Source organism: Staurois parvus, unplaced genomic scaffold, assembly GCF_062004578.1.
Source record: "Staurois parvus isolate SC_StPar_1 unplaced genomic scaffold, SC_StPar_1.0 ptg000087l, whole genome shotgun sequence".
NCBI lineage: Eukaryota > Metazoa > Chordata > Amphibia > Anura > Ranidae > Staurois > Staurois parvus.
Genome location: NW_028317883.1, coordinates 4,361,575 through 4,433,663, shown reverse-complemented (window position 1 = coordinate 4,433,663; position 72,089 = coordinate 4,361,575).

Here is a 72,089-nt window from a genome sequence, read left to right as displayed (position 1 = left end):
TATACCAATTAATTTACACGTTTTGGGATTTTATTTAGCAAAGACATGTTGCAAAATACATTTTGGCTGAAATTTATGCCAAAATTAGATTTTTACATTTTTTTACTGGACAAAAAGTCCAAAATATTGTTTTTTTTTTCTCAAAATTGTCATTTTTTTATAGCTCAAAAAATAAGAAATGCACAGGCAATCAAATGCCACCATAAGAAAGCCCAATTCATGGGTAAAAAAAGATGTAAATTTCATGTTTGTGCAGCAATGCATGACCGCGCAATTGTCAGTTAAAATGATGCAGCACCATAACACAAATCGCTTATGTAACCTCTTCCTGGCCGCCCTATAGCAGGAATACTGCTACAGGGTGGCACAGGTGTGCAAAATCACATATATATATATATATATATATATATATATATATATATATATACATGATTTGCGCTCCTGTGGTTTTCACGCCCCTCCCAGATGGCGTCAGATTGCCCATCAGTACACCAGTAATCACATTTAACTCCTCGATTGCCAGGAAGACGCTCATACACAATAAACCTCCATTGCTAGTATAGTGTCTGAATGGATCAATATGTTTGATCAGATCAGCACTATACCAGCATTTACATTAGTATAGTGTCCCCAAAAATGCAGCGTTAGCGGGATCAGCCCTGGCACCTGCCAGCACCTGTGTTTAGCCCCTATGCTTACCCCACTCCTTCTCCCCCAGCAAGTGCAGTGTCAGTAGGTCACTGTCACTTGATACATTGCACACAAAACCGCAGTGTTGGCAGAATCAGGCCTGATCTCTGTTAGCACTTGCCGGTAAATTTTGATGACTCTCATATGCAGCAGAGTTCCAGTACTAGTGCCACGCTACCTTTTAGTGAACTGTGGAGTACTAGTGGCCTAGTACTTTATGGTCTTTCACATACCTCTTGGATTGTAAGCTCCCAGGACCAGGCCCTCCTAACCCTCTTGTATTGAACTGCATTGTTGCTGTATTGTCTCCCATTATATTGTACAGCGCTGAGCAAACTGTTGATGCTATATAAATCCTTTATAATAATAATAATACCAGCACTGCAGTATGACTTGGTGACGTGGCGAGTCCTATAAGTGCAGTATAAGCTGGTGCAGTGGCGAGCACAAGTATTGTCCTGCAACCACCAAGAATTCGCACACAGGCCCGTAGAGCCCCTAGTATCCCAATTGGCAGCCCACAAATTCTGCAGCACCCGTACTTCCCCCATTCACTGCCCAACCCAGAATTCAGGTGGAAATAGCAAATTTAACTACTCCCCTTGCTTTTTTGGAGCTGTTTTTCACAGAAGATCTGTATGCAATGATTGTGGATCAAAGCAATTTATATGCACAACAGTTTATCGCCGCCATCCCAGATTCAAACCTTGCCAGACCATTTGCATGGAAACCCATTACGGTTTCTGAATTTACATTTTTTTTGGACCTAACCCCCAACATGGGCATTACTAAAAAAAATGAATTGCGGTTGTATTGATCCACAGACCCGATTCATCATATGCCGTGTTCTCTGCTGCCATGGCTATAATGTATTTCATGCATTTCAATGACAATACACTCTGTCATCCTCGGGGTGACCCTGAATTTGACTAGCTCCACAAAATTCAGCCCCTCGCAAATCACCTTTACCAAAAATTTGCAGATGTATATACTCCCCAGCAAAAAATCTGCATTGATGAGTCCTTTATTAATTTTTCTGGCCACCTTGCATTCAAACAATTTCTCCCCTGCAAGCGTGCCAGATATGGGGTCAAGTTGTAGAAGATCTGTGAGAGGACAACAGGCTATACTTATAACTTTTGGATTTACGAAGGAAAAGTCACGTGGAGCCCCCCCAGATGCCCAGACTACATGGGGAGTAGTGGCAAGATAGCTTGGGACTTAGTGTCATCCTTTTTCCATATGGGGTACCATTTATACATGGACAATTTTTATTCATTGTACATTTGTACAATCTTGGAACTGGCACATGTGGCACCGTGTGCCCACCATTAGAAGTGGGTGGATGCAGGGCGGTATATTCTAATGGTGGGCATACCACACACTTTTTCTGGCAGAGATTTCTTCTCTTTCTTTCATTCAGTCCACTGGCTGCATACAAAAAAAAAAAGAACATAGCATATACAGGTATACAGTAATACCTAGGTTTACGAATGCCTCTGTTAATGTAATTTTCGGTTTATGAATGAAAATCCATTTCAAATAATGCCAAAATGTTTTACAAATTTTTTTCACAATACGAAGTGTATGTCTGTACTGATTTTTAAATGCAATTGCCGTCTTTTTTTTTTTCTTCACTATAGCTCACAACATTAGCTGTCAGTTTCCCCGAAGCTAAAGGATACTTTATATCTTTTAAGAAACTGAAAGGAAACATTGTTTCTTTGGGGGGAAAACTAAAAGAAACTTTATCTCTTTTAGCTGGAGGGAGAAAGTGACAGATGAATTTCTGAACTACTGTATAGTGAAGAAAAAAAAAACTGTAATCACATTTAAAAACTGGCACCTGATAGCTGAGTGTAAAATATTTTTTTAAATTGCCAGCAATTCTTTTACATTCAGCTGTCAGTGGGGAACCCCACTGACAGCTGAAACATTAACACATGGTTGTCACTACTAAAATACCGCATGAGTCAGTGGTGTATTTAGGTTTTGTGCTGCCCTAGGCATGAGTTAATAAAATAACTCATGCAGTATTTTAGTAGCTTTTACTGTTTTTCTGACCTTCGGAACGAATTAATTGGTTTTCAGTGCATTCCTATGGGAAACAGTGTTTCGTTTTATGAATTCTTCGCTATACGAAATGTCCTGCAGAACTAATTAATTCGTAATCCGAAGTATTACTGTATACTCAACAAGGACCAGTGACGTACTGGTACATCACTGGACTTTGAATGGTTATACCAGGATGATGCCTACAGCTGCAGGCATCATCCTGGTATCGTTTTCTTCAGCCGGCGATCGGCTTTCATGTAAGAGCAATCCTAGTGGCTAATTATCTGCAGGATTGCTTTTACAAGTAGCGGGAGACAATGACCCCCTCCCCCACTGCCTTCCACGGCCTTCTCGGGCAGTCCCGTGCCATCGGGGCAACCTGAGAATGCAGCCAGTGTTTCTGCCAGCTGAACATAGAGCAGATTGGAGACCAGAATGGTGCCAATCATCTCTATAGCCTAAGAAGCTACGAGCATTTCATCACTTCAGTTTCACAGGATATAAACAGCACCATTTGTAAATTGGGAAAGCATCTGATACACCGATCTTGGTTTGATTAGATAACGTAAGGGCAGGGGAGATATCTTGAGTCTGATAGAACCCAGATTTATCAAAAAAGAATATATGACAATGCCCATTGAAGTTATAGGGGATATTTGCATTCCCTGTGATAGCATTAAAAGTGATCAGTAAAAAAAAAAATGAAGGGGACAGTGTTAAAATAATTAAAAAAATCTAAATAACTAAAAAAAAAAAAGTACCCTCTCCCCCCTGAACACGCTCGCATCTGCATTCGTGAGCATTCACCCTGTGCCAGTATGGAAACAGTGGTTGCACCATGCATGTGAGGTATCGCCACGAACATCAGATCAAGGACAGTAATTCTAACATTAGACATCCTCTGTAAATTTAAAATGATAGCTTGTAAAGGCTTTTAAAATGATGCCTATGGATATTAAAAACGTATGCAGTTTGTTGCCATTGCACAGAGCATTCGCAATTTTAAAGCATGTCATGCTTGGTATCTATTTACTCAGGCATACCATCATCTTTTATATGTTACCAAATAATTGGCCAATATTTTGTGGTTTTGTGCATTAAAAGTAAAAAAAAAGTCCACTTTTTTTTTAAATTGCATTTGCAAAATCTCTGCGCGAGTACTATGTGACATAAAAATTTTCAGCACCCACCATTTTATTCACTAGGGTGTCTGCTTTAACAAAATATATAATGTTTGGGGTTTCAATTAATTTCCTAGCAAAAAATACTGATTTTTGTCACGTGAACAAAAAGTGTCAGAAAAGGCTTGATCTTCAGGTGGTTAGAAGAGTGAGTGATGTGTGGCATAAACTTCTAATGCTGGGCATAAAATACCCCCACCCCCCAAAACAACCCCTTTTTGGAAAGTAGACACCCCAAACTATTTGCTGAGAGACATGTTGAATCAATAGAAGAATTTATTTTTTTACCACAAGGTTTTGGAAAATGACAAACAAAAATTGTTTTTTTTTTTGTACACAAAATTATGTATTGCTCACACATGCCATGGGTATATGTGAAATTAATAATTCATATTGTGTTGCGCTCCCAGTGAGAAAATTTGTGATATAAATAACTCTATTTACCCTTGGTGAACAAATATATAATCAGGGGATTTTACAAAAAATATATACAGAATAAAAAATATATATATTATTAAAAAATTTATATATATATAATCCACTGATGAAATTATAAATGTGGAAATAATATCCCCAGAAACAATAAGTGATAAAATATTGTGTACTAAAACATAAATATAAATAAATCAATATGCATCATGATTGGTGAATAATCAAAAAATACAAATAACTTAAAATATATATATGTACTGCAAATTAATTTGTGATATTAATGTCCTTTAAATACAGTGACTTTGTGCTTGATTAAATCTTGATTTGGTGACTTATTGTGAATCCGTGACTCTCTTTGAATCCTTAATTAGTGAAGATGTATGCTCACCTCCTTATTAGCCTGCAATTAGGCTATACACACTTGTGGTTCACCTCCTATGGAACCTGCTTAGATGGAATTCCTCCTTTACAGATTGTAAAAACGTGGATATCCGTTATCCTCAATTAGCCCATATGCGTTTTTCCATATGTGGGGACAAATTGCCAAACATAGTGTTTTATCCTTATAAAAAGGTTTTGCTTTATTGCTCTCCAACAGGTACACTCACATAAATAGTATGCGGTATAGGATGAATTGCTCAGCTCAAGTAATCCGCCAGCCGTCTAGCCATGCACTCGCCGTCTGTAAAACACTCTGGCTCTCTCCGAGTGACACCGCAGCCCCACCCCTACGCGTTACGCCACTGGTCACGTGGCTTCATCAGGGGGTTGTGATAGCTATCACAACCCCCTGATGAAGCCACGTGACCAGTGGCGTAACGCGTAGGGGTGGGGCTGCGGTGTCACTCGGAGAGAGCCAGAGTGTTTTACAGACGGCGAGTGCATGGCTAGACGGCTGGCGGATTACTTGAGCTGAGCAATTCATCCTATACCGCATACTATTTATGTGAGTGTACCTGTTGGAGAGCAATAAAGCAAAACCTTTTTATAAGGATAAAACACTATGTTTGGCAATTTGTCCCCACATATGGAAAAACGCATATGGGCTAATTGAGGATAACGGATATCCACGTTTTTACAATCTGTAAAGGAGGAATTCCATCTAAGCAGGTTCCATAGGAGGTGAACCACAAGTGTGTATAGCCTAATTGCAGGCTAATAAGGAGGTGAGCATACATCTTCACTAATTAAGGATTCAAAGAGAGTCACGGATTCACAATAAGTCTCCAAATCAAGATTTAATCAAGCACAAAGTCACTGTATTTAAAGGACATTAATATCACAAATTAATTTGCAGTACATATATATATTTTAAGTTATTTGTATTTTTTGATTATTCACCAATCATGATGCATATTGATTTATTTATATTTATGTTTTAGTACACAATATTTTATCACTTATTGTTTCTGGGGATATTATTTCCACATTTATAATCTCATCAGTGGATTATATATATATAAATTTTTTAATAATATATATATTTTTTATTCTGTATATATTTTTTGTAAAATCCCCTGATTATATATGTGTTCACCAAGGGTAAATAGAGTTATTTATATCACAGATTTTCTCACTGGGAGCGCAACACAATATGAATTATTAACTTTATGGACACAGAGGTAGTAGTGTGTTGAGTGTTAGCGATCCTATTTATATTTGGGACAGTGTGTGTCCATTTTTTTGATTTTTTTGATGATTTTGGGAGGTTAATATTGGGTGGATATAAATTGGCTCGTAAGTCACACAGATATCTGCTATATGTGAAATTACTCCCCAAAATACATTCTGCTACTTCTCCCGAGTATGGGGGTACCACATGTGAGAGACGTTTTGGCAGTCTAGCCAAGTACAGGACCCCAAAATCCAATAAGTACCATCAGGCTTTTAAAGGGTTTTATTTCCACATCACACTTACTGACTACCTATCACAGTTTCGGAGGCCCTGAAATGCCAGGATAGCACCACTCCCCCCGAAATGACCACTTTTTGGAAAGTAGACACGACAAGGAATTTCATAAGAAGCATGGTAAGTATTTTGCAGATCTCATTTGTTGCCATAGGTTTTTGAAAATTGAAGAAAAAAAACCAAAACATTTTTTTTATATTTCAAAACCTTGTGAACATGGCTAATGGGTAAGTTTAACCATTTCAATACCATGCAATTTTACACCTTCCTGCCCAGGCCAGTTTTCAGGTTTCAGCGCTCTCACACTTTGAATGACAATTGCGCGGTCATACAACACTGTACCCAAACTAAAATTTTATCATTTTCTTCACACAACTAGAGCTTTCTTTTGGTGGTATTTAATCACCACTGGGGTTTTTATTTTTTGCTAAATTAACAAAAAAAGACCAAAAATTTTGAAAAAAAAACACATTTTTCTTTGTTTCTGTTATAAAAGTTTACAAATAAATAATTGTTCTTCATAAATTTAGGCCAAGATATATTCTGCTACATGTCTTTGGTGAAAATAACTAGAGATGAGCGAATCGAACCAGGCGAAGTGGAATTCGTTTCGAATTTCAGGAAAATTCGATTCGCGTCGAATCCGAATATTTGCATAATTCGGGTGCGCGAATCGGATTTTTCCCGATCAGCCGGAAAAAGTGTCCCTGCAGAGAGCTCCGCTATTTCTGACAGTTCTCTGACAGTTCCTTCACATGTACAGCGGTTGAAACATTGTATCTATTTGTTTCCATTTAGGATACAGATGTTTTTATTCGGAAATAAATAGATACAATGTTTCAACCGCTGTCAACCGCTGGAACTGTCAGAGAACTGTCAGAAATAGCGGAGCTCTCTGCAGATACACTTTTTGCTGTACTGGAATACTTCTTCTTTTCATTCTTCTTCCTCTTTTCATTCTTCTTTTCATTCTTCTCATTCTTCTTTTCTTCTTCATGAAAAGAAGAATGAGAAGAAGAATGAAAAGAAGAATGAAAAGAAGAATGAGAAGAATGAAAAGAAGAAGAAGAATGAAAAGAAGAATGAGAAGAAGAATGAAAAGAAGAATGAGAAGAAGAATGAGAAGAATGAAAAGAAGAATGAGAAGAATGAAAAGAAGAATGAAAAGAAGAAGAAGAAGAATGAAAAGAAGAAGAAGAATGAAAAGAAGAATGTAAAGAAGAAGAAGAAGAATCTTTTCATTCTTCTCATTCTTCTTTTCATTCTTCTTCTTCTTCTTTTCATTCTTCTTCTTCTTTTCATTATTCTTTTCATTCTTATTCTTCTTCTTTTCATTCTTCTCATTCTTCTTTTCATTCTTCTTCTTCTTTTCATTCTACTTCTTCTTCTTTTCATTCTTCTTCTTCTTCTTTTCATTCTTCTTTTCATTCTTCTTCTTCTTTTCATTCTTCTTTTCATTCTTCTCATTCTTCTTTTTATTCTTCTTTTCATTCTTCTTCTCATTCTTCTTTTCATTCTTCTTTTCATTCTTCTCATTCTTCTTTTCTTCTTCATGAAAAGAAGAATGAGAAGAAGAATGAAAAGAAGAATGAACAGAAGAAGAAGAATGAAAAGAAGAATGAGAAGAAGAATGAAAAGAAGAATGAAAAGAAGAATGAGAAGAATGAAAAGAAGAATGAAAAGAAGAAGAAGAATGAAAAGAAGAATGAGAAGAAGAATGAAAAGAAGAATGAGAAGAATGAAAAGAAGAATGAGAAGAATGAAAAGAAGAATGAAAAGAAGAAGAAGAAGAATGAAAAGAAGAAGAAGAATGAAAAGAAGAATGAAAAGAAGAAGAAGAAGAATCTTTTCATTCTTCTTTTCATTCTTCTTTTCATTCTTCTTCTTCTTCTTTTCATTCTTCTTCTTCTTTTCATTCTTCTTTTCATTCTTCTTCTCCTTCTTTTCATTCTTCTTCTTCTTTTCATTCTTCTTTTCATTCTTCTTCTTCTTCTTTTCATTCTTCTTTTCATTCTTCTTCTTCTTTTCATTCTTCTTTTCATTCTTCTCATTCTTCTTTTCATTCTTCTCATTCTTCTTTTCATTCTTCTTCTCATTCTTCTTTTCATTCTTCTTCTTCTTCTTTTCATTCTTCTCATTCTTCTTTTCTTCTTCATGAAAAGAAGAATGAGAAGAAGAATGAAAAGAAGAAGAAGAATGAGAAGAAGAATGAAAAGAAGAATGAGAAGAATGAAAAGAAGAATGAAAAGAAGAAGAAGAATGAAAAGAAGAATGAGAAGAAGAATGAAAAGCAGAATGAGAAGAAGAATGAGAAGAATGAAAAGAAGAAGAAGAATGAAAAGAAGAAGAAGAATGAATGAAAAGAAGAAGAATGAAAAGAAGAATGAGAAGAAGAATGAAAAGAAGAATGAAAAGAAGAATGAGAAGAATGAAAAGAAGAATGAGAAGAAGAATGAAAAGAAGAATGAGAAGAAGAATGAGAAGAATGAAAAGAAGAATGAGAAGAATGAAAAGAAGAATGAAAAGAAGAATGAAAAGAAGAAGAAGAAGAATGAAAAGAAGAAGAATGAAAAGAAGAATGAAAAGAAGAAGAATCTTTTCATTCTTCTCATTCTTCTTTTCATTCTTCTTCTTCTTCTTTTCATTCTTCTTCTTCTTTTCATTCTTCTTTTCATCCTACTTCTTCTTCTTCTTCTTCATCCTCATCCTCTTCTTCTTCTTCTGAGGATGAGGATGAGGATGAAGAAGAAGAAGAAGAAGAAGTAGGATGAAAATAAGAAGAATTCCAAGCCGGCAAAAAGTGTATCTGCAGAGCTCCTCTATTCTGCAGATACACTTAGAGGAGCTCTGCAGATACACTTTTTGCCGGTTTGGAATTCTTCTTATTTTCATCCTACTTCTTCTTCTTCTTCATCCTCATCCTCGGAAGAAGAAGAAGAGGATGAGGATGAAGAAGAAGAAGAAGTAGGATGAAAATAAGAAGAATTCCAAGCCAGCAAAAAGTGTATCTGCAGAGCTCCTCTAAGTGTATCTGCAGAATAGAGGAGCTCTGCAGATACACTTTTTGCCGGCTTGGAATTCTTCTTATTTTCATCCTACTTCTTCTTTTCATTCTTCTTTTCATTCTTCTCATTCTTCTTTTCTTCTTCATGAAAAGAAGAATGAGAAGAAGAATGAAAAGAAGAATGAGAAGAATGAAAAGAAGAAGAAGAATGAAAAGAAGAATGAGAAGAAGAATGAAAAGAAGAATGAGAAGAAGAATGAGAAGAATGAAAAGAAGAATGAGAAGAATGAAAAGAAGAATGAAAAGAAGAAGAAGAAGAATGAAAAGAAGGAGAAGAATGAAAAGAAGAATGAAAAGAAGAAGAAGAAGAATCTTTTCATTCTTCTCATTCTTCTTTTCATTCTTCTTTTCATTCTTCTTCTTCTTCTTTTCATTCTTCTTCTTCTTTTCATTATTCTTTTCATTCTTATTCTTCTTCTTTTCATTCTTCTCATTCTTCTTTTCATTCTTCTTCTTCTTTTCATTCTTCTTCTTCTTCTTTTCATTCTTCTTCTTCTTCTTTTCATTCTTCTTTTCATTCTTCTTCTTCTTTTCATTCTTCTTCTTCTTCTTTTCATTCTTCTTTTCATTCTTCTCATTCTTCTTTTTATTCTTCTTTTCATTCTTCTTCTCATTCTTCTTTTCATTCTTCTTTTCATTCTTCTCATTCTTCTTTTCTTCTTCATGAAAAGAAGAATGAGAAGAAGAATGAAAAGAAGAATGAACAGAAGAAGAAGAATGAAAAGAAGAATGAGAAGAAGAATGAAAAGAAGAATGAAAAGAAGAATGAGAAGAATGAAAAGAAGAATGAAAAGAAGAAGAAGAATGAAAAGAAGAATGAGAAGAATAATGAAAAGAAGAGCGAGAAGAATGAAAAGAAGAATGAGAAGAATGAAAAGAAGAATGAAAAGAAGAAGAAGAAGAATGAAAAGAAGAAGAATGAAAAGAAGAATGAAAAGAAGAAGAAGAAGAATCTTTTCATTCTTCTCATTCTTCTTCTTCTTCTTTTCATTCTTCTTCTTCTTTTCATTCTTCTTTTCATTCTTCTTCTCCTTCTTTTCATTCTTCTTCTTCTTTTCATTCTTCTTTTCATTCTTCTTCTTCTTCTTTTCATTCTTCTTCTTCTTCTTTTCATTCTTCTTTTCATTCTTCTTCTTCTTTTCATTCTTCTTTTCATTCTTCTCATTCTTCTTTTCATTCTTCTCATTCTTCTTTTCATTCTTCTTCTCATTCTTCTTTTCATTCTTCTTCTTCTTCTTTTCATTCTTCTCATTCTTCTTTTCTTCTTCATGAAAAGAAGAATGAGAAGAAGAATGAAAAGAAGAAGAAGAATGAGAAGAAGAATGAAAAGAAGAATGAGAAGAATGAAAAGAAGAATGAAAAGAAGAATGAAAAGAAGAAGAAGAATGAAAAGAAGAATGAGAAGAAGAATGAAAAGAAGAATGAGAAGAAGAATGAGAAGAATGAAAAGAAGAATGAGAAGAATGAAAAGAAGAATGAAAAGAAGAAGAAGAATGAAAAGAAGAAGAAGAATGAATGAAAAGAAGAAGAATGAAAAGAAGAATGAGAAGAAGAATGAAAAGAAGAATGAAAAGAAGAATGAGAAGAATGAAAAGAAGAATGAAAAGAAGAATGAGAAGAAGAATGAAAAGAAGAATGAGAAGAAGAATGAGAAGAATGAAAAGAAGAATGAGAAGAATGAAAAGAAGAATGAAAAGAAGAATGAAAAGAAGAAGAAGAAGAATGAAAAGAAGAAGAATGAAAAGAAGAATGAAAAGAAGAAGAATCTTTTCATTCTTCTCATTCTTCTTTTCATTCTTCTTCTTCTTCTTTTCATTCTTCTTCTTCTTTTCATTCTTCTTTTCATCCTACTTCTTCTTCTTCTTCTTCATCCTCATCCTCTTCTTCTTCTTCTGAGGATGAGGATGAAGAAGAAGAAGAAGAAGAAGTAGGATGAAAATAAGAAGAATTCCAAGCCGGCAAAAAGTGTATCTGCAGAGCTCCTCTATTCTGCAGATACACTTAGAGGAGCTCTGCAGATACACTTTTTGCCGGTTTGGAATTCTTCTTATTTTCATCCTACTTCTTCTTCTTCTTCATCCTCATCCTCGGAAGAAGAAGAAGAGGATGAGGATGAAGAAGAAGAAGAAGTAGGATGAAAATAAGAAGAATTCCAAGCCGGCAAAAAGTGTATCTGCAGAGCTCCTCTAAGTGTATCTGCAGAATAGAGGAGCTCTGCAGATACACTTTTTGCCGGCTTGGAATTCTTCTTATTTTCATCCTACTTCTTCTTCTTCTTCTTCTTCTTCATCCTCATCCTCATCCTCAGAAGAAGAAGAAGAGGATGAGGATGAGGATGAAGAAGAAGAAGAAGAAGAAGAAGAAGAAGAAGAAGTAGGATGAAAATAAGAATTCCAAGCCGGCAAAAAGTGTATCTGCAGAGCTCCGCTAAGTGTATCTGCAGAGCTCCGCTATTTCTGACAGTTCTCTGACATTCACTCCATACAGCGGTTGAAACATTGTATCTATTTGTTTCCATTTATGGAAACAAATAGATACAATGTTTCAACCGCTGTATGGAGTGAATGTCAGAGAACTGTCAGAAATAGGCTATTTCTGACAGTTCTCTGACATTCAATACTCCATACAGCGGTTGAGGAGTGAATGTCAGAGAACTGTCAGAAATAGCCTATTTCTGACAGTTCTCTGACATTCACTCCATACAGCGGTTGAAACATTGTATCTATTTGTTTCCATAAATGGAAACAAATAGATACAATGTTTCAACCGCTGTATGGAGTGAATGTCAGAGAACTGTCAGAAATAGCGGAGCTCTGCAGATACACTTAGCGGAGCTCTGCAGATACATTTTTTGCCGGCTTGGAATTCTTCTTATTTTCATCCTACTTCTTCTTCTTCTTCTTCTTCATCCTCATCCTCATCCTCTTCTTCTTCTTCTGAGGATGAGGATGAGGATGAAGAAGAAGAAGAAGAAGAAGAAGAAGTAGGATGAAAATAAGAAGAATTCCAAGCCGGCAAAAAGTGTATCTGCAGAGCTCCTCTAAGTGTATCTGCAGAATAGAGGAGCTCTGCAGATACACTTTTTGCCGGCTTGGAATTCTTCTTATTTTCATCCTACTTCTTCTTCTTCTTCATCCTCATCCTCATCCTCTTCTTCTTCTTCTGAGGATGAGGATGAGGATGAAGAAGAAGAAGAAGAAGTAGGATGAAAATAAGAGAATTCCAAGCCGGCAAAAAGTGTATCTGCAGAGCTCCGCTAAGTGTATCTGCAGAGCTCCGCTAAGTGTATCTGCAGAGCTCAGCAGTTGAAACATTGTATCTATTTATTTCCATTTATGGAAACAAATAGATACAATGTTTCAACCGCTGTAAATGTGAATGTCAGAGAACTGTCAGAAATAGAGGAGCTCTGCAGATACACTTAGCGGAGCTCTGCAGATACACTTTTTGCCGGTTTGGAATTCTTCTTATTTTCATCCTACTTCTTCTTCTTCTTCTTCATCCTCATCCTCATCCTCAGAAGAAGAAGAAGAGGATGAGGATGAGGATGAAGAAGAAGAAGTAGGATGAAAATAAGAAGAATTCCAAGCCGTCAAAAAGTGTATCTGCAGAGCTCCGCTAAGTGTATCTGCAGAGCTCCGCTAAGAAATAGCGGAGCTCTGCAGATACACTTTTTGCCGGCTTGGAATTCTCCTTCTTCTCATCCTTCTTCTTCTTCTCATCCTTCTTCTTCTTCTCATCCTTCTCCTTCTTCTCATCCTTCTTCTTCTTCTCATCCTTCTTCTTCTTCTCATCCTTCTCCTTCTTCTCATCCTTCTTCTTCTTCTCATCCTTCTCCTTCTTCTCATCCTTCTTCTTCTTCTCATCCTTCTTCTTCTTCTCATCCTTCTCCTTCTTCTCATCCTTCTTCTTCTTCTCATCCTTCTTCTTCTTCTCATCCTTCTTCTTCTTCTCATCCTTCTCCTTCTTCTCATCCTTCTTCTTCTTCTCATCCTTCTTCTTCTCATCCTTCTCCTTCTTCTCATCCTTCTCCTTCTTCTCATCCTTCTTCTCATCCTTCTTCTCATCCTTCTCCTTCTTCTCATCCTTCTCCTTCTTCTCATCCTTCTCCTTCTCCTTCTTCTCATCCTTCTCCTTCTTCTCATCCTTCTCCTTCTCCTTCTTCTCATCCTTCTCCTTCTTCTCATCCTTCTCCTTCTTCTCATCCTTCTCCTTCTTCTCATCCTTCTCCTTCTTCTCATCCTTCTCCTTCTCCTTCTCATCCTTCTCCTTCTCCTTCTTCTCATCCTTCTCCTTCTCCTTCCTCATCTCCAAGGGCATTTAAATTAAAGGTACAGTGTTCTGCACTAATTTAAAGGCTCTCTGAAGCCTAGAAACCCTTTTTATAAGTTAAATTCGTAGCGAATAAATTCGCATCGAATCGAATTTCTTCCTCAAATTCGGCGAATCAGCCGAATCGAATTTTTGAATAATTCGCTCATCTCTAAAAATAACCCAAATTAGGATGTATTTTTTAGTTTGTAGGAAAGTTATAGAGTTCACAAACTATGGTATAGATCTGAATATTGATCAATCCTGAAGTACTGACAGCCAATCTAATTTCTTGAGGTCCAAGAATGTCAGAATAGTACAGATATCCCCAAATGACCCCTTTTTGCAGAGTAGACAGTCCGACGTACTTCATAAGAGACATGGCGAGTTTTTTGAAGTTGTATTTTTTGTCATAATTTTTCGGAAAATGAAAAAATTAAAAAAATTATTTTCACTATTTTTTTTTTTACATACTGTCACCAGTGCAGTACAGCGTCATCATATAACTGGCATGGCGGTGAACAGGGACACTGACTGGTGACAGTATGAAAAAAATATATATATATATATATATATATATATTTTTTTATTATATTTAATTTTTTATTACATTTTTTTTATTTTTTTTAAGATTTTTTTTCATATTTTACTATGACCAAAGTAGTACAATGTTACCATAGTAACATTGTACTACTTTGGGGAAGTGATCAGTATTTTTTTTTTTTTACACAATTTGCTTATAGCAAAGAATTACTTTGCTATAAGCAAGCATTTACCTGAATGAAATCGATTCATTCACCTTTTTTTTTTTTTTTTTTTTGTGCTTAGCTGTGATTTGGTCACAGCTAATCACATGACATGTGCATGTGATTAGCTGTGACCATTCACAGCTAGGCACTAGTATACAATGGATGGCATCATGAATGAAGCCATCCATTGTATACAACTGTCATGTGACCTGCTGTGATTGGTCACAGCAGGTCACATGGTACCAGCAACGGGAGCCGGTACTCGGATCTGTCATCGGCCGTGTCCGAGGTGCACGGCCGGTGACAGATCGCACTGCTGCGCCACTCTGCATTAGCGCAAACGGCGCATGTGCGGGAGCACGCCAAATGGCGTGCACCCGGAGTGGAGAGGCACTTCTGAAGCCGCCAAACGGCCATTGGCCGGGCGGCTAATGGTTAAAGTCTATGGGCTTGAGAAATTAAATTTGTAAATGGGTAGAAAACTGTTTAAAAGGCCATATCCAGAAAGTAGTGATTAATGATTCATACTCTGACGTGTCTAAGGTTATTATTGGTGTACCCCAAGGTTCGGTTAATGTTACTTTGCAACGATATAGTGTTTGAGATTAAAGGTACAATTTCTGTGTTTTCAGAGGACACTGAGCTATGTAGAGGAATAATGTCCTTACAATGTCTCCAACTTACAAGCAGACCTGAAGACACTGATTGATCAACTATGTGACAAATGATGTTCATTGTTGATAAATGTAAAATAATGAGGACTACTTACAATCTTTTATCTGCAACATTAGTTGTCCTACGAAAACTCAATAACAAACTATTAACTGCTAAAACCAATGCCCACTACTCTATAATCATACTATTACACATTTCTATTACTGTATGTTTGATACAGTTGACCATCTAATCCTTCTCAAAAAATTCCACTCTCCTGGCCTCTGCTTTTTCCTGGTTCTCCTCTTACTTATCCAAGCACTCCTTTAGCGTCACCTACAACTCTGGCTCAGTTTCATTGTTCCATTGGGGTCACCCAATGCTCTGTCCTCAGACTTCTTATGTTCTCTGTCAACTGACCAAGAGAGGAGGTGTAGACAATCTTTCATATGATTCCAATACCAACTCTATGCTGAAGATAACCATATCTATCTTTCTACTCCTCACCTCTCTTTCTGTTTCCTTGTGCAGCACTTGACATTTCAGTATGGATGTCACATCGCATCCTAAAGATAAATTATTATAAAACTGAGTTTGTTATATCCCTCCTATGCCCCCACCTTCAATAAATAAAATAACTATCATTCTTTGCCTTCTTACCACTGTGCTAAGTGCCCTGAACTCTGATTTCTCCTTTCAACAACACATCTAATTACTGTCTAAATTGTGTCACCTTTACCTCTGTAACATTTATAAAATACGTTGCTTCTTTTCTAACTACACCACCAAGCTACTAATACATTCTTTTGTTTTCTCTCATCACAAATATTGCACCTCCCTCTGTGTTGACACAAATTTTCTGCTCTGCAGTCTCTGCAGCTACATCACCAACCTTGTTTCAAAATGATACACAAACCATCCACTCCACTCCTCCCAGAACCTTTTGTTCTCTAGCTCTCCCATCACCTCCTCCTATGCTCGGCTCCAAGACTTCTCCAGAACCTCTCCCTTCCTTTTAAAAACTCTACCCCAATCAGTTTGGCTATTTACTACTCTGTCCGCCTGTAGATGAACTCTGAAAATTCATCTATTCAGGCAAGCCTATCCAACCTCTACATGACAACTGAAATGTAATTTCTTCCATCAACTTATCCCCACACAGTTATTACATGTTGTATCACTTGACCCTCCCTGTTAGATTGTAAACTTTCACAAGCAGGGCCTTCCTATTCTCTTGTCTTGAATTGTATTGTGACTGCACTATGTTATGTTGGTGCTTTATAAATCCTTAATTTTTAATAATAATGCCAGGTTGTTGAATAAATAGCTTTTTATTCAATGTGGATCTTTTCATAACTGTATAAGTCTGCATGAGTAAATTCCTGACATGTCATGATATACAGAAAGAGTAGAGTTGTTCAAAAAAGCTGGACATTTTTCATTAAAAAATATTGTTATCTACCACTGCCAAAGAATCTTCCATATCTGACATTTCCAGATGTGTTGGGTGTCTGGTCTTCTGAGTGCTTTTTCTTTCTGCCAGTTGAGGAAAGTTGAAAAATAGTATTGGACCTGGTAGGGTTATCTCACTGGTATTGTGATCTAAAAGTACTGATGCTCATGTAAATGATTTGGTTACTGGGCAGGCAGTTTCAACACCCTGGAAGATCTCCATGGTCTTTTTGGCTTGTAATGTAACACAAATTGGAAATAAATTAGATTTGAAACACCACACCACTGCTATGAGGTCCAGATACAGGTTTATTCCAATAAAAGTCAAGGAAACAATGAAAAAAAAATGAAGGGATGCATTTGGACCCCTGAAATTCATTGGAGACCTATTGGATTGCCCCCACCCTGACTTTTATTGGAATAAAGTTGTATCTTGACCTCTTAGAAATGGGGTGGCACTTCAATTAATTGTTTTTTTCTGCCAGTCTGTATGTCACTACTGTGTGCTGTACTAATGTAGAAGGTGAGGGGGGAAACAATGGGGCACAGAATGGGACTAGGTATCTGACACCCCTGGAAGATGCAGGCAGCAGTAGCTTTACAACCGAGCAAAGATTGGTGGCTCAAGTAGCAGGACAAGTAAGAATTACCTGTGTTCATTTACAGGCACTGCATAGTATATTTTGGGAGGTAACAGGGCAACTTTAATGAAAATTAAACAGTAGAATTATGAAGACCAAAAGATTTTTCAAATTACATTAACATAATAAAGATTATATGAGGCTAGCAAAAGTCTGCATTGATTTACATCTATTTTTAACATATTGCTATTATATAAGAATAAATGAATAAGTAGCTTACTTTAAATATCACAATCAGGATTGTTAAACTAAACTATAAGCATGCACAATATACTTGCGAGTTTATACTGCATAGTTAGCACTTTTATTGGATTTACTGGTATGTATCTTTTCCAATTCCTTAGCTCAGCAGTGTCTTGGCCACTTGGACAGCAAAGTACAATGAGAATTGTACCAACACTACTACACTCACCATTCTATCAGCTATTAGTCCTATGCAATCTTTTCCCATGAGCTGCAAACTGAGAAAATCTGAGTTCAGAATGGGAGGAGAAGACTATTAGAATAACCTCAGATAATCACAGCATTAATTTCAAGCAAAATGATCCTCTAAGCTTATTTGTGGGAGATGAGACCTGAGGTCATTAGCAGGCATGTTAATTAGATCCCGTGGATATGCAGAAATGATTTGTTGAACTCTCTTTGCCAAAGACAGGGTTCTTCAGATTTGTAAGTAGTAATTATGCTTAATTAGTACTGAATAAATATTTTACTTTCTTTGGAATAAGACGCTGACCACACGGGCCAGCAGGAAACACCATCTATTAAAATCTCCTACTGGCAATACAGCCATTTTGTATTTGGTTGTGATCTACTAAAAACAGTGACTATATGTTGTGTCAAAAGTACATTTTCTTTTATTCTGTATACTTTACTGTATTTGAATCAAATTGTTTTTTATAAGTAAAACAGCACTGCAGGGACAGCATTATTTATATGAAAGGAGAGCTGGAAGCCATGTCTTAATATAATAAAATAATCTCCTTGTAAAATATATAGACACAGCGCCAATACATTATATATAAAGCTGCAAACCTAACCAAAGAAAAGGTAGGTGACACTATAACTACAACTTCCAGACATCAATGTTCGGCTAACCTAGTTTATTGTACTTGATATTTTCTTAACTGATCAAGTAAACATGGGATGGAAAAATTTTTTTTTCAACAATTTAGTTTATAAGTGGTAGCAACATAATGTTCCATTACTCAATAAGTCTACTTTGTACTTACTCTCAGAGGCGCACCTGTAACCCTCCGAAAGAGCACACAAATATTGACCAGTCCATATGAAACATAAGCCCACCTTGCTTCATCTTCTGTCGATGCTGATGATGAACTAGCTTGAAGTGTAGCATTGCAGCGTGAGGTATAGATCTTCTCTACTACCAGGAATGAAAGCTTTATAGTACCAGAATCAGGGGCTCCAGACTGCATCTAAGGGCAGTTATAAAACAGATTTAATGAGTATTGGTACCTTCTACTGTAGCTACTAGATTTAAAGCATTCCTTTACCCATCAATTATTGTCTTTCTGTAACAACTTGATGACATTATGACTTCAATTACACATGTCAAAAATAAAATAAATATTGCTGTTATTTAATCTGTGTGCCCATTACCAGTATACCCTGTGGTTGATTTACTGAAGAAATGGAGGCTGTTTGCTTAGGTGAGTGAATGTTCATTTTACAAAGTGAATGCTAATAAATAAGGGTAACGTGAAATGGCCAATCATGTGCAGGGAAAATTGTTTAAAAATGTGGTGTTTACTAGTAAATGATTGGGTGACTAAATTGAACACAGTTTCATCTAATAAACTAAGCTTAGTGAACAATTGCTTTGCAAACTGAACAGCCTTTACACTTTCATTTACTCAATCACAGTGTCCTGCATCTTAGCTGGTATTTGTGTAATGATAAGTAAATTGGTAACATTTTTTTGTCATTACAACTGTGAGAAAAAAGAAAATGACGAGTACCTGTATGTAATAATAAAAATGCTTTCTGCCATCCTTACCTGCTGGATCCAGTGAAACCGTAGAGGATAAAATGTACTTACTACTGTAATACTAAATATTCATTAAACATTAAACTAGTTATCAACAGGATTGCTCTGTGACATCAAAGTGCTAAGAACATATTATGCAGTTACTAAAAAAGTAGCTACTAAATTGTTCTAAGCATCTTTCAAAAGTACACTTCCTACATCCGAGTAAAATTTAAAAAATGTACCTGATCTGCTCTTGAAATCCAGTATGCCTGTATTTATTACCAGAGGGTTTTCTTATTAGCTTTTTTTTTCTTTTATAGCAAATTCAACACACAGCTTCCCTTAAGATTCCAGTTAGGTACTTTAGGGATTTGGGTTAATATCAGCAGTAGGCGAGTGTTTTGGAAGGGGTTCAGCTTGTGCATATATCGAAATAGTTCCGCCCTCAGTTTAACCTAAAAATAAAAAAGGTATCTCTAGCTGCTCTATTCACCTGTCAGGACCTTGTTCACTTGCTGGAGGCACTGTGGTTCTCTGGGCTGAAAGCTGTAGTTCCAGTGACCACCAGCGGGTGTCTCCCAGCAGCCAAAAGGTTCCTACAATCTGTTTCCCCTGGCCCTAGCTGCTGAGCGTGTACTTAACCTCTTCCCGCCAGTGGTACTCATGTAAGCGGCCTCTCGGCAGGTGAGTCCTAATGCTGAGAGGCTGCATATATGCTTACCAGAATGTAAACAGAGCTGTGCGGAGAGCGCATGCCCTGCATGCTCCTGGTACAGTTACCGGCGGCTAAAGGAAAGTTCCCAATCTCTGCTTGCGATCTGGAGCTTTTTGATCATGTGACCACTGTGACAGCCAATCACAGTGGTCACATGATCAGAAACCCTGCCTCCCAGCATCAGAAACCTCTTAAAAGGCTGTGAGGCACCAGCGTTAAGGGGTCAAGTCCCTCCTCTCCTTTTGCTCCTTGCGTCAGTGTTTTAATTGCCTTTCTTGCTGCCAGATTCATCCTGCTCTTGAGCTAGCCTTGCATCCTATTCTCTTTCTTCTGCTCACCTTGTTCCTGTACTCAGTCCTGATTCCCCCCTTTTTATTGCATTCCCTATTACACATGCTTCCCATTTTGTTTATAATTTTAGTTTGTTAGGTTTCTGTTACTTAGTTTTGGGTCATTAGTTTTTTTATGTTCACTGTTTGCTGGTATGTGCATATCTTTTGCTTTGTTTTTAATAAATCTACTTCATTTTACACTGCTCAAAAAAATTAAAGGAACACTTTGAAAACACATCAGATCTCAATGGGAAAAACATATCATGCTGGATATCCATACTGATATGGACTGGGTAATGTGTTAGGAACGTAAGGATGCCTCATCGTTTGATGGACATGAAAATTATCAGCCTACAGAGGGCTGAATTCAAAGACAATCCAAAAATCAAAGTGAAAAAATGATGCAGCAGGCTAATCCATTTTGTTGAAATTTCATTGTAGCAACTCAAAATGGTACTCAGTAATTTGTATGGCCCCCGCATGCTTGTATGAATGCCTAACAATGTTGAGGCATGCTTCTAATGAGACGACGAATGGTGTCCTGGGGTATTTCCTCCCAGATCTGGACCAGGGCATCACTGAGCTCCTGGACAGACTGAGGTGCAACCTGGCAGCGTCGGATGTACCGAAACATGATATTCCAAAGGTGTTCTATTGGATTTAGGTCAGCTGAGCATGGGGTCCATTCAATGGTATCAATTTCTTCATCCTCCAGGAACTGCCTGAATACTGTCGCCACATGAGGCCGGGCATTATCGTGTACCAGGAGGAACCCAGGACCCACTGTACCAGCGTAGGGTCTGACAATGGGTCCAAGGATTTCATTCTGATACCTAATGGCAATCAGGGTGCCATTGTCTAGCCTGTAGAGGTCTGTGCATTCCTACATGGATATGCCTCCCCAGACCATCACTGACTCACCACCAAAACGGTCATGCTGAACAATGTTATGCAAATGCCAATCGAGCTATATGGTACCGGCAGTGAGAACAGGGCCCACTAGAGGAAGTCGCCCTCAGGCCACTCTCATGAAGTCTGTTTCTTATTCTTTGGTCAGAGACATTCTCACACCAGTGGCCTGCTGGAGGTCATTTTGTAGGGCTCTGGTAGTGCTCATCCTGTTCTTCCTTGCACAAAGAAGCAGATACCGGTCCTGCTATGGCCCTGTCCAGCTCTCCTAGAGTAACTGCCTGTCTCTAGGAATCTCCTCCATGCTCCTGAGACACATCAAATCTTCTGGCAATGGCATGTATTGATGTGCCATCTTGGAGGAGTTGAACTGCCTGTGCAACCTCTGTAGGATCCAGGTATCATGCCTCATGCTACCAATAGTGACACTGACTAGCCAAATGCAAACCTAGTGCAAAACAGTCAGAAAAGATGAGTAGGGAAAAAATGTCAGTGGCCTCCACCTGTAAAACCATTCCTGTTTTGGGGATCGTCTCATTGTTGCCCATCTAGTGCACCTGTTTTTAATTTCATTAACACCAAAGCAGCTGAAACTGATAAACAACCCTCTGATATTTAACTGACCAGATCAATATTCCAAGAGTTTAATTGACTTGATGCTATACTCTGATTAAAAAGAGTACCTTTAACTTTTTTTCAGCAGTGTATATATATATATATATATATATATATATATATATATATTGTACTAAAAAATTATAGAGAGAGATATTTTTGGGATTTGGTGTTTTAGGTTTCATTTTTTTTAGAAAGATATATTTTATGTAAGTATAATTTTGCTAGAGACTTTTTTTGTTCAGGGTTAGCAGTGGGAACTTGTTCCTCCTGACATAGGCAAAGTTGCTGTTTGTCACATTTCCATATTCATTAGTGCACCAATGCATCATATCTTCAATCCCCCTCTTGCCATAGCTGCTGATAAAGTTAGCTAATCCCCTGTATTCTTCATGTCTGGTAGGCCTAAAGGGAGAGACAGAGTTTCTTCATGTGCAGCTAGTAGTGGTGTAAGCAGGCTCTGCAAAAAGTAGTGGTCAAGCTGCACCTTTGACAGACAAGACACATCTGCTTTCTTTTTCTGGCAGTCACCAAAGTTCCTGGAGAAGGTTGTGGAGTGGCTTCCTCATCCATTTCTTCCCAGGTGCAAAGCAGTGCATTTCTTCAGCAGCAGTAAACACAACTCTTATTTACCCTCCTTTACAGCTAATCCAGCCTTGGCCCTGCAATCTGGCATGGAGAAATCAGAATTTGTTTAGCTCAGCATGAGGAACGTAAATCAGGAAGATGCTAAAGAATTCTTGTTATGTTGAAGAGTAGAGTGCCAGCAGCTATGAGGAAGATCACAAGCAGAAAAAAGCAATTGCCAGTGATTTTCCCACAGCTTACTGAAAAAAGGGCTTAATGTGGGGGTGAAATTGAGAGACAGACACAACAGTATTGTGGAGGGATTCCTTCCAGGGACAAGGTAAACTTGCAGAAGAGTGGGGGGAACATCCACCCCCCACAGGTGCAGGTCACTGTTATCCCCCCCACCCAAGACAACTCCACATAGCTCAGCAGGATGGACCTTTTTTAACACATTTACTGTCAGAAACACCATAGTGATTTGCAGCCTTTGCTTGCAGTGTATCAAGTGTTGAGGAAAAAAACTCCACTCCTTCTTCACTTGGAGGAGGTAGCCTCCAGGTAAAGATCTGTGGCATGTGGAGATTGGTGAATAAAACTTGTCAGCACAAGTGTCTCTATTGGTGTGTGATCTGCTACCTTGTGTTGGATTTATATGGAGTGTGGGTGGGCTCCTTGGTTGAACCTGGTGTACACAATGCAGGACATTCGGCACTTTGAGTGATGAGAAGCCTGTCTATATTTCCTGGAAGGAGTTTACAAAGCTTACCTTATAGAATATCAAAAGGTGAAATAGGTCAGCATGAGGCCACTCTGAGTAAGGCTAAGTGTGGACTTGAACCATAAGCTGGCTATACATGGATTGAAATTTGGCCCATTCAGCAGGGAGTAGCTGAATTTCAATCCATGTACAGTATGAGCATTGTGATTGTACAGAAGTCAATCTACTGATCGATTTCTATACAACCACTTTGCCTGATTTTTCCTGCTTGATCAGCACTGTAGGCTATAGCCTCCCTGCTGTCAGAATACAATGTTGCAGAGGGGAGGATTCTCCCATCTACCTTGAATGTGTGGATGGGGGAATGGGGTCAGTTGTTTTTGTTCAACCCGATAGTTTCACAGATGAATGAGGAAAAAAAAATAAATCACCCCCATGTTCAGAGTCTTAATACCAGCATGGAAAAATTGCTGCCCTTCCAGCTGCTACCATTCTAACTGGACCATGCAGTCAGTGGAAAGGTCCACCTGACAACACACACATGGAAAAGCAAGCATGGGCAGGAACATTGCATGACTAACCATGGTGACCTTACATCTCAATCAGAAGATGTCAAGTGACACCATTATATCAGCCTTTGCAAAAACTGGTAGGATCCTAGTACATCCATCTACATTCTAGAGACATCTGTTCAGAAGTACCCTTCATGAAAACTGAAGACTGGGTGATTTACTAGTAATCTTTCTTACCCTACCCTTTTTGGGGATAAAATATGGAGACCAAGCAGATCTCATTTGTGTGGATTTGGGTGATAAAACAATGTTTACCCCTCCCAGCCAAACAGGAGCTTGGGGCATTTACTGGTTATTGTTCTGAAATAAATTATGGGCTGCTGTAATGTATCTGATGGTGGAGCCTGAAGCACAGGGTGCACAGATAAGTCTTTCACTGGTCGGTGCTGATGTGAGCCAGGAGAGCAGGGACCTCAGGAACAGACAAGCTGGCAGAAGGACTGGAATCAGCGCAGACGCAGGATGGTAGATGCAACCGATGAACAGGCACAAGGCAGGGTCAGATGGTATGGGTTGGTAACTAGTGAGCAGATGAGGTACAATCAGTAGGCAATCCTGAGTAGTCAGGAGTCAGGCCAAGGTCAGTAACAGCAGACGGTAATAACAGAAGGAGCAAACAGAGACATAGTCCAGAGACAAACCGGGGTCGGTACAAGCGGCATTCAGCACAGAGTCAGAGGCAAACTGGGTCAATAACAGAAGATTAAGCAGTAACTGATATCAGAAACACAGGAACATAATACATCTTCTGTAGCCAATGCGCATCGCGTTTGCGTAAGTGCACTCACATTTACGCATGTGTGCGTAATCCCACTTGCGCACTCTTTTGCGCACATGCACGTGCACCTGCAATCTGGCCACAGGCAGAGTTCCTCAGGTTCGTGCACCTGCGTACATGGGTATTCCTTTCCTGACAACAGAGTGCAGCGCGTAGCAAAGTAAAAAAGTCACTAAATAAATGTCCACAGTAGTTCACTGTACAAATGCGAATTCCCACGGCTACCACTCTGTCTAATAACAGAAATGCGCACTCACCGGAAACGCATGGGTTATGCGCATGTGTGATCATGCATCACAAGCAATGGGTACATCAGAGGTCAGGCAGCCAAGCATCTCCCTCACGGTGGGTCCTCACAGACTCTTAGCTCAGGTACAGGGGTCCCTTTAAGATCAGCCCGGCGTTCCTTGTGAAAGAACTTCCTCTCAGGATGGCAAGGGTGTTTTATTCTGTGGGGATGATAGCTCCAAACAGGAGCCCCAGAACACAAATGCCAAAGATAGTGTAGTATGTCCAAAGTAAATATTTATTCATTTAAACATATAGCAGGGCAGTATGCATGTCAAACTCCATATAAACAGTAAGCAGCAATACTGACCCCTTAGTAATGATGGCCGCCGGGCCTCCTCGTGGCTCCGGCGGTGGAATGACGTCACGCTCTACGCAGCTCCTCCTTAGGCCTTTCGTGCTAGAGGCACATCATCAGAGGGGAGGCTGCACAGGAGCGTGACCGACGTCAGTGCTAGAAGTAGGGAAATCGGCACATGCGCAGTTACCCGCGGCCATTTTCCCGGAGAAAGAGAGCACTGCGCATGCGCGAGCACGGCAGCGCCATTTTGCCGTGGATCCGCGATCAGACAATAAGACAGGGAAGAGACAGAGAAGTCTCATGACACAGATCCCCAGTACCGTTTGCTGACTATGCCACAGACCCCAGGGGATTGTTTGCAAACACTATTCCCTAAATATAGTGATGGTGCAAATAACTTAACAACAACTGTGCGCATATATAGGGTACAAAGATCCCCTCAGTGATTGGTATATAGTAGTAGTAACGGACCACGGCAAGATGAAGAATACCCCAGCATAGGTAACACAAAATAAAATCATAAAAGGACTTTGAATAAAAACACACAAAAAATATAAAATATAAGATCTTGGCAGTGAATAACCTATATAGTATTATACTGCCAGATCATATAAAATAGAGATACATATCCCAAATATACATTCAGAACAAAGAGAGTAAAAAGAGGTAAAAAGCTCCAGAATTAATTCGTTAAAAACCATCATGATCCTTCCTCTACCCGACTCATATATTGGGAGATAAAAACGGGGCAGAAGGAAACTTTTAAATAATAATCATAGGACTGGTGAGTAATATCCAATCAAGATAGATGGATATTCGAATAAAATCAAAGAGTGTCATACACATGAAGAAAAGCACATTAAAATTGCAACCATATGCAGGATGTAAAAATACTCATAAATATATAACAAAATAAAAATGAAAATAAAAATAAAAACGAACTCCATATTCATAAAATGGCAATGGGAAGAGACATGGACCTATCAACTGTTAGCAATGAAGCAGTTAACATCTACCTCAATGTTATGGCCTAAAGGGTGTAAGGTGCGAAGCTCAAACACCCATTTTGTTTCGGCTTGGGAAACCGCCCTAGTTTTATTGATACCCCTCCAATGGTTACCGATCATATCAATACCAATGAACTTTAATGAAGATGGGTCATTATTATGGTGAAGGCGGTAATGATTTGATAATGAGTGCTCCCTCAACCCCTTCTTAATATTTAAAACGTGTTCACGTAGTCGATCTCGTAAACGTCTTGTTGTCCTGCCAATATACTGTTTACGACAGGGACACTGTAGTAAGTACACTACGAACTTACTGTTACAAGAAATAAAGTGTTTGATATTATAAGTTCTACCGGTGATAGATGACTGGAATGTGTTAACTCTCCTTTTTCTTGTATTGTCGCACTTACAAATGATGCACCTATTACAGGGGTGAAACCCTTTCAAATCGTTGAACAGAGATATATTTTTAGGAGGATCAACGACATTCGGTGCAATCATATGCCTAACAGCAGTTGCCTTCCGAAATACAATTTCTGGCCTATCTGGTAGAATTGTAGTTAAAATTGGGTCCATTTTTAAAATGCCCCAATTATCATTCATTATTTTGCTAATCTTCTTATATTGAGTCGAGAAGGATGTGATGAAGGGACATATTTTCCCTTGATCATTCCTTGATTTATCCATCAGCATGGTATTCCTATCCATCTGTGCTACTGTCCGAATAGTATGTTCAAGGGTTGTTTCATCATATCCCTTCTCTATAAACCTATGCTTCAAAATGTTGGCCTGAATATGAAAAGTCTCATCCTCCGTACAATTACGCCTGATTCTCATCATCTGTCCTTTTGGAATGTTGGACAGCCATTTGGGATGATGACAACTCCCCAGAGGGATGAAACTATTACGATCCGTTGATTTGAAGAATGACTTGGTGATGATCCTACCCATATGGTTAACAAGTGTCAAGTCTAAAAAGTTTATTTCTTCACGGCTGTAAACATATGAAAGCTTTATGTTGAGACTATTATTATTTAATGAGTTAAAAAAAATTTTGAGAGACTCCTCCTCCCCATTCCATATAAGCAAGATGTCATCGATATTTCTTTTATAAAACAACAATTCAGGCCAATCTCTGGCAAAAATAAGGTCCTCCTCCCAACGGGCCATAAACAAGTTTGCCAAGCTGGGGGCAAACTTTGCCCCCATTGCCACGCCTCTAATCTGCAGGTAATATTCTTTATTGAACCAAAAATAGTTCCGGAACATCGCAAATTCCAATAGGTCTAAAATGAAACCCTTCTGGGTAGTATGTAGGGAGCTGTAATGTGTCAAGAAAAAATCAGCTGCTTCCATGCCATCATTATGATTGATATTCGAGTATAAGGAAGCAACATCAGCTGTTACTAAAAAAGTATCAGGAGAAGTGATTATGGTGCTAACCTCATTTAAGACCTGTTTAGTGTCTTTTAAATATGCTGCAGTTTGCAAGACAAGTGGCTGGAGAAAAAAGTCCACGTATTCACCAATCCTAGATCATAAAGAGCCAATGCCACTTATTATTGGCCTCCCCGGTGGTTTTACAGGGTCTTTATGGACCTTCGGCAATATGTATAGGACTGGTAGTTTGGGTGCTGTTGGACATAAGAAGGCTTTTTCTTTTTTATTTAAAATACCTTCCTCATACCCTTTATTGATGATAATTTTGAGAGAACGTTTATACTCTATTTTGGGATCCTTGAGTAAGCGAACATATGTAGTATTGTCACTCAAAATATGGTTGACCTCATTAATATAGTCCTCCTTGTTGAGAACAACCACACCAACACCCTTGTCAGCTGGTCTAATTACCAAATTATTTCTTTCTAGTAATAATTTAATAGCTTTAGCATCACCTGATCTGTCAAAAGATCTTTTATATGGTAATTCTGTTAACTCTTTCAGGACCTTATCTCTGAATAAATTCACGTATGTGTGGGTTTGTGGAGGAGGATTATAAGTAGACGCATTATGCAGGTTGGAATGGGTATATTTATCAATAGGGGCAACCTTAGTGATAGGGTTACTCGCAAAATACCTTTTCAGGGATAATTGTCGTGCAAACTTGTGTATATCCATATAGGTTTCAAATTTATTCAAATTTTTAGATGGGGCATATTTCAATCCTTTATCTAGCAAGTGAAGCTCTTTCTCTGTAAGACTAGATCCACTAAGGTTAAAAATACCTTGTGTCTTTACACCCTCCTTTTCTTGGGGGTGTCCATTTGTTCTCTTTCCCCCTCTCTTTCCCCTTCGGTGTCTCTTCTTTTCCGTGTGGTACTTACCCCTAAAAAAGGCTGCCGGGGATAATTTGTTGTTTGTTGGTAATGATCCGGATTATGTTGCTGGTTATATAAATAATCCGAATTAGGCGGTGCCCTAAAATTGTTGTTGTAAGGTGTGTTACTATACCTATTGTTATTGTGATTGGCTGGCCTTGACTGAGAATTAGTCTGTTTAGGTTGATGGTAAGTACCTTTATTGGGATTTTTAACCTTTTTATTGTTTTTGGGAGATGAATATTGTTTCTTATTTTGCCCTTTATACTGTTGAGGTTGATATTGATCATAATTGTAAAGGCCAGGGGGGTAGTTATTCCCATACGGCCTATCCCGTTCATTATAACGATAAGAGTGATGATTTCTAGATGGAGTATTAGTAGTATTTGGATACCAACGAAAATCTCGTGATCCAACATTGTCATCATGAATATTCTGTAAAGGTTCAAACCTGTTAGAGGGAGCACTCATCATCAAATCATTACCACCTTCACCATAATAATGACCCATCTTCATTAAAGTTCATTGGTATTGATATGATCGGTAACGATTGGAGAGGTATCAATAAAACTAGGGCGGTTTCCCAAGCCGAAACAAAATGGGTGTTTGAGCTTCGCACCTTACACCCTTTAGGCCATAACATTGAGGTAGATGTTAACTGCTTCATTGCTAACAGTTGATAGGTCCATGTCTCTTCCCATTGCCATTTTATGAATATGGAGTTCGTTTTTATTTTTATTTTCATTTTTATTTTGTTATATATTTATGAGTATTTTTACATCCTGCATCTTGATTGGATATTACTCACCAGTCCTATGATTATTATTTAAAAGTTTCCTTCTGCCCCGTTTTTATCTCCCAATATATGAGTCGGGTAGAGGAAGGATCATGATGGTTTTTAACGAATTAATTCTGGAGCTTTTTACCTCTTTTTACTCTCTTTGTTCTGAATGTATATTTGGGATATGTATCTCTATTTTATATGATCTGGCAGTATAATACTATATAGGTTATTCACTGCCAAGATCTTATATTTTATATTTTTTGTGTGTTTTTATTCAAAGTCCTTTTATGATTTTATTTTGTGTTACCTATGCTGGGGTATTCTTCATCTTGCCGTGGTCCGTTACTACTACTATATACCAATCACTGAGGGGATCTTTGTACCCTATATATGCGCACAGTTGTTGTTAAGTTATTTGCACCATCACTATATTTAGGGAATAGTGTTTGCAAACAATCCCCTGGGGTCTGTGGCATAGTCAGCAAACGGTACTGGGGATCTGTGTCATGAGACTTCTCTGTCTCTTCCCTGTCTTATTGTCTGATCGCGGATCCACGGCAAAATGGCGCTGCCGTGTTCGCGCATGCGCAGTGCTCTCTTTCTCCGGGAAAATGGCCGCGGGTAACTGCGCATGTGCCGATTTCCCTACTTCTAGCACTGACGTCGGTCACGCTCCTGTGCAGCCTCCCCTCTGATGATGTGCCTCTAGCACGAAAGGCCTAAGGAGGAGCTGCGTAGAGCGTGACGTCATTCCACCGCCGGAGCCACGAGGAGGCCCGGCGGCCATCATTACTAAGGGGTCAGTATTGCTGCTTACTGTTTATATGGAGTTTGACATGCATACTGCCCTGCTATATGTTTAAATGAATAAATATTTACTTTGGACATACTACACTATCTTTGGCATTTGTGTTCTGGGGCTCCTGTTTGGAGCTATCATCCCCACAGAATAAAACACCCTTGCCATCCTGTGAGGAAGTTCTTTCACAAGGAACGCCGGGCTGATCTTAAAGGGACCCCTGTACCTGAGCTAAGAGTCTGTGAGGACCCACCGTGAGGGAGATGCTTGGCTGCCTGACCTCTGATGTACCCATTGCTTGTGATGCATGATCACACATGCGCATAACCCATGCGTTTCCGGTGAGTGCGCATTTCTGTTATTAGACAGAGTGGTAGCCGTGGGAATTCGCATTTGTACAGTGAACTACTGTGGACATTTATTTAGTGACTTTTTTACTTTGCTAAGCGCTGCACTCTGTTGTTTTAAAATTATTGATATATTTTGAGGCATTGTGGTTGCCTAAAGTGTTCTAGCTGCTGACATTTAAGAGAGCGCTCACTATCCTTTTTACTATTCCTTTCCTGACAACTGTATTGGATTTAATTCTTATACCCTGTATGGAGTATTGCCCATTATGTTGAACTAGCTAAACTGAATGGTTTTGAATTATGGCTTACTTTGGGTGTTGTGTAAAGGTAACAATTGTATGATGCAGATATATTAAACTGACACTAAAAAAGATCCTCATTCTCTAAAATTAATCCATACACATTCACATCCTATAATTTATTTTTTATTAAATCATTTGTTACTGTATTTTTCTGCCTCCTTGCTATGTCCTCCATGAGCTGCTGGACTTCTCCATTTATCCCTCCCTTCTGTTTGTTTGGAATGAGTAGTACACGTTAGTTGTGGTCATGTGTACTGCTCTATATATACTAAAAATCCCAAAGTCCAGAGTACACAGTTCCTAGTTCATCTCAGCAGAAAGCAGGGGAGGGTGACTATGTTCCTTCATCCAGTGGGATCATGGAGAATGAACATAAGACTGTCCTAAAAGGAAGTCAGATCACAGCAGCAAAAAAAAAAAAGAAATTTGGAAATTTGAATGAGGCTGAAAGCATTAGAAGATACTTTTTTAGTTAAAAATACATGCTTAAGCAGAACATTTTTTAACCCAAGTTTAGTGTTACTTCAAGGTCCCTCAAATCTCTTCAAGAAGAATTTAGTGTCCCCAAACAGAGATTCTTCCAATATCTACAGCCCATGCATACTCTTGAAGCCCACATTTATATTTCCTCACCTAAATTCACTTCTAGCTGACTTATCAATGATTTTGTGCTTAGCACCTAGAAAAAGGAAATGATCTCACAAATCTAAATGCCCCTAAGTCGCAACTCATAGCTTCCACCCTGTTACCATGTAGACTTGGCTGGGAGTGGGGATCTAGGTATCTTAATGGATGAACAATGCAACACTGAGTTGACTCTGCTCCCTCAGGTTTTGCTTTCATCTTCCCAAAAACTAACACAACCATTCATTATTATTCCAAAACATGCTGGTAGGTGAATTGGATCCTGTCTAACTTGGCCCTAGTATGTGTATGTATGAATGTGAGTTAGGGACCTTAGATTGTACGCCCCTTGAGGGTTAGGGACTGATGTCAATGTATAATATATATGTAAAAGCGCTGCGTATGTACCTGAAATAAATAAATTATACATAGCGTATATAGGACACCTGACTATACAGATGTGATAGGAGGGATGAGCCTAATTGCCCTAGGTGTGGCTGTGGCCTAGGAACTCTTTCATTTGCTATAGCATTTTTCAAAATTGGACCAGAAGTGACCCAGGCTTTATCTATGATACTTTGGATTTACATCTCTTTAAATCCTAAATACTGCATAGTAGACATACAAAGATTATGTACTGGCCATAGACTTTTATTTTTCACTAGAAAACTATATGCACAATATTGACTTTCTCTGCACCCACCATTTTTGTAGCCTGGGAAGATCAGGTTAATATGATCCTAGCGAGTGAAAAATAAATGTATTAACTATGGGCTTGCCCTAAAATATTCTTCAATTTAAGGAATCCATGGCTTTCTAACATTGCTCTGGTCCCTTTATTATTACAGCGCTGTAGTTTCACAATACCTGTGCTTCCAGTCAGGGGCGGACTGACCATTTGGAAACTCAGGCACTCCCCATGAGATGCCCCTGGTACCTTTTTCATAGGCTTTTTTGAGTTTGGGCAAGGACACAGGGGCCCCATGATCCCCTATTGCCCGGGGGCCCCATGAGTTGTCAGTCTGCCTCTGCTTCCAATTGTGGAATATGGTGTATCTATCTGCCAGCACCTGTCTTTGGGCTTCACATGATTTTTATTTTTTTTTTTTTTTATTATGGTGCTTTCTTTGCTAATATATTGAAATCTGTAAATCTTCAGTTGAACTTCATTGCTGTAATTCTGATACACCACACTTGAATAGCTCCACTGCAATATTTTCTCTACTCATTTGCTCATGAATTTGATAGATCTTGCAAAAAAGAATGAACATTTTTTGTGTATGTTTGGTTGTTTGTCAAACAAAAAACAGGTAAAAAAAGTTTTCAATAAAAATCACTTGATTAAAAAAAGCTATAGCTAATTTGGAAACAAGGCCAAATCACTTGGCTGTATGGGAAAAAACACGAAAAACTTGTGTGCAGAAAAAATGACAGTGAGTGCTCAGATCCAACGAGTCCAAATTTGAAATATTTGGCAACAACAGAAGGCAATTTGTTCACAGAAGGCCTGAGTAGTGATACAAGGATCAGTGTCTTCAGGCAACAGTGAAGCATGAGGCTTTTTGCAGGGATGCATTTCTACTCATGGAATTGGACATTTAGTCAAAATGAATGTTCTGCTTGGTGCTGAAAAGATACTCATGCAGGACTATCATAGAGACATCTGATTAGTCTTCATTCTGCAGTAGGGTAATTATTTCAAGTACACAAACAGCCTAAATCATAAAGAACTATCCTCAGCAAAAATAAAGACAAGGAGTCCTGACAGGAATGGCATGCCCCCCAGCCCCTCCCCAGATCGCTTTTTTCAACATCTTTTAGTCTGTCTGGCAAAGGGTGGACAAGACAAACATTGATTAGATTTAGGTTTTTTTTTTAATACAATCTGTAGGCTGTTAAAGTGTTAGTAAACCCACAACTGTAAAATCAGTCTATATATGCAGTAAAGCATACTTGGGAGAGTGTGATCAGCACAGGGCCAACAAATGCTGTCCAGGCAGAGGGTCAGGGGTTATGCAGACTCATATGCAGCCTCATAGGACAATCGGGGAAGAATGAAAACTCCTACAAGCTTTAACCAGTGCTCTTCTAGACACTGATAGAAGTCGCAAGACAGCTGTAATTGCTGATGAGAAAAGGTATTAAGCAGTTTATATTTACAAAAATAATTGCATTTCTATGTTCTGTGTATGGGGGGGGGGACAGATATAGTGAATGCAGGGTCCTGGGTTTAGTGACACTTTAACTTCCTGCTGTATCTCTGGGACAGGAAGTGAAGAGAATGTTCCACAGCAGTACACAGACAGAAAAATATAAAGGTTAGAGGTGTTCTACCTATTCTCTACTCTATCCAAAACCAAATAATATTTTGGCTATACATACACTTAAAGCTGAGCTCCAGGCTCCCCCCAAAAAATCCCCAAATACTGTAGTTGCTGACGTTTAATATAAAGACACCAGGGTCCTGGGTTTAGTAACACTTTAACTTTTATTCTTAATTTTCCAGCTGACTACTCACCAGTCTAATCTAATTTTTTGGAGTATAAGATCTCAGAGCTTTGGTGTAAATTCTAAAATCACCCTCTTCTTTCACCAGAAAAGCAAGTGCTGAACATAAAATAAATAATACGAGTTGTAGTAGCAAAAATAACTAGAAAATCTACAATTTCTGGGGAAATTGTGTGAAGTGTTCTTGCCTCCACCAGTAGTCTACAGCTCACACTCTAGCTTTTGTCACTCTGCTGCCTGCTCACACACCTGGGTTCCTATGGCAACTCATTCTACAGCAAGGGCAGAGGAGCGGTTAAAAACAAACTGCTCCAACTTGCTCACTTCACTGGCGGTTGCCATCTTCAAACAGTTGTAGTTTACAAACTATAAACCCTACACCAATGAGCTTTATATAGTGAGAATCACAAGACCCAGACCTACATTTGATGCATAGTATGTCTATGAAATATTAAAAATGAAGGCACAGTCGCAGTTTAGAAATTGCCCTTCAACTTTGAGGTGGCTAGAGTGGAGTTTCAATGAATGTCAATGGACGGCGTGAGTTGCAAACAAATGGTCATATTGTGAAAACTATCAGGCCTATGGCTTAGCTGTGGACATTTTTAGTGGCAGCAGGGATAGCTGAACGTTTTGATATAAGATTTGTGTAGGTGGGCTTGAAAATGAGGGAGTGATGGCAGTTTAGAAATTATGTCCTGATTTTTCAGCTCACACTTTAGCTTTTGTCAGCTCCCACTCTAGTTTTGAACATTTCGCCATTCATTCCTATGGGACCAATTTCACCACAAAAACGGTGATATTTTGTGAGCCATTCGGCAAAATGTTCCACAAAGTAATAGCACACCAATCGGGAACAATCCGCACGTTTCGATATATTACTGTCTATGTAGTGTAAAAACTGTGGGAGGAGTTAGGGTGGTAAATTTGGCTATAATAATAAGAATATATATGTGAGATAACAATAAGTGGTCTTGCCACGCAAGAACACTTAATGACTACAACATTATTTTTACTAAGACTTAATTGTTACTGCTCTTTACACAATTGACACTACAACCTTCTTTAACCACTTCATGTCTGGACACTTTAACCCCCTTCCTGTCCAGGCCAATCTTCAGCTTTCAGTCCTTGGGAGCAGGATGCACATGTTCAGTTTGGTGTGTGTTGCTAGAGTTTTTTTTTGTTCTTGGGAAAGTGCATGTGATCATCACTGGGCCAATCAGCACTGTCCAGACAGAGGGTCAGGGGCTATGCAGCCTCATAGGACAATGAGGGGAGAATGAAAACTCCCCCCACAAGCTCTGCTGGACACTGATAGAAGTCACAAGACTGCTCTAACTTCTGATGAAAAAAGGTATTTAGCAGTTAATATTTTCTAAAATAATTGCATTTCCATGTTCTGTGTACTGTTGGAGACCGGATATAGTGAATGCAGGGTCCTGGGTTTAGTAACACTTTAATTGAAAATTTTCATTAATTTACTCATTCATTTATTATTAAAACCACACTTTCTGTTTGCTACATTGTCTGCAATTCAGTATTGTTTATAATGTGATTCTTCTTGGTGTTAATATATATTTATCATAGTAAGAAGAAAAAGAAAAAGATAATAGGCAGAGTTTTATTTATATTTTTTTATTAATCACATACTTATTCATTTTATAGCAATAAAAAATAGAACTAAAATAGGAGCTTAAACTATCAGCAAATGAAAAAAAAACTTGATACTTGACTTTTTTGGATTGAGCATCATTACAGATTTTATGTGTGCATGTCTTTTAATTCCTTCACTGAAGATTTTCCCCACCGTCTGGTAATTATAGCTATTATGTCTTGTACAGGGGTCTCATGCAAATCTCCTAAACAAATAGTTTTCAATTGCTTTGCTATTGCTGGTTTTAATACTTTAATTAATAATCCAGTGTGTTCTATATTATTTTGGAAACGTATATACACTCCCTGTCACTTTTTGTATTTAATTGTGTTTTTACTATTAGCTCCAGGTAATGGCATTTTAATACATGGTTCTGCTCCTCTGTGCCAGCCTTGCGTCAACCCAGCTTAGTATGTGGATCTCCTAATAATCCTGCTCACACAATAGCTGTGAGGACAGAACCTCAGCCATAATTATCTGTAGAAAGTAGAGCAAGGAAGACCAGCAGATTAATCTTAAAACGTCTGCTTTAATCTCTGTGCTTCTTCTGTAAACCCCCCTCTCTTTCATCTTCACTTCATTTGTTGTAAAATGTAAATTTGTTGGAAACCTGCAGGTTAAAAACGAGAGCCAGAGTGAAAATTCAATTCGCTTCCTACCGACAGACGACACACCGTGTTGTGGACTCCAGATCAGAACAATCTTTGCCAGTCTTTGCCCATCCCTCTGTTGTCAAATTCTTTTTCTATAACTTTTAAAAATGCATGTGTTTCAGATATAAAGAGGATGAGACCAGTGAGATATAAACATGGCAGTGTGGAATTTTTACCTTGTCACTAAATTTACACGTGCCTGTACTTTGAACAGAAATGTTGCTTTAAAGTTTATCTCGAGGCAAAACATTTTTTTTTAGCTTTGGATAAAATGGGGAATGATTAAACCTTTTGTCAAGTTATTTTTTTTTCCTTTCTGTGTCACCACTGGGGAGATTTAACCCTCATTTTGTCTGGCTAACCGTTGTCACTAGGAAAGAAAGTGAGGGGAAATCCAACATTTTAGCATTGTGCCAAGATCAAGAGATGAGTGGAAAGTTTCCAATAATGACGCCTGTTCCAGGGACAAATTTCTAAGGGGAATTCTCCTCATTTGGGAAGTTTCCTTTAAATTGTTACTAAACCCACAACAGTTAAACCAGTCTGTATATGCAGTAAGGCATGCTTGTTATACTCACTGTGGAACCTAAGGGTGAATCCTCTGCATTGTGTAAAAAGGCCATTTTATCTTGTCTTCTCTGCCCCTCCTCTTGTTCAAATGTCCACGTCTTATCGCCTGATAAGACAGAGTGAACCCATATCTGTTATGCACATGCTCAGTTTAGTGTGTATTGCTAGAGAGGTTTTTTTTTTTCTTGGGAGATTGCATGTGATCAGTACAAGGCCAATCAGCACTGTCCAGACAGAGGTCAGGGGTTCAGCATCCTCCTAGAGCAGAAAGAAAACTCCTCCTACAAGCTTTAACCAGTGCTCTTCTGAAGTCACTAGATTGATCTAACTGCTGATGAGAAAAGGTATTTAGCAGTTTAAATTTACTAAAATAATTGCATTTCTATGTTCTGTGTACTGTGGGAGACCAGATATAGTGAATACAGGGTCCTGGGGTTAGTAAAACTTTAAATTCCGGTTGTATCTCTGGGACAGAAAGTGAAGAGAATGTTCCACAGCAGTACACAGACTGCAAAAAAATAAAGATTAGAGGTGTTCTACCTATTCTCTGCTCTATCCAAAACCAAATAATGTTTTGGCTATACATACACTTAAAGCTGAGCTCCCGGCTCCCCCCAAAAAAGATCAAAGTCAGCAGCCATAAACACTGTAGCTGCTGACTATTAATATAAAGACACTTACCTATCCATGGATCCAGTGATGTCCTTTGGGTGCATGTGCCGGCATCTTAAGTAATGGAAACCAGAGATAAAGCCTTGAGGCTTCAGCGGCGGTTTCCCACTGTGCATGCGTGTAGTACGTTGCATTTTGTGAAAGGGTCCCACAGCCTTCCGGGACCTGTAAAGTGTTCCAGAAGTATGCGGGGGAAGGATAGGGAACTGAACATCTGACTCAGATCTCAATAGTGTATCTGAACAGAAGTGGGAATGGGTACCTGTCAGAACTAGTCACCTGCTCCCCCCAAAATGTGCCAAATGTGGCAGTGTGTCAGACAAGCAGAACTTTTCCTTTTGAGTGGAATTTGTTTTTATTTATTTTTCTTTAGTGTTTTCTGTCAGCTTACCTATTCATATGTTAAAAGCTTGACTTGGGTGCTCTAAAGTGGTATGTTGCTTTGAACAGAGCCTGCACAGGTACATAATCACAAATATGGGAGCCATAGCAAAATGTTGGGTCTCCCTGAAAACCTCTTTTTTGTGGCAGTGTCAGCTGGTACAATAGTATATTAGTATGTATTAAGTGTTCTTAATGTGAATGATGCCTTGAGGCATCATTGTAGAACTGTTAGCATAGTTGGTACACTACTAACATCCAGTTCTCTGTGACACTGATGGGCACTGATGGGTGGCACTGCTTTCTTTTGGTGGTATTTAATCACCACTGGGGGTTTTATTTTTTGTGCTATAAACAAAAAAAGAGCAACAAATTAAAAAAAAAGTTTCTTTGTTTCTATTATAAAATTTTGCAAACAGGTAACTTTTCTCATTCACTGATGCGTGTTGATGAGGCTGCACTGATGGGCACTGATAGGCAGCACTGATGGACAGCACTGCTGGGCAGTGACGGGCACAACTGCTGGGCTGTGCTGATGGGTGGCACTGCTGGGAGGCACTGATGGGTGGCACTGCTGGGCAATGGTGGGTGGCACTGCAGGGTACTGATCATCAGGGCACTGATCATCAGTGCCAATCTCCTCTGTGACAGCTGACTGTTATTGGCAGTACTTTCCTCATGATGTGACAGATAACCGGCAACTGTATTTACTCCGTGATCTGCTGCGCCATTGGACACAGCTGATCACGTGGTAAAAGGCTGCTGTGATTGGCCCTATACCTCATTACGTGATCAGCTATGTCTGTAGGACACAGCGATCACGGAGATCACTGGGTGTGCACCCCTGGGGGCATGCGGGAAGGCGCTTTCTGGGAGGACATCATATGACGCACTCCCAGCACTGGGTAACTGTGCTGTAGCTGTCATTCGGCTTTAGTGCAGTTACCATGTGGTTAAAGTGTTACTAAACCCACAACAGTAAAATCAGTCTGTATATGCAGTAAAGCATGCTTGGTATACTCAATGTGGAACATAAGGGGTTAATCCTCTGCATTGTGTAAAAAGGATGTTTGATCCTGAGTTTTCTGATCCTCCCCTTCTTCTACTATTCCCAATCCATCTTGATCCAACCTTGATGGCAAGCTGCACATGCTGAAATTGGTGTGCTTTGCTAGAGAGTTTTTCATTTTCTTGGGACAGTGTGATCAGCAAAGGGCCAACAAATGCTGTCCAGACAGAGGGTCAGGGGTTATGCAGTCTCATAGAACAATGAAGGGAGGATGAAAACTCCCCCCACAAGCTCTGCTGGATACTGATAGAAGTCACAAGACTGCTCTAACTGTTGATGAGAAAAGGTATTTAACAGTGTATATTTACTAAAATAATTGAATTTGTATGTTCTGTGTACCAGTGGGGACCAGATATAGTGAATGTAGTTTAAATGTTATTCCTAATTTTCCAGCTGACTACTCACTAGTCTTCTTCATCAACTATTTTTTTTGGAGTATAAGATCTCAGAGCTTTGGTGTAAATTCTAAAACCACCCTCTTCTTTCATCACAAAAGCAAGTGCTGAACATAAAATAAATAATAAGAGTTGTAGTAGCAAAAATAATGACTATAACATTATTTTTACTATGACATAATTGTTACTGTTCCTTACACAATTCACACTACAACCTTCTTTAAAGTAGCAATAAAGGCTCAGTTTTTTTTAGTTAATGCCCTCATAGCAACTTGCTAAATATTCTCTAGCATACAAATCACTACATATCTGGACACAAACACTTGGATTACTAACTGTACATCCCCACTGTCTCCGGTCCTACAGTCCCATTTCTCGGAGCTTCTGGGTGAGGGTGAGTGTACCCTGAGTACTTCACTTGCACTGTTTAGAAGGGACAGGGCAGGCTCCAGCTGCTATCAGTCACTAGCTGGGATGAGGGGGGTGTGGGGGAGTGGCTTACCTCCCGGCTATCTGTTTCCGTGAATGTAGGCAGCTTAAAAGGACCCATCTGAAGTTGCCAGCCAGGAGCATGCTTGTAATGTTGGCTCCATGGGACCCTGTAAGAGGACAGAGCCACCCAAAAACTGGGACCAAGGAAGAAAGGTTTTTGAGAGCTAGAATGCATGCAGCCAGGATTAAAAAGAAAGCTACACAGAAATGATAGTAACATTTGTAGTAATATCAGAATTAAAATGGGCTTGCCCTAAAAAAAATTCTTCAATTTAAGGAGCCATGGCATTCTAAAGTTGCTCTGGTCCCTCTATTATTACAGTACTACAGTGTTACAATACCTGTGCTTCAAATTGTTCAGTTTAAGTAGGGAGACAAAAAAGTATTTGTTCCCACTGTAAATGGAATATGGTGTACCTATATGCCAGCAACTGTCTTTGGGTTTCATGATTTTTTTAATTATTTTATTATGATGCTTTCTTTGCTAATATATTAAAACTTGTAAATCTTCAGTTGAACGTCATTGCTGTAATTCTGATACACCACACTTGAATAGCTCCACTGCAATATTTTCTCTACTCATTTACTCATGAATTTGATAGATATTGCAAAAAAGAATTAACATTTTTTTTGTGTACGTTTGGTTATTTGTCAAACAAAAACATGTAAAAAAAGTTTTCAATAAAAATCACTTGAATAAAAAAAAGCTATAACTAATTTGGAAACAAGGCCAAATCACTTGGCTGTGTGGGAAAAAACATGAAAAACTGGTGTGCAGACAAAATGATAGTAAGTGCTCAGATCCAACGAGTCCAAATTCACAATATTTGGCTACAACAGAAGGCCTGAGTAGTGGTACAAGGATCAGTGTCTTCAGGCAACAGTGAAGCATGTGGCTTTATGCAGGGATGCATTTCTACTCATGGAGTTGGACATTTAGTCAAAATGAATGGTCTCGTTGGTGCTGAAAAGATACTCATGCAGTACTATCATAGAGACATCTGATTAGTCTTCAGTCTGCAGTAGGGTAACGATTTCAAGTACAAAAACAGCCTAAATCATAAAGAACTATCTTCAGCAAAAATAAAGGACAGAGCCACCCAAAAACTGGAACCAAGGAAGAAAGAGTTTTGGGAGCTAGAATGCAAAGCATCCTAAGGATTAAAAGGAAAGCTAACCAGCAATGATAGTAACATTTGTAGTAACATCAGAAGTACAAACCTCAGCTGTCTTATAGCTTATTAGGATGAAGAAACACTCTGAGATTATAGCTTAAAGAAGACTTTGTTAGCTATACTGGGTTAATAATAGTGTGGGCTGAGCTGACCAGAATGCAATGCATTTGCTCAAAGAAAGGGGGAAACAAAAGAGACCTGTAACTAGTGACCACAAGATCCCAAAAATTATTTCTGTGCATCTGATGTCAGCTCTTTTACAATGAAGAATAAAGGTTGTTTTAACTGCATGCAATCACTCCATCTGTTAATAATAGGGTACCTTTTTTATATGCATACATAATTTTTTTTTGTGAATTTCCTCAACAGCCTTTCTCTTCCACTTGGAATGCTATGGCTATAGTTAGGCCAATTAGCCCACATGGAGATGCTGGAACCATGCCAAGCTATGATTTCCACCCCCCATCTACACTTACCCTTTTGTACTCCCCTTCTCCCCTTGACTTTCCCCCTCCCCATATACATTTACCCTTCTTTTACTCCCCTTCTCCCCTTATTACCCATGTGGTAGCATGAAGTCACATACTTTTTCATTCTCAGAAAAAAACAAGTACTACTGTACCTTCAGGGATAATTGGAACAGCTGAGACAAGAGGGATAGGTGATTATATGCTGGGATGGGATCGGGGATAACCTGTTGCTTTGTTCTGAATAAGCAAAAGTGTAAGAAGTGCATTTTCAAAGGTTTTTTTACGGTTTAATTCAGTCAGTTGAATACCATAACACTGAAACAAGCATAAACTATAGCAGCTTTATCTCTGATAGAACCTCTGTATGTGACACAAGACTCCTTAGGCTCACTGCACACTGGTCGTTTTAATAACACTGGTAACATTAGCTGTGTAAAGTCATGTTAACATTTTTTAGCAGTTTTGCATTAGTGTTTAGCGGCGTTTTGCTGCATTTTTTCCCATTTGCGTTTTTTAGCGGGTTTTTTTGCTGCAAAAAAAAAGTCCAAAATGCTGGTTTTCCGCGTTTTACAGCGTTTTTCAGCTTTAGAGCATTTTTACAGCTAAAAACTCCCCTAGAAACCCATTAGTTCTGGGTTTTTTTTCCTGCCAAAAAACACTGATTACAGTCTATGTGTGCATGGGCACATAGGATAATATGCTGGGGAGTTTATTGGTTGTAGAAAAAAACGCCAAAAACAGCAGCTGTAAAAACGTCCAGTGTGCATGAGGACTTTGAGACTCTGTCGAAGTCTTTAGAGACCATAGGAAAATGGTGGCGGCTTAATCACAGGGGTAGCTAAAGCTATTGCAGTTACGCAGTATTTAATTGATAGGAGATGAAAGAGCTTAACTAATATAAACCTGCATAAAAATGCAGGGAAGCTGTTTTCACGGGCACACTTAAAAAATAATAACAGAAGAAAAAAAAATCACTGAACTGATCATTTCATTTACTTTTTGTAAGGTGAAGTTCCCCTATGGATGTATCTCTGCTCATTCTGTTTCTGTACAGATTTGGTTCTGAAGATCTTCTACTGATGTTAAGTTCTAATACATTCAAGCAGACCAAGACAGTATGATCAGAAAGCGAAGCAGATTATCTAGGAAGATTCAGTGCAGTGGAACTGCAAATCTACGCCGCTTACCCGTTTACCAGCTGTATTAACCTTTTCCTATACTACATTTGTTTATTTTGTCTAAAGGTACTGTAAATAATTTGCCTGCCTAAATAATTTTACATTAAAAAAAAAAAAGGTTTAGTAACATATGAGGCTTTTATTTGGTAGACTTTTTTTTTACCCACTTAAACGCCAGGAGATTTTATCCCTTTCATGACCAGGCCATTTTTTTGCTATAGGACACTATGCTACTTTAACTGGTATTTGTAGGTCAGGTAATGTTGTTCAAATAAAAATTATATCTTTTTTCACTCAAATAGAGTTTTATTTTGGTGGTATTTGATCACCGCTCAGTTTTTCCCTTTTTGAGATATAAATGAAAACGACAGAAATAAAAAAAAAAACACAATATTTTTTACTTTCTGTTATAAAGCATATCCAATAGAAAAAAAAAACATTTCAAATGCTACATGTCTTTGATACAAAACAAAAATCCCAATAAGTGTATATTAATTGAAAGATATTTACAAACTATAGTATATACTGTACAGTATACTGGATTTTTTTTATACTATAAATGGGGGTGATCAGCAACTTATAATGGGACTGCGATAGTGTGGTGGGCAGTCTGATAATAACTAACACTGGGGTGAAGCTGACTAAATGCCACTGACATCACCAGTGACACTAATACATTGATCAGTGATAATAATATACACTGTCACTGTATTTATGATACTGGCTGGAAAAGGGCTAACATCTAGGGTGATCAAGGAGTTAAATATGTGCCTACCAATGTGTGCATTATGTGCAGCTTTTACTAAGAGATTTCTTTGTTTCTCATTCCTGCTCTGTGAGATTGAACCCTCTGTACAGAACCTTGCATTGAATGTTAACACAGAGCTCTGGGCTGTGATTGGACACAGCCAATCAGAAGGCCTCAGCTATGAATCATTGGCCAGGACTTGCTGACAGATTCTCACTGTGAACAATCACAGTGGGTGTCAGCGGGGAGGCGTGAGCATGAGCGCACCCTAAACCTGGAAGCTGGCAGCGACTTACCAGTATGTCGCTTTGCCTGCACAGGCCATCTGTTTGCAATACATTGAGGGTGGGCGGTCCATAAGCGGTTAAATAAATACCATAGTCATGTTTTTTTATTAAGTAGGAAAACAACAGAAAATTTTACAAATTATATTTTAGGGTTTTTTTTTTTTACAATTAACAGTTTTTGAATAAAAAGTTAAAAAGTTTTTTTTTTTTACATATTATATTCCATCGTGACAGCTTCAGCCTTTCCATTCTCTGCAATACTACTGACAGCTAGAGTCCGCAGGTTTGTTTATAAACAAACCTCAACTGATTACCATGTTTGTAGCGAGTCTGTTTGGGCCTGTTTACATAGGCATAGCAGCCCATTCATTTGAATGGGATGTTGTTCCTGTGGGAAATATGGGGAAAAAGTTCCCAACTCTTTTTGAAAACTGCAGCTGTGAGGAATCATATGGTGCTGGGACACCATGTGGTTTAGGACACCTGAAAACTCATTGTGTTTTCCAATGCGTGGGGATGCCATTAAGAATTAACTTAATAGCACCCTTTCACAATTGAAATGAGCAGCATATTTTTCCTGTGGGTCAAGGAACGCATGTGGCATGAGCTAGATTCTGAGTACTCCAGTTTTAGTAAATCTACCCCAGTGTCTAAAAATGTACCGGTACATTAATATGCAAATCTTTAGTTGTGTATTACAGCAATTGAACAATTGCGTAGTACACAATTATAGCATAGTATAAACCTGGTTGGTAGATCATGTAATTGTATATTTATGTACAGTATACATACAGTATATATACATCAGAGTTAAATGAGCAATAGTTGTAGAGGGAAGGGTAGAGGGAATTCAAAAAGAGGAACAATTTGTGCAAAAGAGTAACAGTTGGATGCTATATAACAGTCAGAATTAACAGAAGCACATTTACATTAGTGAGTCTGCTGCTCTCTGTGTCTAAACACAAAAAGGATAATAGCTACATGCTCACTAAGGGATTATTCTAATAAAGAGAAGTGAAGTGTTCACTTCAATGTCCAATCATGGAAAGGAATTTCCTTTACACATGGTAGAATGTTTGAAGTAAACACAGATTTACTTCAATTGCTATCAGCATTTTAGTAATTGACCCCCCATGGTGTTTATGAAACACAAAATTCCCAGTACATATAACATATAGTTCATGAATTAATAGTGATGGTGAAGTTATAACACTCAACTTTTCCTGCTGTGTGTGAGCTCCTATCTGTCACCCTAACTCATGGACAGAGTGGTATGAACAGCTACAGTATCTCTAAGAGGTCCAACAAAACTGCTAGTTTCCATATTTTCAGATTTCCCAGAACTAGGAAACAAACAAAATAACCCTAAACACAACTGACATTTAAAGCGGAGTTCCACCTGAAAAAAAAAAGTTAGCAGCTACAAAAACTGTAGTTGCTGACTCTTAAAATACAGACACTTACCTGTCCCTCGATGCAGTGGTGTCCTCACCACAGCTGGTTTCACTGGCAGTCTTCTCTCCCTGGTGCCGGCATCTACAGTGCGGGCACCCGGCTGTGACAGCTTGTGGCTTCACAGCCGGGTGCCCACTGCGCATGCTCAAGAAGCGTTGCACTTTGTGAATGACCCTGTAGTCTTCTGGGACCTGTCACGTGTCCAGGAAGACTATGGGGAGGGAGGGGAGGACAACTTCTGCTTCCGATCGCCTAGGCGATCGCAGAGGAAGTGGGAGCGGGTACCTGTCAAATTCGGGTACCCTCTCCCCCCCGCTCCCCAAAGGTGCCAATCCTTAATGGGGAGCGGGGGACAAAGGCTTAAAGCGGAACGTCCCCTTTTGGGTAGAGCTCCGCTTTGAGGTATTTATAAATTATTTTTTGTTTTGGATAGGGTAAGGAAACTTTAAAACTCCTGTGAGGGCTTCTACTATCTGTGTCCAATTGGGGAGAATTATTTCTACATCATCTCCATCAGACACAACAGAAAGTGAGAGGAAATCTCTCCAATGAGATCTTTTTTTACAGCTGATACTGGAACAAGCACCCTCTATTCCTGTTCTGGTGACAACACAAAATGTGTCCCTCAGTTTCATTCCTGGTGCCAATTGTCTCCAAGACAAAAAGTGAGAGTAAATCACCTCAATGTGGACTCAAATAGCAATATAAAACTGATAGGAGTCCTAACCTTTCATTAATTTATTCACAATGTAAAAATGTTTTGACTTTAGATGCATTTTAAAGGAAACCTTTACTGGGAAACCACCCAAACTTCCATTGTTGTCCTTTCCTGAAAATTCCAAAGGACCAATTGTAAGAAAAGATAGCTCTTCCATCATTCCCTTCAGTTTCTTGATATATGATATTGATAAAATATGTGATATTGATTGAATTCTATCTTTTGGTATCTACCCACCTACATAGGTAATTACTGTATTTACCACGCGTACAGTTTATTGCCACTTAGATACCAAAATTTGGACTATTGATTGGGATATTATATGATTTTCTCTAATGTAAATTTCCTTTCCTGGTTATCGTATCTATTTCCTGTTTTCTTTATCCATGGCAGCATACTGCCCTCCCCCCTTTCCCAGTCTTCTTTCTATCTAATTATGAAAGGCTTTACTGCCAGTCTTGTATATACTGTATATATTCATTGGTCCTGTGAATTAGTTGCATTTAGAGTACCAATCACATATAAGCCATGAGGTTACTGCATGTATGCTACCATGGATAGGCACCTGGAAAGGAAATTTACATTAAAGAAGAACTCCAGGATAGGTAACAAAACCACCCATTAGAACGCCTCTCTACACAAAACACTAAACAGTTAATAACATTTTGAAAATCCTTACCATTTAGGAGAAATCTCTACTTGAATTTTCATGACCTCATCTCTTTAATTCAAAAGATAACAGCGTCTGCTCTGGAGGAGGTGGTGTAACAGCAGGGATTACATCATATCCTCTCTCTCTGCAGTCAAAGGAAACTACAATTCCCATCAACCACAGGGAACTGTAGTGAATATGAGTGGGTACACAAGGTCTGTACATTGAATGTGTCTGAGAATATCAGTTCACCCACCACTGCAAATGGGGCTGAATTACGTCACTGCTCCCTGGAGAAAGAACTGCAAAAGGGATGTGCCAGGATCAGTGGCTGGGGGAACAGGAAGCATGACAGCCACTGGTCTTACAAATAGGAAACCAAAGAGAATTAACAGTTTGATTTGAAAATTAAAAGACTATGTCAGAGCAACTACTGAGTGAGGAAATCAGCAATAAGGACAAGTAAAGAGGTTTTTGCCCGGAGTTCTGCTTTAAGTATGCAATTTTATCATTTTCATACTTGTTTCAGGGCAATGACTAAAGAAATACTGAAGCCTCTGGATAAGCATGATGATAAGAGAACTTTTTTTTCAGTGGGAAATGTTAACAATGGCTGTCTTCATACTTTCTCAAGACAAATATTCTATTGAAATCCCTTATATTTCAGTTCATGTACAGATTCTTATTTAGTGTGGAGTTCTATAATTCTCAGAAATACTGTAATTGTTTTCCTACACTGTGTAGGTGACAAGTTCTTAAGCTTTCATAATACAATTATTTTTTTAAACTTTGCATAAAATAAAAAAAAAGAACTATTTCAAGAAAACGGCCTCACTCATTACACACAGCAGGCGCTGTGCGACCGTTTCAAGTTTTTACTGCAAATGTATTTCACTATGACATTTCAAGCCACTCCTCCTGACCAACCTGTCATATTGATGGCTTTCTGTTTCTTATCCATGCATGAATATTTATTGTTTAGAATTATTTAAATTCTTTTAACAGTACAGCAAATTGGTAATTGAAATTACTATCTGAAACAGCTGGATTTCTCCTGAACCTCTAGAAATTACCTTTAGTGGGCTAAAGGAATGAAAAGAAGGTAGTGATTTTAAGAACAATATTCTGTGCCTGCTCCTTTAACAGCCTTGGCAGTTTTATACATTTCTGGTTTGATCTTTTTACTGTACAGTGTGAAATAAAAAAAATCTCACAGCAAGTGTTGGCAGGTAAAGGAACACGCAGTAGCAGAACTCGGAATGAAAGCATAAAACACAATGCAAACAGTAATGCTAAAATATAAGCAGCAGGTTTAAAGACTGTTTTTTTTTTTTCTCTTTCAGAATCTTGAATTGACATATTGGGAAAGGCTTGGTACTGTGCCTCCGATTGGGAATCAATAATCGCTGCAGATTACTTTTTGGCAAATAGAGTTGTTTTAATTTGTATACTGATAAAAATAGGTAGGTCTTTCATAACAACAGCTAGTGGAGTACAGAGCTAGGGAGACATTCACTGTACACGGTTAGATGCTGGAGTTAGCCCTCTGTGTGGCTTCATATTAATGAATGACACAGGTTCACTGCAGCTGAGCCCCTGAATAGGTTCTTATTAATAATGGGCACTCAGCAACACTGCTTCCAGCTCCCTTTCTCTCTATTTTTTTTTCCTTTTTTTTGTACAGCACATAAAAAGTACTATTTATCTCCCCTGCATTGCTTTGTATTAATAATGAGCATTATGTTTCACCGTGTACAGCCCCCAGATCGCTTACAGATAATAAGCAAAATCTCCACTGTATCCATCTCTTTTTACAAAGGGCACAGTATATCACAGCGTGCACCTCCTTGCCTAGATTCTATTAACCATATTAATCTACAGGCAGTTCTGCAGCTTCACTGGTGTGAGCGCTTTCTGGAAAAAGATTCTGAGATGAACCTGTTCGGGGACTAAGAGACAACTCTTTTTAAAAATATAGGCCAGCTGCATACACTTTTTTATTTTCTTTTGTACACAGAATCATTCTTCCTTGTGTTGGTTTTATAAATTCTTCCAGCTGCGTACAGTTATTGTTGTTAGCCCTTCTCTCTCATTTATTTAATAAGGCAACTAGCTATGTGCATTACCAACCAGTTTATCTATCGTCTGATTGTAGTAAGCTCAAATTAAAATGATTGCTTTAAGTTACATCAGTGTGTGCATTTTTTTCTTAATATTGCTGTATTACGGTTATGTATATTTTTACAGTATCTCTCTAATCTAATGCTGATGCACAGTTTCTGTTCATGTTAGCTTGTGAAGAATACATTGCGGGGGGGTATTATTATTATTTTTTTACAGGGTTGCTCTTATAAGAACAGATGATTGCAGGACTGCTCAGCCACATAGCACTCTACTAGAGTATGCATTATATAAATATGATGGAGTGATATTTGGAAATACAATTCTTAGCTCCTACGCTTACTGCGTAGTACATATCTAATTTACAGTAAATATAATTTATATACGTTCTGGGAAATTAATAGTAAACTAGGGAGCAGGGTTTATATTATTCTCTTGCATCAAGACGTTATTGTCAACATCTATAACCATAACTAAAATGACTCCAACACACAGTACATACAGTATGCAGTGCTGTGAACAAGTATTTGCCTCTTTCCTGATTTTTTTTGGCATATTTATCACAAAATTATTCAGATAATCAAACACATTTCAATATTAATCTGAGTAAATACAAAAGGCAGTTTTTAAATGATGATTTCACTTATTAAGGGAAAAAGCTGTCCAAACTTGCCTGGTCCTATGCGAAAAAGTAATTGCCCTCCCTTGCTAAATCATGAATGAAGTGTGATTAGTCAAATCTTTTGGAAAGCTGAGTTATATTTTACCACACCCAGGCTTGATTACTGCCAGACCTGTTGAATCAAGAAATAATTTAAAAAGAAGCTGTCTGACAAAGTAAAGCACACTGAAAGATCTCAAAAAGCAACACATTGTGCCGCAATCTAAAGTAGCTCAAGAACAGATGAAAATCAAAGTAATTGACATGCATCAGTCTGGAAAGAGTTACAAAGCCATTTCTAAGGCTTTGGGACTTCAGCCAACCACAGTGAAAGCCATTTTCCACAAATGGAGAAAACTTGGAACAGTGGTGAACCTTCACAGAGCATAACAATGACTTCTCCAGGAGGTCATAAAACAATATATAAAGAACTGCAGGCCTCACTTGCCTCAGCTATGGTCAGGTATGGTCAGTGTTCATTATTCAACAATAAGAAAGAGACTGGGCAAAAATGGCACCCATGGGAGAGCTCCAAGGGAAAACTACTGCTGACCAAAAAGAACACAAAGGCTCATCTCACTTTTGGGCAAATATTCTGTGGACAGGCCATCAGTTTGTGACCTCAAGCTCAAGTGCACTTGGGTTATGCAGCAGGACAATGATCCAAAACACACCAGCAAGTCCACCTCTGAATGGCTCAAAAACACCCCAAAGTTAAGGTTGGTTTTGGAGTGGCCTAGTCAACGTCCAGGCTTAAATCTGATTGAAATGCTGTGGCATAATTTTAAAAAGGCCATTCATGCTTGAAAACTCTTCAATGTGGCTGAAGTAAAACATTTCTGCAAAGAAGAGTGGGACAAAATTCCTCTACATGTGAAAGACTCATTGCCAGTTATCGCAAATGCTTGATTGCAGTTGTTTTCAAGGGTGGCACAACCTGTTATGAGGTTTAGGGGGCAATTACTTTTTCACATAGGGCCAGGAAGGTTTGAACAGCTTTTTTCCAATTAATAAAATAAATCGTCATTTGAAAACTGCATTTTGCATTTACTTATCTTTGTGCAATATTAAAAATTGTTTGATGATCTGAATCATTTAAGTGTAACAAATATGCAAAAAAACCCCTAAATAAATAATCAGTAAGGGGGCAAATTCTTATTCACAGCGCTGTATATAGGCTGTATATACTGTATATGCTGGACAAGGCCCTTTTCTCCTCCTTTGGTATTTCTCTATACTTTTTCTCTGTAATATGTCTTTTGGACCCCCTTTATGTACAGAGACTTACTACATTGGAGTTTTATAAATAAAAGAGAATAATAATAATATATGCAAGTAAAGTTTTACTGAACAAAGATTTTGTAATTCTATTACACCAGTCTAGCTATTCCCATATAGTACTTCGGCCATACCCAGTAGTCAAGTAAGAGACACTCCTGTTTCCTAATTTAACTTTACAATGTTCCATGCGACATATCTATTAACTGAATGCTCCATGGATTAGAAACCAATATCATCACTGTACACTGAATATGCTGGAAACTGTAATACTGAACCAGAAGTTGGTGGGGTGTTCCCAGGGGCGGACTGACAACTTATGGGGCCCCTGTGTCCTTGCCTAAACTCAAAAAAGCCTATGAAAAAGGTACCAGGGGCATCTCATGGGGCCTCCGACTGACCCCGGGCCCTCGGGCATTGCCCTAGTTTCCAAATGGTCAGTCCGCCCCTGGATGTTCCTATTTAGTGCATAAGGCGTGTGAATTACATGATTGCTGAACAGGATTACATAGGACCTCCACCCATCTGATGATGTTTGGTTCTAACAGTCAAATGACAGGCCTAAGCACTGTCACATGACCAGCTGAGTTATGTCACACGTGTCCGACACCAGTTTGCACTTTTAGACCTCATGCACACTGGACATTTTTTCAGCAGCTCCTAGGGACATTTGTCTTTTTTTTTTTTGTTCTCCTTCTAAGCACCTTTTGCATGTTAGCCTATGGGGCTGATTTACTGAAACTGGAGACTGTAAAATCTGGTGCAGCTGTGCCTGGTAGCCAATCAGCTTCTAACTTCAGCTTGTTCAATTAAGCTTTGACAATAAAACTTGGAAGCTGATTGGTTTCTCTGCAGAGCTGCACCAGATTTTGCACTCTCCAGTTTTAATAAATCAACCCCTATGTGTCCATGCACACATAAGCTTTTATAGGAATTTAAAGGCAGGGGAGTATAGAGCCAAAAAAACCCCCACTGCCAGTGCATCCAGGAGCACTTTTTTTGGCAGAAAAAAATGTTTGACACCTATAAACGTATGCAGACAAGTCTAAATGCACGTTAACGCTAGGCGCATTTAGCTCTTCAGCATTAATTAATTTCAATGGCCGGAATAAATAATGATTCTGGCCAATTAAATGAATTAACACTCAAGCTCTTGATGCGGCCAAATGTGCCTAAACACGACCTAAATGCATTGCACACTTTTACAAGTGTTAAGTGTCTTTTTCTGCTAAAGCTCTGCTGCCAAGAAGAAAGGCTTCTAGGAGACTCTGCAAAATGCTCTATGTACATGAGGCCTTATTGTTGGGTGTGATGGAAGAAGTAGCAGTAAGGGGGCTGCCAAGGTGCAGTTTTCTGATGTCCCTTCCTTGGTGCTTTTGTTTCAGCTGCCTGAAGGGGTACCTGTCGATTTCATGTATTTAATAGGATTGTCTTGAAGCTTTCATGTGTTCTATCTGAAAACAGTGATTATTTTGATGAGCTGTCTTCTATTTTTTCTATACACATATCCATCCTCCATTTTACTAGGTAAGGTTTGGTAAATTGTAATTTAGAAATAAATATAAATTGCTTTCGTCTTTCTCCTGACTTTGGCATGATGCTTCTTTAAAACACCTAATAGTGTTGCAGTCATGTTGCAGCTTTTAATTTGCATTTTTTGCTTTATCTTCTCATTTAATCTCTTGCCATTCCATCCGCAGTAACTTTACTACAGAAGGGTGACACATACAGGCACAGTGCGTCCTGTACTTGTATGTCGGCATGTGCACATGAGCACTAGTGCATCCCCTGGGCACAAAGTGGGGCACTCCAGTGTCTGATGGACACAGCGGATCATGGTGCTTGGTTCCCGGGCATCATGTGATTGATATGACCAATCATAGTAATCACATGATAACAACGTAAACAGACTGTCATGAATGTATTAGCTGTAGCCAATCACAGATCACAACCATAAGCAAGCTGTTCATGAATGTTAACTCATCCATGAAAGCTAGAACCATTGATTAGACAATGATCATCACAATGTATAAGCAATAAGAGTGGAAAAAAAAAATCACTGATCACCCCCCCCCCCCACACACACACACACACACACACACACACACAGTAGTACAGTGTCGCTATGGTATGCAGAAAAAAAAATTAAATCTTTAAAAATTTGAATACAAAAATAATTTACTTTTTTTTTTTACATACTGTCATCAGGCAGTATCCCTGAGCACTGCCACACCCAGGTCTGGGTGTACAGGGGGCCCGGACAGCAGAGGGATTGATGTGGGGGGCAGGGGAGTAGCAATTGCAGAGCGATTCCCTGTATGGCTCTCTGCAGCAGCTGAAAGCCGGTTCCTCCCCCTCTTCCTCCCACCGGCTTTCAGCTGCTGGAGGGAGAGGCACAGACCACTTCTGCCAACCAATAGTATTTCTCATCTGAGTGGGAGGGAGTGACTGCGCACAGGTTACTCCGCCTCCCACCACCTCCTTAGCCAATCAACATTTGTAACCCGCCCCTTACCCAGTCCGCCACATTTGAGCAGAAGATGCTGGAGGCTAGAGCGGGGTGGGATGGAGAAGATCTGACATACCTAAGCATGAAGAAGATATGATCACATTTAGATCAAACACATCACACAACACAGCACACACACAGCACTCTACACAAGAAGCAGCTGATGATCGTCACTAAGAACATGTCACACACATGTCATTTCGGCTGCAGAAGTCTCATCATCACCAGTGAGTTCTCTGCCCTGTGTGCAGATTAGGCAATGAATACATTGATCAGGGAATGACTTCCCTCCATCTTCTCACACTGCTTCTTATCTTTGTTTTATTCACACCGCACACTGCACAGATGGACGGGTGAACACGATGATGATGATGATGATGACTAGACTTCTGGAAGACACCTCAGTCGGCATTTCATGTGAGTGTGTGACATGTTAGTGACGGTCTTCAGCTTTTTCTATAGAGCTATTTATGCCAGAGTTCTGTTCCTTTTATGTTACCTTTGCAGGATTTAGAATGGGCAGGCTAGGAGCTTCACAGACTTGTTAACTGTTTCCTGTCCTGTGCTTAAGCAATGGACTGTTAACAAAGTAGAAACTGGAACTGCTGCTTGCTTTCGTCAATTTATTATATCCTGAAAGGCCCTGTTTACACATTGTACAGAGATCAATGTTTTTCCACAATTTGAAGAACACTGGTCACTGCTAGAACACACTGGTACCATGTCTGCAGTCTCTGATGGCCTCTTGTATCATGTCTGCAGTTGATCGTTTCCTGTATCATGTCTGCAGTCTCTGATCGTCTCCTTTACTATGTCTGCAGTCTCTGATCGTCTCCTGTACTATGTCTGCAGTCTCTGACCATCTCTTGTACTATGTCTGCAGTTTCTGATCATCTCCTGTACTATGTCTGCAATCTCTGACCATCTCCTGTACTATGTCTGCAGTTTCTGATCATCTCCTGTACTATGTCTGCAATCTCTGACCATCTCCTGTACTATGTCTGCAGTCTCTGATCGTCTCCTGTACTATGTCTGCAGTCTCTGACCATCTCTTGTACTATGTCTGCAGTTTCTGATCATCTCCTGTACTGTGTCTGCAATCTCTGACCATCTCCTGTACAATGTCTGCAGTTTCTGATCCTCTCCTGTACTAGGTCTGCAATCTCTGACCATCGCTTTGTGGCATGCAAAGCAGAACTTGTTTTTCAACTGTATGCCATTTGGGCTGATATTTTGACCATACTGGCCATATTGACTTTTTAAGTGTTAACTTGTTGTGGGTATTGCATTGTTTACAAATTGTGTTTATACTGTTTACATATTGATTGTCGTAGTTTTTAATGGGAGTTCTGTCATTTTTCAGGTTGTCAGTAATAAAATGTCATCAAGGGTTGGCAACACTGGTAGAGACACAGGACATCATTCTGTAATTGTCCCCCTCCCTTTACTGCGCAAATCTGATTCCCCCCCAGTATTCCCAAGCCCCCCCCCCCCCCCCCCGTCCCCCAGCAGCTCTTCTGGCTGCTGTGGGAACACATGGTCACGGGGCTTCAGTTTATCAATGGACAGGAGCCCCTGTCTCCTATTCATTTAAATTCAGTGCAGCTGAGGCTACAGAGAAAGGAATAGAAGAATCTATGTCATTTCTTTGTCTCAAAGGTGAGATGTCAGAGGTCTGTTTAGACCCTTGATATTTCACACAAACAAACCCCCCCCCCCAAGGGTGAGAAAAATAATGAAAATATATGTAATTTTGCATTTCCTACCCTCGCCACTATTCGCAGCCATGGCTGTCAATCATCGGGTCCCGGCCGGTGATTACCCGCCGGCACCCGGTGATTACCAAGGATCTGCGATGGGGAGGAGGGCTGCTTTGTTTACTAACAGTCCTCCCTGACGGCTCTGGCACAGTGCTCTGGATGGCTGTGCAGAACAGTTTGCTTACAATGAAGCACCAACACACCACCCCCCAGTAAAACACTCCCAGCACACAGTTAACCCTTTGATTGCCCCTCATGTTACTCCTTCCTGTCCAGTGCCATTAGTACAGTGTCAGTACTTTTTTTTTTTTTAGCACTGATCATTGCAGTGGTGTTACTGGGGATGTGAGAGACACCAAGTCAGTTCCCCCCAGTGTCAGAATGCCTGCACCAGTCCCGTAGTCCCGCTATAAGTCGCTGATCGCTGCCATTATTAGTAAAAAAAAAAAAATTCCAGTATCTATACCTCCATTTGTAAATGCTATAACCTTCACTTAATTAATTTATACTGAATGAGGAAAGAACAAAGAGAGGGCGCACAGGCCTAGTGCATTACCATAAAAAATGTTTAATAAGAAATAAAATAGGTGTTGTACTCACAAACGACAATATGGTCGAGGCACATCATAAAAGAACAGCTGGGTCAATGCCGCGCCGAGTAACAGTCCGTAATGGGGAATGTAGACATCCAATAGGCTGGCGCGTTTCGAGGACTTGCCTCTTCCTAAGAGCCAATTAATTTATACATATTGGGTTTTTTTTTAGCAAAGACATGTAGCAGAATACATTTTGGCCTAAATTTATGATGAAATTCGATTTTTTACATTTTTTTACTGGACATGTTTAATAGCAAAAAGTAAAAAAATATTTTTTTTTCTCAAAATTGTTGGTCTTTTTTTTTCTATAGCACAAACAATAAAAATTGCACAGGTGATCAAATACCACCGAAAGAAAGCTAAATTCATGGGAAAAAAAGGATGTAAATGTAGGTGCAGTGTTGCATGGGTGCGCAATTGTCAGGTAAAGTAACGTAGCGCCGTAATGCAAAAAATGGCCTGGTCAGGAAGGGGGGGCGGTAAATCCTCAGGAGGGGTTAAAAATCGTTTGGTATTTTTTTGTTTATATAGCAAAAAATAAAATAGTGATAATTAAATATCACTAAAAGAAAGCTATTTTTGTGTGGAAAAAAAAAAATATTTTGGGTACAGTGTTGCATGACCGAGCAATTGCCAGGTAAAATACAGCCGTTCTGAATATAAAAAAATGCTCTAGTCATGCAGGGTGTAAAACCTTTCAAAGGTAAAGTGGTTAAACTTCCCAATATATGAAGTTTGTCTTATAATACATACAGTATATAGAAAATATAGCTGAGGAAAATGGGTTGCTTTTCATTTTGAATACCTTTGGTAAATTTGTGCTGCTTTTAGAGCTCAGTAAGAGCTGTGAGAATGTGGAATAGACTCCCCCAAGAGTTTGTTCTGGCCAGCTCAGTGGATTCTCTAAAAAAGGCCTGGATTCTTTCTTGGATACACAGAATATAACTGGATACTAACATATATAGGTAAAGTTGATCCAGGGAATATTTGCTTGCCTTTGATTGATCAAGGAAGGAATTTTGTTCCCTGCAGTAGCAAATTGGATCATGCTTTGCTGGGTTTTTTGCCTTCCTCTGGATCAACTGTGGGTGAAGGATTGTAACATGTTTTTTTTTTGAATGAACAGGATGGACTTTTGTCTTTTTTCAGCCAGACTATGTAACATTATTTAAAGCTGAACCTTTAGGAAGGGAAATAATCCTCCCTTAAGGTGGGCCCCTTCACTACGAGGGTTAAATGCTAGGTTAGGTCTAGGGTACTGGAAAAAGCTTTTTTTAGCCTGATTTCCTGCTCCTGCATGTTCCATTCACACAGCTAGCCTTGTCCCTGCAGACTCTTCTTCTATATGCTTCAGAAGTTACAGGTCCTCTTACATCATCAAGATGCAGGACCCATTAACCTGCATTGCAACAGCTGAACCCTGGAGTGTAAGGGAGCACAGGTTGAAGGGAGAATGTAGATCAGGTAAATAAAAGCGCTTTTTCTCGTACCCAAGACCTAAACAACTATTTAACCATTGCAGTGTGCAGGGCAACCCAGAGATGTTTCTTTTCCCTGGAGATAGGCTTTAATTTTATCCATGGAAAAAGGGATGGTGCCTTATTACTTCTAATAGCCAGTGTGGATTGCAATTGCAGTTGATCCTAAGCCATTAACAAATGTATGTGTGTACTTCAATATAGCAATGGAAAGTGATGGTAGGGGGCAGGGAGAAGTGCAGGTAGCAAAGCATCTCAAAGCTACCTTCTGCCTGCTACCTCTTGTGAGAGTCTGCCTGGATGCTCATCAGAGGAGACATGCTAGCTGCCTAACCCCTCTTCTCAGCTAGGAAGAGGGAGGAGAGAGGATTAAGAAATCTTCCCTTGGTTCAACCTCCCTTCAGTAGGGATCTGTATACTCAAGGGCAGTATCTATAACAGTAGAAAGGTTCACTCAGTAACCAGCAGGATAAATACACAAGCACACCCCCCTAACAGGTGGTGCAGGCTCACCCGAGATGTAGGGTTTAACCACTAACCCGTCTTCACCAGAGCTCCTGACTGTGCAGATCTGTTTCACAGCATACTAGTGCAAAGTCACAGTCCTCAGAATCATCCCACCAAGAGGTGAGCAAGCAGTGGTCTTGTAGCAGGTTGGGATCAAGTGGAAGCATAGTTGATGAATAAACTGAAGGTCCATAACGATTGGTAGCAAAGAAATGGACAGTAGCTGGAGCGCAAGGAGTAAAATATTGACTGGAGAGAGTGCAATAATCTGACAAACGTGAAGTGCAGAGATATGGCCTAAATAGGACATTCATTGGAGGAGTAAGGAGTTTACAGGTCAACAGAAACAAAATATAAATGAAGGTGTCCAAGGGATCAGACACGGAGCTGTCCAGTGTTTCAAGTGGCAGAGTAAGAAAGGTACTGCCAGATGTAATCGAGATCCTGGGTTCAGATCTGGATCCTGACAGATGCTTGTCAGTAGGAGTCAGTCGATGTGCAGACTGGTGCCCAACTGGACCGGGCAGATACTGACATTGTAGTGCAGATAATAATTTATAGGGTGCAGAAACTGCAACATGTTGTTTATTTGGAACTTGTCAAGTACACATTACATTCGTTTTGAAAAAAAAAAAAGCATAGTTTCTCTGACCCACACTCTGTATCTCCCCTATTACACGCTTATACTCTATACGAAGTACATACACTATATTCAGCCACCACTGATTGCTTATAAAGTATGCATGGTTCAGTAGCAGCTTCTTCATTCACCTAAATTGTATCTTTGCTCCACTAACCCACTAAATGATATTACATGTCTGAGGTGCAGCCGTCTCCCCCCTGTATTATTGTTGAGAAGTACCGGAAATCCCTGAATATAGATGTTTCCTAATTAGCAGAGATGAGGGAACTGATAGAGTGTTATTATAAGCAGCATCCCATTCCTGATATCAGCATCAAATCTCCATCTTCCCAATGAGCTGCATATCAGACACATCCTCACAGGAGCTTCCCGCCGTCTGAAGTATACACAAGGCTTTTATCACTTCAATAAAATGTGGAATATCAGCACAAATCAGAGATAAATCTTCCCTTGTTGAGAAAACAGAGATAGAGATACTGAAGGGAATTCATCTCACAGTCTGTCTCTCTGCTGGATATAAAAACACTGCCAGATGCGGTAACAATCATCAATGCAGCGCTGTGTTTACTATCTTTTGTGTCCGGTGCAATATGCTTCAATAAAAGGAGTAAGAGTAGTATAGTCTAGACATGATTAAAAATATTGTGTTTATCAATTCCTCCCTGAAAAACTGGCACTTTAATCAATACTTGTCTTGACTATTGTGAGAAAGCTGTGGCTCCCACTCATCTACTATGGAATGGAGGACCCAGCCAACCCTCTGTCTTGTCACCAGACATCAACATTAGTGCCTTCCTTGGCTGTGTCCAGCTACATTTACTATGAGTATGTGCCTGTTCCATCTGCTGTGTGATATAGGTTACTGCAGTGTAGACACTCCAACAACTCTGTGACATTGATCCACGTGTTATACAAATTCCCCTCAGTTTACGGGACTAAAATGCTCCTGTCTGCTCCTGAGCTCCTCACTATCCTGCTCCATGAATCTGGACTGCTATTAAAACTAGAACTCCAGCCTGTCTTTTGGTCATAGTTGGTTTGTCTATCAGCTACCATGTTCTTCTGTTACATATTGTTATATATACAGTATGTTATATGACATTGTCTCATCTTTCAACTGCTTTAACCACTTCAATGCTGGGCATTTTTATCCCATTCTTGTTCAGGCCAATTTTCAACTTTCTCTCGCACTTTGAGTGACAATTGCATGGTCATGCAACACTGTATCCATACAAAATTTGTATCATTTTTCTTTTAGAAAGATAGAGCTTTCTGTTGGCGGTATTTAATCACCACTGGGTTTTTTTGCTAAACAAATGAAAGAAGATCAAAAATTGTGAAAAATGTTTTTCTTAGTTTTTGTTATAAAATTTTGCAAATAAATACTTTTTATCCTTCACTGATGTTCACTAATGAGACAACACCTTTGGGCACTGATGAGACAACATTGATGGGGAGGCACTGATATGTAGCACTGATGAGGCTCCACTGATAGGTGGTACTGATGGGCACTGATAGGAGGCACTGATGGGCACTGATGAGTGCTGATTGGCACTGTTGGGGCTGCACTGATAAGTCAGTGCCCTGATTATCAGTGTAGATGTCCCTTGTTACACTTGCCGGTTACTGGCTCTCCACATACTGAGACAGTGCTGAGGAAAAGAAAAAGCCAATAACCAGCAAGTGTGTTTACAATGTGATCAGCCATGTTTGGACACAGGTAAAGGGCCAATGTGATTGTCCCTTTACCATGATGACTTATCAGCTGTGTCCGAAGGACACAGTGATTGCAGAGTGTGCCGGGGGGGGCACAGGGTTTTTGGAGGACATCCAAGAACGCCCTAGCAGAACTGGACAACCATGCTGTAGAAGTCTTTTGGCTTTATCGAGGTCAGGAAGTGGTTAAAGTAAACTATAGGCAAAACTTTTTACATTTTTATATAGAGCAAGGGAGGGTTATAACCCCTGTCAGATTTTTTTTTTGCCATCTGTGTCACATTGCGGAGACTTCCATTCACTTCCTGTCCCACAGCCAAACAGGAAGTGAGAGGAAATCCCTGCAAATGCAAGAATACCATGGGGCCCCCTATATCACCAGGACTAGTGTCCACATTGGAACATTTCTTATCTGTTATTTTTCTGGGGACAACACAAAAATTGGGATATTCACTTTCAATGAAAACAGATAACAGGACAAAAAGAGAGGGTGACTCTCATTAATGGGGGCACAGAAACCAATAAAAATTGACAGGGGTTCTAATCTCATACCTCCCAACTTTTGAACTTCAAATCGAGGGACACTTGAGGGAGGAAGTGACCTGCAGTGTGCATAGTGTACCATGGCAAAAATGGGCGTGGTCAAATGCTTAACAGTGGGAGGGGCATAAGGGCATGGTTAAACAATACTTGGGCTTCCTTGTACCTATAAAATATGCTTTAATTGCCAGGGATTGGGGAAAAAGCCAGCAGGGGTATGGCTGCAATTAGAGAGAGTGCAGCTGTCAAATCAGCCTGTGATGCTGGGGATGGATGAGGCCAATATGCATTTCAGGGGATCCTCCCCCTTTAAAAAACAACTCTGTCATAGGGAAACAGCCGGAATTTATACAGTGCCAACTGGAAAAAAGGTGGCAAATGATTCATGCAGCATTCACTTCTTGGAATCCATCTGCCTGGGATGTATGACATCATTTTTGCCTAGTCCAGAAACCATGCAACAACTGAGGAAAACAAGCAAATATAATATACCTCCCTATCTATTTACTAAAGCTATCAGCATAAGGATTACACATATTTAATGTTGATTGAGAGAATTAAGTTCTGCTTTAACTACGTGTTTAATACTTTTACACACATAAGCATAGGTGCCACTATGTGTTTTAATGTGCCATCCATAGCACTTATTGCAATTCTGTCTGTGGCACTTACTGCTACACCCAAACAGGATTGTAACAGAACTAAAAAAACAGTGCAAAACAAATTGTAAAACAGACAATAAGCAACAGTGAAATACTGTATATTAGATTACAGGGGAAAATTAGTTAACTTGGTCTTTGCTTCTGTGTAAAATAAGTCCATCACGATATATCAGTGTCACTGGCTCTCATAAAAGACCCTTAGCATTTCTTAGTGCATTTCTAATGGTAAGCTAGAGCTACCGAGCTGCAACTGCAGCCATCTTTTTCTGGACCCTGAAAAAGGCATTTACAGACATAATAATATCAAATCAAAGGTCTGAGGTGTGTGTTGAAGAGGTGCTAAAGTGTTTTATGATGTCCAGCAGAAACACTCAATGCAATTTTCTTAAATGCATCTACAGTATATTTCTATCAGACGAGGTCTTGCAGTCTGACAAGCAACACAATTGGTGCACAGAATTAAGTTCACCCAGGTGCATTTGGCTCATTCCTAGGGGTGACTAATCACTAGGAACTGCAAAAGGCTGGGAGGCACCCACTGGTGGACACTGGAATTACTCTATTCAGGTCTGGGGCCACAGTACACCATTAGGTTTTCAGCCAGATTAGTACTGAATCTGTCAAACTAAAAATGCCAATTTTTTGCGCTAATAACCAAGAGGGGGGGGGGGGAGGGGGGAAATATAGCATGGAGGGGTTGTCAGGTTGCTTGTAAACTCACAAACTGCAGTGACAGCCACCCAAGTCCCCCAATTTAGTGTCCCTGTGTCCCTGATCACTGTCCCACAATATCTATAATAAATAATGTAGCCAGCCTCTGTCACAAGTCCCAGTGAGCACAAAAACACCCCCATACACCATACCAATGTCCTGATCACTGCCATACTCCATACCAATGCCCTAATCACCACCATATCCCTATGGACCCTGATCACCACCATACCCCATACCAGTGCCCTGATCACCGCCATACCCCATACCAGCATCCTGATCACTGCCATACCAGCATCCTGATCACTGCCATACCAGCATCCTGATCACCACCCTACCCCATACCAGCATCCTGATCACCTCATATGTCATACCAGAGTCCTGATCACCTCATATGTCATACCAGAGTCCTGATCACCACCATACCCCAAACCAGCGTTCTGATCCCTACCATACCCCATACCAGCAACCTGATTACCCCCATACCAGCATCCTGACTACTGCCATACCAGTGTTCTGATCACCAACATACCTCACGCTAATGTCCTGATCACCACCATACCACATACCAGTGTCCTAATCACTGCCATATGTCATACCAGCATCTGGCATTTTAGGGTCTCAATTGATCAATTTTCAAAGATATATCCCATAGTTTGTAGACTCTTTCATACAGACTAAATAATGTACACTGTTTCAGGGTATTTTAACCCCAAAAATGTCGCAGAATACATTTTGGCCTAAATGTATGAAGAACAATTGTTTCTTTGCAAAGTTTTATAACAAAAACTAAGCAAAAAATGATTTTGTTTTTCAAAATGTTCAGTATTTTTTCAATTATATAACAATAAATAAAAAACTCAATGGTGATCAAATACCACCAAAATAAAGCTCTACATGTCTAAAAATAAAAGGATAAAAATGTCATGTGGGTACAGTGTTGCATGACTGAGTAAATATCACTCAAAGTGTGAAAGTGCTCAAAGCTGAAAATTGGCCTGGGCTGGATGTAGGTGAAAGTGTCTGGACTTGAAGTGCTGAAAAAATCTATTCTGCCAGGAAAAGTATTTTTTTTAATGCTTAAGGCAGAACATATAGAACAACATGCAGAACAACAAAAATGACCAATTCTTTTAACAGTTTCCCATCCTTAGGATGTACCCATGCACCTTTGAATGAGAGCAGTGATATCTGAGTCATGGCTGCAGCTGCAGATATCACTTTTTTGCCAGCAATTCCCAAAAAAGTAAAAGTGATGGGAGCTGCCCAATCACTGCTATGCCCGCCACCTTTACCAGGCTCTTCTGTCTCACCAGGGAGCCCAGTACTGATGTGATCTGTCATATCGGAGTCCCTAGACCGAGTGAGAGGAACTTCCATTATTGCTCCCCCTTTGTGACTTCAGAAACTGGAAACAACAAGGATTTTTTCACTTCTGGTTTTGGTTTGTTTGTTTGTTTACAAGATGTTATCAGCTTGTAAAGCATCTGATCAAACCGATCTTGGTTTGATCAGATGCTTTGGAGGGCAGAGGAGGATCTAATAGACCTGATATCTCTCCATAAAGAGGAGCTGTCACAGCCTATGCTATCACATGGTGTTCATCCCTTGAAGTTCAAGCAAAAAATAAAATAAATAAAGGTACAGTGTTGAAAAACAGTTATAAATAAAATAACTAATAATTAAAAAAATTAAAGCTCCCCTGTCATAGGTCATAAATAGTGATCATACCACACATGTGAGGCATCTCCGCAAATGTCAGAGTGAGAGAAATAATTCTAGAACCAGGCCTTTTGTGTAAGTCTAAACTGGTAACCTATAAAAGCTTTTAAAGCATTACCTTTGAATATTTTAGTCTACAGTAGTTTGTTGCCATTCCATGGACCTGCGCAATTTTAACGTGTGACATGTTGCTATCTATTTAATTGCCGTAATATCATTTTTTTATATTTTACCCAAAAATTGGGTATTATACTTTGCTTGAATGCGCTAAAATTCATTAAAGTGTATGTTTTCCTGAACATTTGCTTTTGATAAACTGCTGCTCGAAAATAATACAACATAAAAAAAAATTGCAACAACAGCAATTTTATTTTCCAGGGCCTCTGCTTAAAATACATGTTTGTAGGCTTTAAGTAATGTGCTGGAAATAAAATGCAGATTTTTACAATTATGAGAGAAATGTCATAATTGGCCCAGGCTAGAGGTGGCTAAATAACATGCCTGGGGTGAACTAATTCTGCCTGGGAAGAGGTGCTTCTCTGTGATGTATAGAAAGTGCTGCATCAGCACTAACATTTACAAAGGAGACATTTTTAAATTGCCAGCAGATGACTTAAACAACTGTCATTGCCAAACAGTACATAGATCGCTCAAAGGTTTGCTATGTAATTTGGGGGATCTTTGGAGGGGTTTGTGTGCTGTTTTTTTTTTCTTTAACTGATAATGAACGACTGTGACGAGAGTGACTTTTGGGGGTGGGGGGACCGCTTGGTCAGCTCATGTCCCCCTCATTATGTTTAACCCACCCTGTGCCTGTTAAGGGGTACAGGGTGTGAATGTGAATGTCCCAGTATTGTGTATAGTGTGGGTTCCTTTGTCCCTGCCATGTGCTCCCCCCCATGGTGCTGTGTCTCCCTGTCCAGCCAACTATTATGGGATGTACTGTTTGTGTATTGGTGTGGGGGTTGGTCAATGTCCTTTGCCACATGGTTGCATCCCATTGTTCTGTGTCTGGTTGGATGGGGAGGGGTGATGAGGTGTTTCCTGCCTATACTGTAGCCCTTCCCACTGAGAGGGTGGGCTGATGATGTGTTTCCTGTCCCTGGTTGTCTTTCCCCACCCTCTGTATAAAACATGTTGTTTTGTGTTCAATAAAAGTAGTTGGCTTCCTGTTTTAGTAAGAGCTGGGTGTTGTCTATTTTCCTGAGGGATTTCGAGGGTGTGGTCCGTGGATGGTGTTCGGACAGGGGAAGTTGTGCTATAACGGAAAAACTCAGTGCGGTCTGGGTTCCGGTTCCGTTACATTGGTGGCAAGCGGTGGGATTGTGCTTCCAACTGTAAACACATCCAAACCACCACCGGGATTCAAGAGCAGGAAAAGACGTCAGTCACCCCAGTGGAGATATGGACCTGGCATCAGAGTTCCCAGGGCTGCTACGGACTGTTCTTGCAACATACCCCAGGACTGTGTCTACGGATCAGTACCTGGAGCTCAGGCAGCGGATTTGGGAGGTGCTTTGGAGAGGAGCCGTCCAGGCTGCTAGAATGGACAAAGACAAGTGGTATCCAACCCCAGAGGAGAGGGCCAGGGACCATCGGAATTTACGGATGCCATTCCTGGGAGAGCAACCCCAGGAGCAGTGGGTGACTGAGTTGGACAGGCTGGTCCAGCAGGAAATAAAACTGGACAATAGATATCGGGCTCTGCGGTGGTACGCAGAGCAGGAGTATTTAGGGGAGGCAACAGAATGCTTTCCTGAGGGACATGACTTTGGTGGGCCTGGATTGCTGTGGGAGATCCTTACAAATCTTTCTGTGTTTGGCGATACAGCAGAACCTACTCTGGAGGAGTTGCGGGAAGGCAGAGAGGCTATGTTTGGTCTCAGAGGGGTCTCAGAACTTAAACCAGATCGGGAATACCTGCTGAAGAAAGAACTGGATCTAGAAAGAGCATACAGGCAGCTGCTAGGACATGTTCGGCAGCATGCCCAAGAATCAGCAGTGGAAATTCCAGAGACTGGGGATCTGATAGACTTCTCTGCTGAGGAGGAACCAGCAGTAGACCTGGCAACAGGGTTAAACAGTACTGAACTCTGCCCAGCACTGGTAACGTCTCCTGAGTTCCACGGACAGGAGATGGTGAGCCCCGTTCCCCAAACCCCAGTTCCAGAGGCTGGGTATTTGATTGATTTCTTTTCTGAGGAGGAACCAGCCGGGGAGCCGCCAGCTGAAGTGCTGACAACCGGACAGAGGGTCCAGGACCTCTGTCCCATGCCTGTGGTAGTTTCAGAGGCCCAGGGTGAGAAGGGAGAGGAGGTTGTTGTCCTCTCTTCCCCACAGTCAGCCAGAGTGGAGGAAACTGTTTTCCCTCCCAAGCCAGGATCTGTGCACCAGGAGGACAGTGACAGCGGAATGCCATCCCAGCAGCAGATCCACAGTCTGGGAGGGGAGGAAGCTGGCCTCCCTCCCCTACAGTTAGCCGGAGCAGATGTGGGGTCCCCAGCAGAAGTTCTGGCAACAGGGCAGAGCGCCGCTGGCCCCGGCCTAGCAACTACAGCCACCACCTGGATACCCCAGGGATGCTGGGCAGTCGGCCCAGATCCCCCACAGAAGGATGAAGGCGGCCCAGCCACCCTGTCTTCTCCCCAGCGGCTGAGTGGATTCCCGGGAGAAGGACTAGTCCGTACTGCTCCCCAGCGGCGGGTATGTTCTACGGGAGAGGCAGAGGTTGGCTGGGTGAGTAACGCTTGGTGTGGGACAATTTGCATGGGGTACTGTGCGGGTGCTGGCATTGAGAGACTGGAGGTGCAGAGTAACTTCAGAGTACATCCATCTGGGATCTACTCCTGCGTTACTCTGCTGCCGAAAGGGGAGATATGTGATGAGAGTGACTTTTGGGGGTGGGGGGACCGCTTGGTCAGCTCATGTCCCCCTCATTATGTTTAACCCACCCTGTGCCTGTTAAGGGGTACAGGGTGTGAATGTAAATGTCCCAGTATTGTGTATAGTGTGGGTTCCTTTGTCCCTGCCATGTGCTCCCCCCCATGGTGCTGTGTCTCCCTGTCCAGCCAACTATTATGGGATGTACTGTTTGTGTATTGGTGTGGGGGTTGGTCAATGTCCTTTGCCACATGGTTGCATCCCATTGTTCTGTGTCTGGTTGGATGGGGAGGGGTGATGAGGTGTTTCCTGCCTATACTGTAGCCCTTCCCACTGAGAGGGTGGGCTGATGATGTGTTTCCTGTCCCTGGTTGTCTTTCCCCACCCTCTGTATAAAACATGTTGTTTTGTGTTCAATAAAAGTAGTTGGCTTCCTGTTTTAGTAAGAGCTGGGTGTTGTCTATTTTCCTGAGGGATTTCGAGGGTGTGGTCCGTGGATGGTGTTCGGACAGGGGAAGTTGTGCTATAACGGAAAAACTCAGTGCGGTCTGGGTTCCGGTTCCGTTACAACGACATTTGCTGGAAATGTAAACTATTTAATTTTTTTATTTGTAAAATGAATTCTTGCTGTAGAACATTCTACAGTGAGAATTAAAATATAACCAATGCAGGATTGCGCCACAACTGAAAGTCAAACATTTGGCTCACACTTGCGGTGTTGTTCCATTTGCTGACACTGGATGGTTTGAGAGGCACTGTAGCACCTTGGTACAAAGCATCACAGCCACTGCAATGTGTACGTACACGAGCGGTACCATGTCTGCTTGTAGGTGGGTAGTTGGGGGTGGGTAAATTGTGGATCAACTGTATGTTTTTACCATCCCTTGGCTGCCTGTCTGAAAGGAGCTTTACAGTGTTAATTTTTTGGAGTAAACAATTCCACTTTAAAAATGTGTCTATGGATGAGAACAGAGTACACTCTGTGGATCTGTATATTTCAAATGTATTCCAAATGATCTTTGTATGTGAAAAAATGTATGTCTATTATTTAGTACTGTCATTCCCATATAAACATATGTACATTTCAGGCGTTTTGGATGTTAAAGTAGTTGTGAAGGCTAAACATTTTCTACCTTAACGCATTCTCCACATTAAAGTTAAAAAAAACCTACCAACCCCCCCCCCCTCCAGCCCTCCTAAAAAGGTTCCTGAGCCCAAACTCAATCCAGTGCTGTGCTTGAGAGCGCTGCTCCTTCTCTCTTCACTAGACATGGAGGCAGCAGTGGCTGCCATTGGCTCCTGCTGCTGTCAATAAAATCCAGTGAGGACATAGTAGGTGGTCTATAGACACACACAGCCCGGGTTGAGAGTGAGTTTTCAACACCTGCCCCTACAGCAAGCACTTGTTATGGAGGCAGATACCGGAGAGCAAGCAGCATCGGCAGTGGAACCAAGAAGAGGGGATTCGGGTCCTCTCTGTGCAATACCATTGCATACAACAGGTAAGTGTAATGTGCTTCCTATTTTAATAAAACATTACCTTTAGTAATATTTTAAAGTCACTGTAATTGTGCAAAGGATTGTCAGTTACAATATCTGATAATACATAATAGTGATTTCATTATTTCAATGTTGTAACAAAGGTTCTGTCCTTGATAATCTGAAAAAGTTCCTCTGCAAAGAGAAAGTAAAAATAGGTGCTTAAATGCAAGGCCAGCTGATGTTTTACTCATAGTAGTCAGTAGCCTTCAAGCCGATGGTCTGAGAACATGTTCCGTACATGAAAATCCAAAAGGAGAGTCTGTTCTTTGACCCAGGGGAACTGTTTCAGGACAATAGAATTAAGCTAACAATCTCTTCGGGTTGATGAGATTTCCTCCCATGCCGCTTAGTTTGAGATGGGCAATATCTGACACGGCCGTGGCCCTTGAGATGGTTCACATCGGCCCTCTTAATACACAGATTGGAGGAATCATTACCCCAGAGGCCCAATTAGCAGAGATCCAGACTTGGATAATTACAGTTTGATGGGAACCCGCGGCCGTTATCCGCAGGCGGAGTGAAAGCAGAAAAGATGTCTCCTTGTTATAGATAATGTTCTTTGGACAGGGAGGATTTCACAAGTGGTCCTGCAAATTAACTATTTAAAAAATGTATAAAGTTACTGAACGTTCCTGACAGTGTACCACACCTGAAATTGTTAATATATTTAAATGTATTCTTGAAATAGCTGTAATATGGTGACTCAGCTAGGTTGAGTATGGCCTTTCTTTACTTTTACTGACAACCCTTTACACTAACAGTGAAGTGCAAAGAGAGGTAGTGATGTGATTATCCATTCCACCCATACAGAGTTCAGCTTTCTGCTTCACTATGATCTCTGAAGGGAAATTGGTTGGATTGGTTGTCACAAGTTATTGCACTTCACACTGTAATAATGCTTTTCAATTATGAATTTTATATATTGTCTGCTAGTATATCTTGTAGTTTAATCAATGAGAAATAATAAAAAAAATCTGAAAGCAGAGCAAAAGGTTTCTTTTTTTATGAAAACACTTGCATAAAATTGCAAGTTAAAAATAGTGCATGCAAGCATACTTGAAAATGATGTGTCTTAATTGTGTCTTATCCAGAAGGTTTCCCAACTCCAGTACAAGCACATTACAGGACATGGGATTCCTTAATCACTTGCCTACCGGACACTTTTACCCCCTTCCTGCCCAGGCCAATTTTTCGGTACTCTCACATTTTTGACTGACATTGCAACATTGTAGCCATATAAAATTGTTATAATTTTTTTTCACACAAATAGAGTTTTCTTTTGGTGGTATTTAATCATTACTGGGTGTTTTATTTTTTGCACTATAAACAAAAAAAAGCAAAACATTTTTTTTTCTATTCTAAACTTTTGCAAACAGGAATTTTTTCTCCTTCACTGATGTGCGTTGATTAGGCTGCACTGATACACAGCACTGATGGGCACTGATAGGTAGCACTGATGATATGGCATGGATAGGCAACACTGATGGGCTGCACTGATGAGGTGGCACTGGTGGGCATTGATGAGGAGGCACTGATGATGTTGCACTGATATGCAGCAATGATGGGCACTGATAGGCAGCACTGCTGGGCGACTCCGATGGGTGGTGCTGACTGGTGGCACTGACTGACAGCACTGACTGGCGGCACTGTTGGGCACTGCTGGGCGGCACTTCTGGGTGGCACTGATGGGCCCTGCTGAGTAGCAATGATGGGTGACACTGCTGGGCACTGGTGGGAGGCACTGCTGGGGGGCACTGCTGGACACTGATCATCAGTGCCCTGATAATCAGTGCCAATCTGCTCTGTGACAGTTGCCGGTTATCAGGAGTACTTTCCTCACACTGTGACAGCGTGAGGAAAGTGCAGCTGATAACCGGCTACTGTATTTACATATGGTAAAAGGCTGCTGTGATTGTCCTTTTACCTCATCACGTGATCAGCTGTGTCCGTAGGGCACATTCTAGGAGGATGTCATATTATGCCCTCTCAGAACTGGACAACCGTGCTGTAGTCGTCATTTAGCTATAGCGCGGTTGGCAAGTGGTTACAAGGTTGGTTCACTTTTGGTAGCATGTTACATCCAAATTTAGGGTATAACATGTGACCAGTTACCAAAGAGCTCCTGCCAGTTCCCCTCCGATTCCCTGCTGAGACAGCGGATGGGGGATTTTCTCCCCACTCCCACTGTCACAATTTAAAAAGAAAATGGCCATGTGAGGCTCCACCCACACAGCCATGTCATTCATTTACAGAGTTGTGGCAGATGGCTTGTAGTTCTCAGTGAACTACAAGGGCACTGGTGATCACTCTCGGGATTCATTGATCTTACTGCTCTCCAGTAACTGTCTGCCTGTACAATAAATATATCCAAACAGCTATAATGACAATCTGTGGGAGTCTGACATTGCACTCGTGATCTGCTGAGTGTGGGTACAATGCTCTGCAGCCTCCAGAACAAAAAGTAATAAATGCACATTTTTTTTTTACCTGCAAAACTATGTGCAGTTATTTATTTTTTTAAAGGTGAACTTAGGAAACTCTTAGGAAAATTTGTATGAAAATTCTCATAACATTCTCAGAACATTTGAATGTTGTTCAAAAGATTTTGATTGCTTCTAATATTTGATTTTGGACAAATGGACTTTACTAAACGAATACCACACACACTGTTAGAAATTCATTTGTTCAAGAAAAAAATCCTGCTCCTTTGAATTTTCTCATCACTGCAGTTGAAAATGAACGTTGATCTGAACCATTGTCTAAAAAAACAAACTAACTATCTTATAACATTCTTTTTCTAAAATGTTTTGTCTGAAATCCTACCTATCTATGGCCAGCTTTATTTCTTCAGCCATGCATGCCGCTCAGGGGTCATAGTCTTGACACGATTTACTCTTAGTATATACAGTATATCATTAGACTCCTATATTTTCAAAAGGGTCAGAGACCATCATTGCACAGAACAATGTGATTCCCCTCAAGCTCCTCAGGAATGGCTCAAATTTTGGCTGATTGTTGTTGAATTGGATGAAATTTGAGGGGCACCCTTCAAGCCCTACCTGGCTTGAAAAAGTCAGTATAAAAATTGACAGAGTCAGGTGGCCACAGTGACTACATACTATCAGATCCAGTCAATGTAAGGCTTGGTTCACACCTATACAGTTTGCTTGTTATCTGTTTCTGAGGTGCTTTTTGCGGTTTTTGCACATGTGTTTTAGAAGTGTTTTCACTCCTTTTTTCGAAGCATTTTGTGTCTTTTATGCTTTCTTGGGGCCAGTTTGCTGTTGGGCAGATTAAAAAATGCAAAACACCTCAAAAATGCAATACAGGCTTTTTTGCAGCATCTCCATTGAAGTCTATTAAACCAAAAATGCACTGCTTTGCATTTGAAAAAGTCTCTGACCCTTTCCAAAAATGCAGCAGCTGAAAAAAGCATAGATGTGAACATGTCCTATAGGAAACCACGTTAAATGGACTGTAGTGCATTTCTGCAAAAAGCACTAAAAAATGCATAGGTATGAACCAGGTTTTATGGTATTTAGGCAGCAGTGGAGATTCCTCCATCCACATTGCTAGCGTGGATGGGAATGAGCAATTGATTGATTCTGTTGTTGTTAAACTTGCAGCCTGAATAATAGCAAAGCAGCCTGTATGGCAGTCTGCATTTATTAAAACCAATAACAAATGGCTAAAAAGGACAAGAGTGAGGAAGGATTAGGTGGGAATAAAAAATCATGGCAAGATTCATTCATTGCAAAAAAAAAAAAAATAGAATTTCGCTTGAGGGATTGATTACATCACTTCCTTAAGGTATCGGCACCCCGTCATCACCTCCCACTTATGCTGAAAAACAAACTTGGCAAGGTGACATATGGATAACATGAAACAGTGATGCTGCAAACTCGACCACAGATTGCAAACTTCATGAATGCACAATTTGTAACTTGCAGTTTCAGAGTATTTGAAATGAAAAGATACATTGGTTCTGTTTATGTAAGCCCAGTCACTATAAAGATTTAACATTTTAATGTAAGCTCAGAAGTCTGCAGCTTGGTGATCCTGCCATATGGCCCCTGTTTGATGGAGCCGATTCATCTAGAGAGGAAGTGGCAGTAAAGAGAATTCCTGGTTCCTAAACCATTCATTCTTCGGGGTGTAACAAATAAAGTCCTTATAAAACACTGCTCCTGTGGCAACTGTCATCCAGGTTAAAGATGATCAATATTCTAAATAGAAAAAATAAAGTAGAAAATATGATGCAATGACCTAAGTGAAGTAATATAATGTAGATCGGTTAATATCATAAAATTTTACTCACAAAGTGGGAAGAGGTAAATAAGTTTATCACCAGCCTGTGAGTCAAACAGCTCCATATGGCCCACGGTGGAGCTGTGTAACCAGGGGATTCCCTACTAGATCATGACTAGCTGGTAAGATAGCAGTCCAGCTGGACCTGCCAAAGGCTTGAATGCGGCAGAGTATTGCAGTGTCCTCCTGGCTGAGATCTAGTAAATTCTTCAGGTGTACAGAGGGACCATTTCATTGCCAGGCTGTGTGTTTCAGGGGTATTCCC